The sequence below is a fragment of the Anabrus simplex genome, chromosome 7, assembly GCF_040414725.1.
Source record: "Anabrus simplex isolate iqAnaSimp1 chromosome 7, ASM4041472v1, whole genome shotgun sequence".
NCBI classification, from domain to species: Eukaryota; Metazoa; Arthropoda; class Insecta; order Orthoptera; family Tettigoniidae; genus Anabrus; species Anabrus simplex.
The window spans coordinates 244,343,148-244,415,236 of record NC_090271.1 but is presented as its reverse complement, the minus strand read 5'-3'; the positions used below and the strand labels follow the sequence as shown (position 1 = coordinate 244,415,236).

Sequence of the window (72,089 nt, the reverse complement as noted above, 5' to 3'; positions counted from 1 at the left end):
TCAACAGTTGGCACACATACCATATAGAAAATATTTTTTAAAAATGTATTTCTTTCAAGGAAAGCAAAGTAAATTATTGAATTTAAGTAAAAATAAATAATGTGTAAACTACATTTTATGACATCAACAACAGCAACTAATAATAATAATAATAATAATAATAATAATAATAATAATAATAATAATAATAATAATAATAATAATAATAATAATAATAATAATAGTAATAATTTTTGGTCCTCAAAAGTACAATTATTATTTGCTTTTCTTATTGGTACAGAGGCTATCAAAGCTAGAGGATTACTATTTTCTGCATTAACATATACTCTACGGTAGATATTTTGGACACGCACTTATAAATATTTTAAAAAAGCAACATGCTGAGAAAAAAATTAGAAATCTTTAAAAGATTCTAAAATATTATTTTCTTAAAGTTGTTTAATCCTTATATTATAATCAAACTTTAACAAAAAAATAGACCATTAATCTGTAATTATCTATTTGTAGTTTTATACAAATTAGATAGCATTTCGATTAAAACACTTGATATAAATGAATCAATGTAACTTTTCCACTGAAAATTTGAGATGAATAATTCCTATCCTTTTCAGAAATTATGCTCACTAATAACTTAATATTGTCATGAGTCAATTTACCGTAGAACAAGCCTATTTTTATATGTTAGAAGTTTCTTAGCTATAACATTAACATAAAAGGAGAAACTACTGAACACAGTAATAAATAATGTTATTGGCTTTACGTCCCACTAACTCCTTTTTATGGTTTACGGAGACACCGAGGTGGTGAAATTTAGTCCTACAGGAGTTAGTTTACGTGCCAGTGAATCTACCGACTCGAGGCTGACGTATTTGAGCACCTTCAAATACCACGGGACTCGGCAAGGATCGAACGTGTCAAATTGGGGTCAGAAGGCCAGCAAATCAACCGTCTGAGTCACTCAGCCCGGCTGGAAATACTTCATGTAATGATATCTCAGCAGTAGCCAGTGTCCTCTAAGTAGTGTGTGATTGTCTTGTGAAGACTGAGAGTTAGAGGAGTCTCATCGTACCGTGACGGACATGACGTTTCAGAAGCCACTTTTCCCTCGCGAGACATTTCCGTACTAATTACTGGGTTCCGTTTGAAGATCAAGGGCGAGCTCTCGGGGTGATAATGACACACAACCACGTAGCGTAAAACAAGTTCCCCTTCGTGCTTTCTCCCGTGACAACGCTTAGGTGAAAACTATGAAATTTTAGCGTGTCACATGTGTTGTATATGTGATAGTCTCTGCCTGATTATGGCTGGTAAACAGATGGACTCCATAGCTTCCATTGCCAGTGGAGTATCTCGCAAACAACAATCTCTCACGTTTCCAAATAGTCCTGTTCATTCATAATCTGTTTTGGCCTACTAGAGACAACGTAAATAACTCTTCACGATTTCAGTTTTCTTTGGCGTCTGTACTCCTTCGTTCTCTCGCTTACAGCTTCTTTCTTTTCAGCCGTTCAATGTTGTTCCGTCTTGCTCCCTGTTTCTGGCTCCGGCAACCCCTCAAATGTGTGCACCATGTTTCTCAAAGTGGTTCTGTTGTGGATGTCTTGATCCATTATGTTCATTTCTTGCAGATCATTCTTGCTGTTAACAAACTATTTGTAAACATAGTTAACTTTCCTGTTTGGCTTGTTGAAATGATTCAAAACATTCTTAGTGAGTCTGTACTCTGGCATTCTTGAAATATGTCCAAAGAATTTAACCCTTCATTTGCGTATCGTATCTGGAAACCTGCTGCATGTTTTATAAACTTCTTTATTGCTGCGTAACCGATTAGTGTCAGCACAATTTTTTGGTTAAGAATGTTTCTTAAAATCATTCTTTCCCACTTCTCGATTTCTTCAATGTATTTTCTGGTTGTTAACTCTATGCATTCAGAAGCATACAGGCGTTCGGATTACTGTCTGATAGTGCCGTAGGTTATTCCTAATAGAAATCGCTTTCTTGTTGTTTTTTTCGTAAGGTGGAATGGAAGCTCCATTTCTCTGGCTCTCTCGCTGTTCCCTTCCTTATCGAGTATCTCACCAAGGTACTTGAATTTAACCTATTATTTGCCTTATTCTCCTTTGTTGTCATTTTCTATCTCGGGGATTTTTTGATGTTGGTCATGAAATGCGTCTTTTCAAACGATATCTGAAGGCCGGTTTTCATCGCTGTTTCATCCAAAATGTGAACTTGCATTATAGTTGACTCAATGTTCTCTGACAGCAGTACAAGATCTTCAGTGAATGCTAAGCGGTTGATAGCGATGTTTTCTTTCTTGAACCCTATCCTATACTATACAAACCTGTATAGCATCCAAATGCGCATTTCATCAGAAATCTCATTGAAGTAAATGTGTCAACAATAAGTTCAACTGCTTTTGAAAATTAAATTAATTACGAAACTGTAAAATTCAGTATCATAGACTTATTTCCAAATGATGACCATTTACGATGCATCTAGACGGGGACTACCAAACCCTCAGCCCGATATCTCATTCGATCACCAACAGCTCCACAAAGAAGTGTTAAAACTATGCACAACCAGAGGGAACTATTTTTGAAATGTGAAACGAAATTTGCCGTTGCTTTCCTCACTTGGCCAAAAATGGTTATCAATTGGTAGTCTCTCAGCTCACAAAATGTGTACACTGTCGTACTCTAAGAACGGCAATTTCTGGTCGTGTAGGACGCCTTTATTAGGCACGTGGGGAAAGTGTTTGGAAGAAAGAGGACCAATACGCAAGGTTACCTAGGAATTAGGTTAAGGCATATATTGAGGAATTTAGAAGAGATGGAGGTGCGTACGGAGCAGCTGACAGGCTTGTAGTTTTTCACAATGGTACCAACAACTTAAGGCAAGCAGGATTAGGTACCAACATAGATTGAGATGTGCGAGATCTGGTAATGACAGCACGGAATATGTTTTTTCAGTGCAATACTAGGTAGGAAGAATACTGCCTCGAAGGTGATCGGAGATTTATATGAAACTATGGAGTTAGTATGTGAGAAACTGGATGTGATATTTGTATATCCTAATTTGTTGGTAGGAGGTAGGAATGTGCATTCGGATAGCCCTCGCTTAATCCTCAGGGATACATATTCATTAGGAGGTTTGTTGAAGATGGTTATAGGAGGTACGTCCAGAAAAATGGGATCGGCTGGGGAGCAGAGATGAGAGTGCAGTGAGGAGGAAGTGAAATTAGAATGAAATTGTTTGGTGTAGAAGTATTATAATAGGAATATAACTAAGTTATGTAATTGATATATATTGACGAGAATTTGTAGTAGGAGTTCAACAATGACCAAGAAGTAATATCATGGATACGGAAGATATTCTCGAACTGGAATATTTATCGTAGAGACTACTGGGATCGTAGGAGGGGGAGTAAGCTGACTGGTGAAGAGAACAATTTTAAAGCTATTCAAATGTTAAGGATGACGAACATGAAATCTAGGAATAAGGGTCATCAATCTGTAAAGTCATTTTAGTGTTACAGAGTGTACAGATCTCCAAGGAGTGACGCCGAAGAAGAATTATTTAATGTATATAAATAAAGTTGTAGGAGGTCTACTGTCTGTAATTTAATTTGTTTTGCCAATTTTTCAGATATCCATTTTAGGTCAACTCAAGGCCGTATCATTGGTTTTTACTTTTCGTGTCTGTCTGTCTGTCCGTCTGTTTTTCGGTCTGTTCCACCGTCACAGCAAAATGACTTGATAGATCTCACCAAACTTCATATTTAGAGTATACACATCCAGGAACAGGTTTAGATATGAATATGATTTAAAATCAATTAATGGGGTTTTATAGGGAAACCAGAACAAGTTTTCTTCAATTTTCTCTTATAACATTGATTTTCTGTAAAATCCGTAGACTGTATGTGAAACATCTCTTCATTTGAAACCAATTGTGTTATGTACACAATTTCGTTTACTCTTCAAATGACGGATAAATTCACTATTTTCTGCGGGATTCGTGCTCTGCATTGAGTAACCGGCACCCACACAGCTCGACAATGAATCTGCCGGTTACCACGGCAACATCTCCAGCTCCTTGCCAGCTGAGAAGTAAATTAATGCCATTTCAGTCATTATTCCTGTAAACTCGTGGTTTTTTTGGGGGGGGGGGGGGTAGAAGGCGAGAGAGACGTCAAGCTGCCATTCTGCGGGATATTTGCGGAATATCAATGAAGGTTAAAATCGTATTCGAATAGTACTGAGGGTGGCTGTTAATATTTCTACACTACTGAGGAGTGTAGCGCATTATTTCGCACCATACGGTGTTTCCTTGCACTAGCTATAATTTTTACCGTTTTTCTCTTATACTCCCGTTTTCTGCTTTAATTTCTTGCCTTTATGGTGCTTAAGTAATAATACCATAAATCGTCTTCCTTTCTGTTTACCTAAGAATTCCTGCGCATAATTTCTCCTCTGTCACCGCTTTCTTAAATCTGTAACTCATACCATCACAAGTTAGTGAGGGATATTTCATTCTTCCAATACAGCCACCTGGTATTTATTTATCCTATCCGGCTGTCCTCAGTTATTATTATGTCTTCAATTATCGTCAGCTTTCTTAACTGTATTACTTTCTTCCTTAATCTTTCCGTAAGTATCCGAGTTCTAACCTGGAACTTGGATACTTTCGTCTGAGGAAACATTCAAAGTTATACAAATGTATAACTTTTGGCCCCGAAAAATATCGAAATATGGAGGCAATTGTTCTGACGGTGCAGACCTTCGTTTCAGGGTAATTGCTGGCTAAATGGTAATTCGTTTCACAAAACAGATAGCACAATCCCTGCTCAATCTGGAGAAATTTACGTACAACTTTGGTCCTATGACTTTCTGTCGTATCTCGATCCCTTATAAGTTACGTTATATAAAGCTGCATTTCTCGATTATAATCAGATCTTCCAACTCGATTGTGACTGGCATTAGGAAACGGGGCCTCTATTTATAATGAAAACTCCCAATCTCCATCGTGAATGGCAACAGGCAAGTGAGCCTTCCGTTATAGTAGAAACTCCCGAGGTGGATTGCGAATGGCAGTAGGAAACGTGACCTCTCATTATCATCAAAACACCCCAACGTGCACCTTATATCGGAAACAACGTATGGGGTCCTCCCAGTGGTGTTTCTCGGATAACGCTAAGAGACATGCTATTTAATAAAAATCTTACTCACTGCGTGCACAGTAATTTAAGTAGAAAACCGTACAAAATGTATAATATGTTAGCGAAGCACGGGTACATTTGCTAGTGGTATAACAACGTATAATAACGTTATTGTAGCGGTTGATCTGATCTTCCCAAATGTTAACGTGAAAGGAAATGCGAATGACAGACATCATGGCCAAAAATGACGTTAAAGGTTAATGTGATATGGACAGCTGAGTCAGAAATTGATGGAACCAATTGGACCAATAGGGCTGATAAAACATCTGAGATGTTCAGTATAGAGGAACCGAAGTGTTATAGAATATTAGTGATCACGAAACTATTATTACCGTACTAAAATATAAATGATCTGGAAAGATTTATGACAGTGGGAGTATTAAGGGCGTGCCATATGGTTTATACGACGGGGATGAGGGAGTGTTTTTCAAATTAATTATGATCGGTGGAAGGTGGTAAAAATGTGAAGAGCCTCGGGAATGGGTTTAAACAATTGCTGAGGACTGTGAAAACAGGTATGTACCCTTAAAAATGGTAAGGCATGGTAAAGAACAAACATATTATAACAGAAAATAACGAGGAGGTGCAGATTAGAAGGAAATGGATTTAAGACTATTTGGGGAAACAAGGAGAGATTGAAGAAACTTACCAGGAAATTGAATTTAGTGAAAAAGTCAGCTAAAGATAGCATAATGGCGAGCATAGTTGGCAGTCATATGAATTTTAGCGAAAAACGGAAGGGTAAGTACAGGTACATTAAGACAAGGAACAGATTACAGGGAGGACATTCCTGGAATCATTAATGAACAAGGCGAGTGTATATGTAAGAATTTTTAAAAGGCAGAATTATTTAGTCAGCATTATGTATGATAGTTGGACATAAGGATATGTACAGATAGAGACAGCGACTAATACTGGAGAAGTAATGAGATATGTCTACGATAACAAAGATATTTACGAAAAGGTACAAAAGCTCGAAACTAGAAAAGTAGATGGAACTGATATATTATATTAAAGGCAATGCGTTATATTACCATACTTCAAATACTTATTTGAATACTTTTTTCATGAATGGACAGTAGCTATAGTATTCTCTGTGTACATAGGAATGACTGATAAACAGGGGGACGAGCGTTGCTTCACGTCCGTAGGTGAAACCTTAAATTACCCTACACGTGTCCCCCGGGTGGTGCTAAGAAAGCAACGGCGAAGAGATGCGATCGAACTGTCTGAAAAGACCTCTCGGTCATAATGCACAGAGTAATAAAGAAACCGGTCCTTATCAGGACCCGGAAGTCTATAGCCGAAAAATCGGACCTTCAATTCGAATATGCCATCTTAACATCGAAGGCATCAGTAGAGCAAAATGTGAATGTCTAGCTAAAATTCTGAAAGATCAACAGATTGATGTCATTGCGCTACAAGAAACTCATACAGCCAATGAAATGCAGCTAAGAACAAGAGGCAAGATCCCAGGCTTCAAGTTAGTGGCTCACAATAATCACGAGATGTATGGCTTAGCTACCTATGTGAGAAACAATATTACCAACTACGCAGTAGTCGACTGTAGCTCAAGTGATGACATTTTCACTGTCACAATTAAAATTAATAATCTAACAATAATGAACGTATATAAGCCACCAAACACAAAGTGGCCCACTCCTCCCCTACCATCCTTACAACACCCAACCGTAATCATAGGAGACTTCAACAGTCATCACACATGTTGGGGCTATCAACAAAGTGATCTAAATGGGGAGGCAATTGTTGACTGGATGGATATGGAAAATCTTAAACTAATCTACGATGCTAAAGAAAAAGGAACCTTCTTCTCTGCCCGATGGGGTAAGGAATATACTCCAGATCTTTCCTTCATAACCCAATCCCAAAACTCTCCAAACCAGATACTTCGCTCAGTTCTCAACAATTTCCCTCATAGTCAACACAGGCCTGTCATACTCCGAATTGGCATGTATATTCCTGTCATTCGATCTTATCCGAAACCTAGATGGAACTTTAAAAAAGCTAATTGGAAAAAATTTACAGAACAAACTGATGCAAATATAAGATGGATTAAGCCAACCTTTAATAATTATGACAGATTTGTTGGAGTTATAAAAGGTGCTGCTCGGCGCTGCATTCCAAGAGGATGCCGTAAAGAATATATTCCTGGATGGACTGCAGAGAGCGAGAGCCTTCTTAAAGAATTTGAGGAAAATGGCAACAATGAAACAGCCACAAAACTTATTCAATCACTGAATGACAATAGAAAACAAATCTGGATCGACACTGTGTCATCTCTTGATTTTACCCACTCAAGTAGAAAGGCCTGGTCTCTCATTAGAAAGCTTGACTCATCAAAGCCAGCTGGTGGACAGAAGCTGAGTGTTAACATAAACGATCTAGCCAAACACATGATCTCTATCTCAAAGATCAATAGAGATAAACAAGTTGTAAGGGAAATCCGGTCAGCACTGAAACATAAAAAGCAATTAGCAAAACAACAATCATCCCAATTCTCTTGCCCTTTCTCAAGAGAGGAAACCCTAGAAGGCATAAAGAACATAAAATCCGGGAAAGCAGCCGGTATAGACGGCATCTACCCAGAATTCCTACAACATCTTGGACCTGCAACAATCTCTTGGCTCACCAAATTATTCTCCAATATTTTGGAGACAGGTAACCTTCCTTCATTATTCAAGAAGACCAAAGTAATATCGATCTTGAAACCCAACAAGGACCCTCTAAGAGTGGAAAGCTACAGACCCATTGCACTGCTAAGTGTTACTCTAAAGCTCCTGGAAAGACTAATATACAATAGGATTTCAGAAACCATCAATAATCTCCTTCCCACAGAACAAGCTGGCTTCAGACCTGGAAGAAATTGCGATGACCAAATTTTTGCTTTGACTTCTCATATTGAAAATGGATTTGAGAATCGGAAGATTAGTATGGCTGTCTTCTTAGACTTATCAGCAGCCTATGATACTGTTTGGCGAGAAGGGCTTCTGCTAAAACTTATCTCTGCCATCCCCTGTGTCAAGCTTACAAATCTCATTGGCAATATGATTAGCAACAGAAACTTTCAGATCTTCTCGGATGATGCAGTAAGCAAAATTTACAAACTGAATGATGGACTTCCACAAGGATCTGTTCTGGCACCCTTACTTTTCAACCTCTATACTGCTGACTTACCAGCAACTAAGTCCAGGAAATTTATTTACGCAGATGATATACTACTGGTTAGTCAAACACCAAGCTTTCCAGAAGCTGAACAAATACTTACAGCAGATCTAAAAAAGCTAGACACATATTTCCAAAAATGGTGTCTTCGTCCAAACCTCCAAAAAACTGTTGTATCTGTGTTCCATCTCAGAAATAAATTTGCCAACTACAAGCCTTCAATAACAATCAGAAATCAATCCTTACAGCATTGTCCCTTCCCAAAATATTTAGGAGTCACATTAGACAGATCCCTAACATATAAGCAACATATTAACAACACAGCCGCCAAGATTAAAAGTCGGAATAATATCCTTCAAAAATTAGCCGGCACCTCTTGGGGCGCAAACAACCAAGTGTTGAGATCTACTGCTCTAGCCCTTTGCTATTCAGTTGCCGAATACTGCGCTTCAACTTGGCTGAACAGTGCTCATACTGCGAAGATAGATGCTCAACTAAATCAAGCAATGCGCATTATAACTGGTTGCATTCGCTCTACAAACGTGGCCTGGCTGCCTACACTCAGCAATATTCCACCGCCTTGCTTAAGAAGGTCTGAAGCTCTTCTAAAATTGTGGAAGAAGATCAACCAGGACTCCAACCTCCCCGTTCATCAAGATATTAATCAATTTGCCCCTCCACGACTTAAGTCTAGATCTCCATCCTGGCGTGCTGCACTTACACTGGAAGAATCTGGGTTCTCCATCACGAACGCCTGGTTACATCAATGGCAACAGTCTTCTGTTCCCAATCAACATCTTGTGACCCTACCTCATGTTCAACCTCCCGGATTCCATCTACCCAGACGTCAATGGAGGACTATAAACAGGATTAGAGTCAATCAAGGAAGATGCGGCTATACTCTTTATAAATGGGGCTGGCAGAAGTCTCCTGGGTGTGATTGTGGAGCTACCTCACAGACCATCTACCATGTAATTGTCGAGTGTCCACAGAGAGCATTTCAAGGTCCTTTGGAGGACATTCATAACGCAACTGAGGAGGCCTTAAAATGGATCAATGGACTTGATTTGGAACTATAGGCTTCTGTTTGTATACATTGTGTACTTATTTGCATACTTATTTATATAATCTTTCTGTGTACATCATACGATAAATAAATAATAATAACTGATAAACATAAAGCCGAATATTACAGGACAGTCTGCTTGACATGTGTTGCATGTAATCTCTTGGAAAGCATTTTTCTTCTTCATTATATTAGACACGTTTGTAGAATTACTAACTGATTTGATGGAAGGCAGTTCAGGTTCGGTGAAGATTATTCCAGTAAGTATTCAAGTAAAGACATCAGATATTTTAGATTCAGTAGTTAAATTGACTGTATCAGTCTAAACCTATCCTAGGATTTTGATGAGGCAGATGATGGAAGCCTATTGACGAAAATGAAGACTACTGGTTAAATTTCTAGAATTGACGTGGGATGTACATCCGCATGATAGTAAACGTGGTGAAAAGTCAGGTTGTTTGACCGAGGGAAAAAGTCATCTGAGTTTTAATTGCAGTACTGATGGGCTGAAAGTACCTAATGGGGATCAGTGTAAGTACCTAGTTGGTAGTATAAGGAAATATCATCATTGGGGTGATCATTTAAATCAGATTTTAAATAAAGCTTACAGAACTCTTCATATATTTATGAGAATATTCAGGGGTTGTAGAAAGGATATACGGGAGAGGGCATCTAAGTCTCTGGAAAGATCTCAGTTAGATTATGACTCCCTCAGAAGGGATTTACGGCCGGATACTCATTCCCCAATACCTGCTAATATTTCAGGTGAAACATTCGAACTTGCATCATCAAGGATTCAAATCTCGGATGTCCAGGTGCAAACATATCAGCTAAATTTATGATCTAATCTCGTTCCCCAGATTTTGTCTGGAATATTTATTCGAAGTGCATTTTTTCGATTATAACTTCAATAAATTTAACATGGTTTTTCTGATTGACAATAGTATAAGACCTACTTCACGTAGACCATTATTATTATTATTATTATTATTATTATTATTATTATTATTATTATTATTATTATTATTATTATTATTATTATCTGAAAGATCGTGGCAAAGGGTCTTCACAAAAATTAAAAATTATTTTCATAATAATCATGAAACTTACATGTGTTTACCTCTGAAAAAGCAGAATCTAAATTTCTATGCTTCTTCAGTTTATTCCGACAGATACAAAATCTGTCAGTTATGTTAATTCTTACTGAAAGCCTGGTCCGGAATGGCGATGTATACGATGTTGGCGTTGCATTTCATCGTTGCCGGGACAAAACCCCATATGTGATAATATCTTTGGAGATATACTGACCAGCAGCACATACACCATGAAGAGCGAGAATGCCTTGACATATTCACACAAAATTGCACCTTAGATGCCTCCGTGGCTCAGACGGCAGCGCGTTGGCCTCTCACCGCTGTATACCGTGGTTCAAATTCCGGTCACTCCATGTGAGATTTGTGCTGGACAAAGCGGAGACGGGACAGGTTTTTCTCCGGGTACTCCAGTTTTCCCTGTCATCTTTAATTCCAGCAACACTCTCCATTATTATTTCATAGCATTTATCAGTCTTTAATAATCACCTTGGGAGTGGCGACCCCATTGTACTAATAGCCTATATATGGTTCATTCATTACATCCCTGGAAAAAACAGGTTGTAGGTTTTCATTTTCATTGCATGGTAGCGACGATTTACTGAAAGTTTTGTAAGAGAGAATATAAGACATCATTCTTCTTCTTCCTTATCAGTTACTGATACTGCATTCCACAATGAACATTTCGAAATATCCTTCCAGATGTCACGATCTTGGATTTCCCTCCTCCTGTTCTCTGTAACGGCATATTTAGGATCTTGCTATACTGTTTCCAGCTACCTTAATTCAGGCCTTCCAACTCGTCTTTTAACTTATGGAATGTTAGCTTTCTACGCAGGTCTCGATCTTGCATTCTAAATATATGTCCTATACACCGCAGTCTTGGTAATGTTATAAATTTGACCATACCTGGTTCCTTGGGAAAATAATGTGGTTCATTATTATACATACACATTTTCCTTAATTTGCACATAATACAACCTTCCAATGGCTGTTGGATTAAAGTTAAGGCGAACATTGGAAGTTTATGGTAAGGTAAAATTAATGAAATCATACGTCCAGTCGTCATACGACCAAGTACGTCAGTAGGTGAAATAACTCGCTTAGCTGAATAAATAACAGATAACGAATTGAAGGTACCGGTGAATTCAAGCACATAACAATGTGGTATTTTATTAGGTGACGGTCGGTAACAAAATGTTATAATACGACGAGATAATATTGAAAAAAATAACTGTATTTTCTTCAGCGGAAGATAAACTGACCTCAATAGATGGCACGGAACCTGAATGACGAAAATGTGTAGCGGAGGCCATGGAATGTCTTGAATCAAACGGGCCAAGTTTAAATTATATATTGTGGTCATACATTGTTTATCTATTACGATATAATTCGAGAATCGAGACCCATATTGAGATAATCGATTGGTACGTCGTGTTATGAAGGCGACGGATTGTTAAACATGTTCCTTTGCCAAGAACAGCGGTTTCAAGAGCGTTCTGTATCAAAGAGGCTATGCAGTAAATGTCAAAATCATCTGGAAGGGAAATTACAGGCTGCAGAATTCGGAAGATTTATTAAATGCAAACCGACCTTTATTACTGTATCGTAGAATTGGATTTTTTTTTAGAAAACAATAGGTACAAAAAATTCTAAAGAGGTCATCAGAAGTATTGCACACGATTACGAAGAAGCAAGATTGAAAGTCAATTATAACTGCAAAAAATTTGCATGAATAGCACGAATTATTCATTGTGAAAAGGGAAAAGATATATCTATTCTCTCAAGATGAGGCGAGTGTTAACTCAGTATGTTGTAAATGCTATTTATGCATATGACATTGTACTAATCTTTCATTACAAGTTTAAGGTATTACGATGTCGCTACACATGAAGAAAATTGATTTCATGACGTCAAGTTACCAGATGACAATGTACTAAAATAATAGGTGGTCCCAAAAGGCCGGGAAAATGTTGAGATGGATGCCAAATGATAAAAACTAAAATCCGAGAGATGGGAGACGTCATCTTCCCAAGGACACCAGTTCGATAAGTACCCAAAAATAAATGTCTTTCGTCTATTCTGCTATGTAGTTGCCTAAAGTAGTGTAGAACTGATTCATGGTATCAAAATGTGGCATGTACAGTATAGGTAAAACAACTTGAATGATACCGTATGATCGTCGATCATTATTCCGTAACGGTCAGGAAATGTTGTGTTTTCATCATGAATAATCCAGGAATATTATTATCTGTCGCTTATTACATATTTGATTTCAAGTGGTTAACTTAATAGTAGATACTACGCAGGAGATTTTAGTCACGGTTGCTGCATTTTACTAAGATAATGTCATCATAAGTGAACTTCGGTGTGTGATTTATTATGTAGATATGTTTATTTGAACGTGAGTGGTGGTGATTATTGTTTTAAGAGGAAGTACAACTAGGCAACCATCTCTATATAACACTAATCAGAGAGAAAAAATGGAAGGGGTCCGACACTTCGAAAAATGAAGGTATCGGCCAAAGGAAGGCAAGGGCCACGAAGGGCATGAAAATTAAAGACTCCCTAGGCCTCCATACGTACTGTAATACCGTCGGGGTCTGAAAAGAACAAGAGTTTACCAAGAGAGGTCGGATAGGGGAGATGATAGTGAGGAGCCTGACACAAGTAAGTGAAAGCAATGCCAGGACTCAGCTAAGGGCCCCGTGGTCGCCAACCCACGCTCCAAAGTTCAGAGCCCCTGAGGCCTCTTTTAGTCGCCTCTTACGACAGGCAGGGGACACCGTGGGTGTTATTCTATCGCCCCCACCCACAGGGGGATATTATTGAACGTGACCATAAGATGATTGGTATATGCGTAAAATTAGAGTCATCCAACATTAGATTTTTCACTTCATATGCGTAACTTCCCCGAATAAGATGACAGTATTATCACATTGATATTGATTTTTGAATATGCAAGGGTAAGATAGTCTTCGAGAATAACGTGCTTGAGTATTCGGCACATGAATTGAGAATTTATTGAGCATGATGCGCATATAAAGTGAGAAGTAAGAGGCGAATCGCTGGGAACTTCACGATTGAAAAATCCAAAAATGTTTGAATATTTTATTTTTCCACTGTTATGTGCTGAAGGGTCCATAAGGATTAAATAATGGAATTTTATAAACTATTAAACTGGGTAACGTTATTTTTAAGATCAGTTAAAAGGATTGACCCGAAATGAGTTGTCTACGAGCTACGAAGTGTAGAGGTAAGATATGGGCTCTCCATTCGTAACTGTGAAATTTCTGCCGGTCAAAACGGGCGAGGGTGAATTTCTTTTGAATCTGAGGTTTTCTTCATTACTAAGTAGTTTGATTTGTCTCCGCCAGCGCTTGGCTACAACTGACCTATGCTGATTAATAAAATAATGAATCTGCTCTTCCTGATGACGAAGGTGATGATGATGATTATTATTCTCCCAACAAATTTTAACTGAAGTACTTACAATGGTAACAATAATAATACGAAAAGTGATCAAAAAGGGTTACAAAGCCTGCAGTGAAACGTGCAGATTTTATTTCATACAACTAATAGACTACAGCCTAAGGCAATTTGGGTGCAACACACATTAGGTTATGCTTTGGCATAGTCTCCATATCGGTTTAGGCATTCTTCGCTTTGTGGAATGAGTTTGAATTTTCTCTCCTGTAAAAAAACTCCTGTTCTTGCGTGTTCAGTCACGTTGTCACAAAATATTTCACCTCCTCTTCTGAAGCGAATCGTTGGTCTCCTAGGTACTCCTTCAAGCGAGAAAAGATTTAAAAGTAGCTTGGGCTGTAGGGAGGGTGGTCAGTGATGTCACAGCAAAACTGCTTCAACAGCATTTGGTCTGCTGAGCTGTATGAAGTCACACGTTGTCGTGAAGGAAGATGACGCATTCCGTGAGAACTTCCGTCCCTTTTCCTCTGATTGCTTTGCGCAATCGTGTCAAAAAGGTCTCGCAGTATCTGTCAGCGGTCGCTGTGTGCCCTCTTTCCAAAAACTCCACGAGTATGACACTCGCTCTGTCCCAGAACACTGTGGCCATCACCTTCCTGGGAGATGGCGTTGGACAGGATCTGTGTTTCCTCTCCATTGACGACCGCTTACTCTTGGGGATGTAGTGGTGGATCCCTGTTTCGTCGCCCATGACAATGCGGTGAAGAAAACTGTTCCGTTCCGTGGAGAACCGTTGCAAAAGTTGCAGACTTTCCCCCATGCGCTTCTCCTTGTGTTGGTTGGACAGATTTTGTCGAACCCATCGGAAACAAACTTTGCGTACTGTACTACAGAATATCGCGAACAATGTGACGAACACTTCCGAATGGCATTACCAGTTCTACCGTCATATACCGTAACGTGATCCTCCTGTTGTCCTGAATAATGTCCTCCACGTGAGCTGTGTTCATATCTGTTGATGCCGTTGTGATCCTCGTCGGTGAAATTTTCTCCACCGGCCGCAAACTTTCAACACCATTCTGTGACATGCTGACGTGACATTATAGTCCCTCCGTAAACCTTTACCGGCTACCGTTGAAGTTCAGCCACGATTACGTGTTTCGCCCTCAGAAATCGAATAACTGAGCGGATTTCTTCGCGAGACCAGTTTTTCAAACGAGTCTCCATTTGTGTTTACCTACAACTAGCGCTGTAGGTGACGGGTGGCTGAAACTCTCCACAGTTCCCAACCGCATGTATTAGAATTACTGTACACTACTAATTTCTCTATAACTGACAAAAGTCCAGGAATATCGGCCTTGTAACCTTTGTTTTTGAACATCCCTCGTAGTAATAGTCCGCCTCAGTGGTGTAGTCGTATGATTAGCTGCCACCTCCCCAGATACCCGGGTTCGATTCCCCGCTCTGCCATGGAATGTGAAAAGGGGTACGAGGGCTGGAACTGGGTCAACTCAGCCTCGGGAAGTCAAGTTAGTATAGGGGGGTTTCGATTCCCACCTCAGCTATCCTCGAATTGGTTTCCGTGGTTTCCAACTTCTCCTCCAGACAAATACCGGGATGGCACCTAACTTAAGGCCACAGCCGCTTCCTTGCATCGCCCTTGCCCGTCCCTTCCGATCTTCCCACCTCCCCCACCCACCAGGACCTTGTTAAGTATAGCAGGTCAGGTCGCCTGGGCAAGGTACTGGTCCTACTCCCCAATTGTATCACCAGACCCAAAGTCTCACGCTCCAGAACACTGCCCTTGAGGCGGTAGAGGTGGAATCCCTCGCTGGGTCCAAGGGAAGAACTACCTTAGGCGGTCAACGGGTTAAGAAAGAAGAAAGAAAGGAAGAAAGGAGAAAACGAAGAAGTCTATTGTCTCAGGTATTGCGTGCAGGATTTTTTATTTTGACAGTATTGAGGCTGCATGAAGTTCAAATTCGAAGTTCAAAATTTTCCTTACCAGATGGCTGAGAAACCAGAAAACTGCTTGGTGATCGAAAACATATATTTCATTAATTTTGATGGATAAACACCATATCGTAATGTATCAACAGGGATATTTTACATGCCGACAAAGTGCGGCATGGACTGACGAATGAATATTATGTCGTTGTTTAAAAATTGCGATTACCGGGCGAGCTGGTCGTGCGCGTAGAGGCGCGCGGCTGTGAGCTTGCATCCGGGAGATAGTAGGTTCGAATCCCACTATCGGCAGCCCTGAAGATGGTTTTCCGTTGTTTCCCATTTTCACACCAGGCAAATGCTGGGGTTGTACCTTAATTAAGGCCACGGCCGCTTCCTTCCAACTCCTAGGCCTTCCCCATCCCATCGTCGCCATAAGACCTATCTGTGTCGGTGCGACGTAAAGCCCCTAGCAAAAAAAAAATAAAAATTGCGATTACCCTTTTAAGGCTTGAACCCGCGATCATGGAATTCCGAAGCCTATAATCTTCCATTGATTAGCGGAGGGATGCACAACCCATTTGTCTTGGACAGATACAGTATTTCAATCTGGAATTGCAGCCAGTCCCAGCGTATATCTGGAGCACGCTGTCTATAATTTCGTTTGTTTTGCCAGTTTTTCAGTTTCAGGTCCATTCAAGACCTTATCAGTGGTTTTTATTTTTCGTACCTGTCTGTTTGTCTGTTCCACCATCACAGCGAAACGGCTGGATAGATCTCAACGAAACTTCATATTATATATGTAACTCGTACCATCACAATTTATTAAGGGGTATTTTATTTTCCAATACATCCACTTGGTATTTACGTATTTGTCCTATCCGACTGTGCTCAGTTATAATCCCATTTCCTAGTGATTTAAACTTTCTTAACTGTTTTACTTTCTTCCTTAATTTACCCGTATGTACTCAATTGCTAATCACAGAACCTGGACACTCTGTTCTTTGAGGAAAAATTCCATGCCGTTCAAGTGTATAACTTTTAGCCCCGGAAAATATCGAGATATGGATGCATTTTAATGACGGTGTAGACCTTCGTTTCGGAGTACTTTTTTTGTAAACAGTAAGTCGTATTTCAAAACAGATAGCACAACTGCAGTTCAATTTGGAGAGATCTATAGCTATGGTCCTATGATTTATTGTCGTTTTTGATTGTTGATACGTTAGATAGCGCTGCATTTCTCGATTATAAGCAAATATCTCCAACTCGACTGTGACTGGCATTTAAAGGGGTCTGTCTTTATAATAAAAACTCCATCTCTGCTGCGAATGGAGGTTGCGAAGTCAGCCTGCCGTTATAGTAGAAACTACCGTACTCGCTTGTGATGGCAGTAGGGAATGTGGCCTGCTATTATTGTCAAAACTTCCTCAATGCCTACCTTACATCGGAAACACTGTATGGCGTCCTCCCTGGTATTTTTTTTTTTTCCGTATAGCGCTAAGAGGCATGCAATTTATTCACTGACTTTACAGTAATTTACGGAGAAATCCGGATACGATGTAGAATACCGTAGCGGAGCACGGGTACATTTGCTAGTTAATATTAAACTGAACGAGTGAAATGTTAATACAGTCAGTGCTCTCATACACATGTGAAACTCGAAAGCCATGAATACCGCGAAGTAGGTTGACATACACAAATGACCGAGAGAGTGGATTACGGGTTTGAGTCACGTAGCTACCGGCTTGCATTCGGAAGATAATGGGTTTGAATCCCACTGCCAGGAGATGGATTTCAGTGGCTTGCCATTTTCACACCAGTCTGTACCAGGCCACGGTCGTTTCCTTCCCACTCCCATCCCATCGTTGCCTTAAGACCTATCTGTGTCGGTACGACGTGAAGAAAATTGTAAAGAAAAACTAATTAAAAGACTAAAGAAATAGTTCTGCAGAATTATTATTATTATTATTATTATTATTATTATTATTATTATTATTATTATTATTATTATTATTATTATTTCATCCCGTTGCCCTTCAGGGTTGCTTTTTTTTTCTCAGAATCAGCGAGAGATCTAACCTCTACCGCCCCAAAGGCGGAGTCCTGGAACGTGAAATATTTGGTCGGTGATACAACTACGGAGGAGAACCAGTACCTCTCCCAGCCAGCCTCACTTGGTATGCTAAACAGGGGCGTTCTGGGGTATGGAATGATTGGAAGGCATGGGCAGGAAAGAGAGAAGGAAGTGGGCATGACATTTGGTTACCATCCTGGCATTTGCCTGGAGAAGAAATGGGAAATCACGGAAACCACTTCGGGGATGGCTGAGGTGGGAATCGAGCTCGCTGTACTCAGCTGACCTCCCGAGGCTGAGTGGATCCCGTTCCACCCCTCGTATCACTTTTTAAATTTCGTGGCAGAGCCGGGAATCGAACCCAGGGATGGCACCTAATCACACTAACTACTGGACCACAAAGGCGGACAGTTTAGTAGAAAATAATCTTAAAATTGTTTTTGAAAATTCGTTTATAGTAAAGAATCTTACATATTGTTAGTAACCTGTGCGAATGTTATAATCGAATCTACTTGTAAGCTTGTAATGAATAACAGAATTGCCATCTATTGTAGGACTGCGGAAGTACAGCTTGTTTAGTTGTAGCCTGTCCCTGTGCTGCCATCTTTGGTGACCTGTCTGAACCATCTACTGGCGGAGAGCAAGAAAGCGTAATCTCGCGCTGTGCTGCCACCTGCACTACATGTGTAGCATCTACTAATAATAATAATAATGTTATTTGCTTTACGTCCCACTAACTACTTTTTAAGGTCTTCGGAGACGCCGAGGTGCCGGAATTTAGTCCCGCAGGAGATCTTTTACGTGCCAGTAAATCTACCGACACGGAGCTGTCGTATTTGAGCACCTTCAAATACCACCGGACTGAGCCAGGATCGAACCTGCCAAGTTGGGGTTAGAAGGCCAGCGCCTTAACCATCTGAGCCACTCAGCCCGGCTGTAGCATCTACAAAACAGTAGAAAGAAAAGTAACCGCTTTCAGCTACCTTTGTAACTAGCCTCATGGTAGGGTCTAAAGTAACCGTCACCGTTCATTTTGTCCAGTTTTGCTGACAGTTTGTTCTAGATAAAAACCGAATACAATCAGCACTCTGTAAGAATTGGGACAAGTGGTCATAAATAATTCAGCTGGTCGGTAGATGCAGAGTGGGTCTCGGCCCTCAAGTGGCCACGACTGGTCCGTGGTCTACCAGCTCTGCACTCTGACCGGCCACCCGAGCAGAGGAAGGGTGGCCCACGGCTCTACCGTGGTTCTAGCCTATGCATTCGGGAGATGGGACAGGGTTGGACCTTACAGCTGGCCCCAAACGTCGGCTGTCCTGAGAATGGTTTTCCGTGGTTTTCCATTCTCCTGCACTAAGGCGAATCCCAGTACAGTTCCTAGTATACGCCACAGCCGCCAACTCTCTCACCTTCTCCGAGCATCTCCTTCACCGTAACAAATCTCCCGGCCTGAAAGACGGAGGAATAAAAAACGTTTAAGTAGTAGTAGTAGTAGTAGTAGTAGTAGTTCAGCTGCCTTATACCACCTTGATATCATTAAGGATGATCTTCTGTAATAATGCTGTAAGTATAATTGATTTTAAACGTGTATTTAATTTTATGTACTAGTGCTTTTTAGAACAGGCCTACTCTGTCCATTAGCTCAGCCTCAGTACTTGGGAGCATCTTGGAAATAAATAAATAAATAAATAAATAAATAAATAAATAAATAAATAAATAAATAAATAAATAAATAAATAAATAAATAAATAAATAAATAAATAAATAAATTTTTCTTTCTTTCTTTCTCTCTTTCTTTCTTTCTTTCTTACCCCCTTTACCCTCCACGTTTGGACTTTTCTTCAGACTCAACGAGGGATTCCGCCTCTACCGCCTCAAGAGCAGTGCCATGGAGCGTGAAACGTTGGGTTGGGGGTACAGCTTTGGTGGGGGACCAGTACCTCGCCCAGCCGGCCTCACCTGCTATGCTGAACAGGTGCCTTGTGGGAGGATGGGGAGATTGGAAAGGATAGACAAGGAAGAGGGAAGGAATCGGCGTGGCTTTATGTTAGCTACTATCCGGGAATTTGCCTGGCGGAGAAGTGGAAAACCACGGAAATCCACTTCGAGGATCGTTGAGGTGAGAATCGAACCTCCACTGCTCACTTGACCTCCCAAGGCTGAGTGAGTCCCGTTTCAGGCCTCGTACGAATTTTCAACTTTCGTGGCAGAGCCGGGAATTAAATCCGGGCTTCCGTGGGTGGCAGCTAATGACACCACAGCGGCGGACAAATAAATAAATAAATAAATAAATAAATGACCTTGATCCACTTCTCAGCCTCTAGGACATGCCCCTCTATCATCATTATGTACCTTCCTAGTACATCCTATTGGATTTTCCAAAGCCGATCCGCATTATTAGGATGACTCACTAGATGACGGATGTCTCTCCAAGTTCCTCCACCTGTCAGGCTAGTAAAGCATATCATAGCCTGGGCCCGTGGGATATCCTCACTTGAACCCCACCGTAAGGCATATTACTTGCTGATTTATATTTAGGGAATTAAGAAAACATAACATTTCTCTGGCTCAGGATTGCTTTATGTTTATACGAGAGAGAACATTAAAATGAAAATCAACAGCATGTTTCCAGTCATTCGACCTGGTCAGGAAAACGAATAAAGCCCCCATCTAGTGGCGAGGATAAGAATTCGGGGAATGATTATTGACTGACAGATGAAATGAAATGTTAGTGAATGTTGCAGTAATTAAAGATAACAGGGAAAACCGAAGTACCTGGTGGAAATCCTCTCCCAGCTCCGCTTTGTCTAGCACAAATCTCACATGGAGCGACCGGGATTTGAACCAAGGAACTCAGCGGTTCCGCCTGAGCCACGGAGACTCTTATACGAGAGAGAATGCATTTCAATTTATAATAGTGTTACAGGTGGTCGGCGTATTGGAACACATCCAAATACCACTGAACTGAGCTCAGAGAGAACCCGTCAACTTGAACTCAGCGCTTTCACCGTCTGAGCCACACATTTTAAATTTAATCGCAGATTGAATTTAGATCTTTTTCCGTGAAAATCACTGCTAACATTGAACTGCCCAGTAAACCTATGTCAACCATGCGTTTACAACTCAAAATGTAGACAATGTGGGAATTTTGCAAACGATCGAACAGAATTTATAATGGAGTGCAAACCGAAAATTCTTTTAAAAAGGAAACAGAACTCATATTACTTATCCGTAGCGATAAATTAATATTGAAGAAAAATTAATAATTGCACGGTCATCAGAACTATTAAGCCTATTATTTCTTAATCATAGGTAATAAGTTTCACAGTATTCCGTACTGAAGAGCAATTTAATGTAAAACAAGATTTAAAAGTTTTCCACTTATTCAATACTCATTTAATGTAACCTAAAAAGGTTACGTATATTTGAAACTAGTTTCGGTCTTGCTAAAAACCTTCATCAGTCAATATCATAAAATTAAAGCAAGACATAAATTATAATAGATAAAATTTATAAAATTAGTGTGTATTGTTGCTGACATTCGGTGCAAGACAAGTAAAGAGTTGACTGGTAAAAATTCATTATGATCATATTTGTTCTAGTGTAAGATCGAATTATTCTCAAAGTTTTCTTCTAATTTGAAGAATGCACTTCTCAAAAGACCAGGTTAAACAGTAACACTTAGAGAATGCACGCCTCTTCGTCCTCTTAAAACACAATAGTTTCAAAAACCAAATATATTCACTGATCAAGAGATTTTTCAATTATAACTTTTGGAAAGTTGTTCTTGTTATATCGGCGGGTTGGCAGTATCAGAAGAAAAAGAAAGCCATGTAAAACCGTATTGATTCGTAAGTCTTAAATTAAAGTTAACAAATAGCGAAACAATGCATGCTATTTAAGCCCATGCTGTTGAAGAATTGGTCAAACACAAGCCGTAATGATGAGAAACTACCATTGTTTGGTCTCAAAGGTAAATCACTGTACCCCTTCGTCTGCAGTTTGGGATTCATTTGAAAAGTCCTCTTTGTTGGAATGGCAGTGAGAATTTTGTGTCACCTGATGTTCCTATAGGCCGGTCCCGTAGTGTAGGGGTAGCGTGCCTGCCTCTTACCCGGAGGCCCCGGGTTCGATTCCCGGCCATGCCAGGGCTATTTACCTGGACCTGAGGGCTGGTTCGAGGTCCACTCAGCCTACGTGATTAGAATTGAGGAGATGTCTGACGGTGAGAAAGCGGTCCCTGTCTAGAAGGCCAAGAATGATGGCCGAGAGGATCCATCGTGCTGACCACACAACACCTCGTCATCTGCAGGCCTTCAGGATGAGCAGCGGACGCTTGGTAGGCCAAGGTCCTTCAAGGGCTGTAGTGCCAAGGGGTTTGGGTTTGATGTTCCTATAGCCTACTCTTACGGGTGAGGGAGGACCAGCTTGGAATCTTACAGCTTGTGAAGCGTTGTATTGTTCTGAAAATTTCATATTCATTTCTGGACCACATTCCTCCCACCCCACTACATAATTCGCATCGGGCGAGTTGGTCGTGTGGTTGGGGGTGCGAAGCTGTGAGGTTGCGTCCGAGAGATGGTGGGTTTGGACCTCACTGCCGGCAGCCGTGAAGATTGTTTTCCGTAGTTTCAAATTTTCACACAAGAAAAATGCTGGGGCTGTACCTTAATGAAGGCCACGGTCGAATCCTTCTAACTCATAGGCCTTTCCTATCCCATCGTCAGCATAAGACCTATCTGTATCGGTGCGACGTTTAAGCCAAATGTTAAAACAAAATCCTGAAAACAGACCACCCAGACGTCCCTTCTAGTATGATCCCTCCTATTACCAGCCTGTCCTGTCCCATCGTCGCCATAAGACCTCTTTGTGTCGCTGTAATAATAATAATAATAATAATAATAATAATAATAATAATAATAATAATAATAATAATAATAATAATAATAATAGTTCAAGACATCTACAACAAAAAATGCTTGTCAAGACAGACAAAAATTCGGCATTACAACACAGTCATACAACCAACAGTCCTTTACGCAAGTTAAACATTGTCACTTAACAGTAAACAAGAATTAGAAGAAATAAAAAAAGCAAGAGAGGAAGATCATCAGGAAAATCCTAGGAGCAAGATATACCCAAGATGGTTACAGGCTACAATCAATCAAAACAACAGAAAAAGTTTCAAACATTGAAATTGACATTAAGAAAAGACGGATGAAATTCTTTGGACACCTCACAAGATTACCAGAAAATCGACTGTTAAAAAGAATATTATATTATGTTAGCTCACTTAAGAATTCAACACCTTGGCTGGACGAACTTCGAAAGGACCTCAAAATCGTAAACATATGTGCAACAGACATTTTAGAAAGAGACACCTTCAGACACAAAGTCAACAAGTGGGAAGTTACATCAGAGCAACCAAAGCAAAAACAGTGCAGACCGAAATGGTCGGAAGAACGTAAACAAGCCTTCTCAGAGAGAATGAAAGCCTATTGGAAGAACAAGAAGAACCCAAAGAAAGCTAGATTGAGTTGTTTGCTTAACGTCTTCCATTATTGGGAGAATACGCTAATAATAATAATAATAATAATAATAATAATAATAATAATAATAATAATAATAATAATAATAATAATAATAATAATAATAATAATATAATGTTCCAAGAAAAATCTTCATTAAAAGCCAAACCTATTATCTCGGAAGACAAGAGGAAACGAAGATCATAAATAATGAAGAAATGCTGGGCACTAAGAAAAGAACAATATACAAAGAAATGATTGATTCAACATACCTCAAAGACGGTGAAACGAAAGAAGAAGAAGAATATAATGAAGTATAATTATATTTCAAAAGAATGTATTTCCACATTTGTAAAATATGATCAGATTTTATATCGTCCACTTGCCTTTAACACTTCATAAGTCCAAAATTTGCCATCACTTGAGAGTGATGGAATGTTTGTGAAATGGCGACAGCCAGAATTGTCTCAAGAAATCCGAGCTGGAGGCTAAAATTATCGATAAGTTCTTATGATGTTCAGAGATATGCAGTCTTTTTGTTATTGCAGTTATTGCACAGAAGTACCTGTTTACAGAAAAGAGAAGAATGTTTTAGATAAGAGTAGATCACAAATTAAAACAAAAAGATTGCAGTGAAACCTCAACCAACACTCACAAAAAAAAGTTGGAAATGTCGTATGTCTCTTGAAAATTAAATTTCTCCCTCTTCTTCTATCACTTTTCCCGCGCCATACTAGAGTGACGAGTATAAGCTGTGTCGTACATGAAGATTTGGTCCTGTTTTACAACGTGATGCTCTTCCTGACACAAACACCATGTGTAGAGATGTATCTGTTGTGCTTATTGATGTAGTATGTTGTTACACACACAAGTGCGCATACCGAAGTCAGAGGAGTTAACTAGCGGAAGGTAAAATTTCTCACTGGATCCGGGATCGAATTCGGGTCTCTCTGAACCGAAAGCCTAGATGCTGACCATTCACTGGAACAGCGAACTCCCGTAGAAGTTTCAACAATATTTATTTCCTCACTCGTACACTCTGACCAGAAAAACAAAAACTAATATAATGATAAAATATTTTGGATTCGTTTCTTTGAAAGGTCTTTTCTCTTCTTCTTCTTTCTTAATCTGCTTACCCTCCAGGGTTGGCTTTTCCCTCGGACTCAACGAGGTATCCCACCTCTACCGCCTCAAGGGCAGTGTCCTGGAGCGTGAGACATTGGGTCGGGGGATACAACTGGGGAGGATGACTAGTACTTCGCCCAGGCGGCCTCACCTTTTATGCGGAACAGGGACTTTGATGGGGGGATGGGAAGTTTGGAGGCGATAGACAAGGAAGGGGGAAGGAAGCGGCCGTGGCCTTAAGTTAGGTACCACCCCGGCATTTGCCTGGAGGAGAAGTGGGGAAACCACGGAAAACCACTTCCAGGATGGCTGAGGAGGGAATCGAACCCCCTCCACTCAGTTGACCTCCCGAGGCTGAGAGGACGCCATTCCAGCCCTCGTACCACTTTTCAAATTTCGTGGCAGAGCCGGGAATCGAACCCGGGCCTCCGGGAGTGGCAGCTAATCACACTAACCACTACACCACAGAGGCGGACTATTTAGTAGTATTAATTTTATTTTTCATGTCTTTCGGCGTCGAAAGTATCCCACTTAATCAATCCTTAACTGATCATCATCATCATCATCATCTGTTTACCTTCCAGGTTCGGCTTTTCCCTCGGACTCAGCGAGGGATCCCACCTCTACCACCTCAAGGGCAGTGTCCCGGAGCTTCAGACTCTTGGTCGGGGATACAACTGGGGAAAATGACCAGTACCTCGCCCAGGCGGCCTCACCTGCTATGCTGAACAGGAGCCTTGTGGAGGGATGGGAAGATTGGAAGGTATAGGCAAGGAAGAGGGAAGGAAACGGCCTCGGCCTTAAGTTAGGTACCATCCCGGCATTCGCCTGGAGGAGAAGTGGGAAACCACGGAAAACCACTTCCAGGATGGCTGAGGTGGGAATCGAACCCACCTCTACTCAGTTGACCTCCCGAGGCTGAGTGGACCCCGTTCCAGCCCTCGTACCACTTTTCAAATTTCGTGGCAGAGCCGGGAATCGAACCCGGACCTCCGGGGGTGGCAGCTAATCACGCTAACCACTACACCACAGAGGCGGACCCTTAACTGATACGTGAACTTATACAGGGTGATTCAGCCGTCCCTTCCAATGTTGTTTTATGCAACCCACAATATTCATTCCGTCTTGAAAACCTCTGCTCTGCCGGCATGCTCAGACAACACAACCGGATAACTTGGATTTACCGCCTCACCATGACAGGACGCCGTAATTTTATACTCGTATTAAACACCGGAAGACATGCGTGTGCCTTCTAGATCATATGAACCTGACACGCCGGCGGAACACTAAATTGATATTATGACCACAGTGAGATTAATACTTGCTATAAGCTGCGTAGTGTGCCGTTCAGAACCGTAATGTAGTTGGTAAATGCGTGGCGGAGCGAGCTTGGATGTCAGATGGGAGGTTTTTGAGTCCGGGGAGAAGATTACGAGATTTTGAAATATTTATTTAATGCGTACTGCACGCAATGTAAGTTCAATACCCGCTTTCATGCAAATTATGCGAGAATTAATGTGTTTGTGGACCTAATAAGGGCCGATTTGTTAGCAGGCCTGACATATACAGACCGGAAATAATAGGAACACAACTGCCCTGACAATGTTTATCGCAGCAAATGCTCGGTGTGATGACCGTTTTGGTTTATGCACATTCGGGCCCAGAGTCCAATAGATCGTCTTCCGCGCTGAAGCATTCCAAGTGTAATGTTGCTCGACAGGCGTCCGTGAAGAGTTGTCGTAGCTGTTCGAAGTTTTCCGGCGCTTGAGTGTAAACGACGTTCTCCAAAATTCACCACAAGAAGAAGTCTAACGGCGTTAAAAATGGTGATCTGGCGGGCCAAGAAACAGGGCCTCCTCGTCCTATCCATTTCCCTGGCAGTTCCTCATTCAGATGGTTACGAACGGGCAAAGCCAAACGTGGTTGAGCTCCATCCTGTTGCAACCACATCGTCAAACGATCGTGCAAGGGCACATTCTTCAGCAGCAGTGGGATTTCCTGAAGCAGAAAGTGCAGGTTGCGTGGACCCGTCCAATGGCCCTCAAAGATATATGGTCCAAGCAGGCGAATCCCCAAGATTCCACACCAAACATTCAATCCCCCATAGTACTTGATGGGCTGCGTGTCGCACCCAGTAGGATTGTCCGGACTCCAATAGTGCATGTTGTGGCGATTGACGTTCCCGTTATTGTGGAAGCGCGATTCGTCCGAGAACAAGATATGCGATACAAATGCTGCACCATTGTCCAGCCATCCAATAGCCACCGACAGAACTCCATTCGAGCTTCGAAATCCCGCCCATTGAGCTCTTGGTGTGTGGGTGAAATTCATGTTCAAGCAGTATTCGCTAGACGGACGGCTGGCTGGTGTTCACCTGCCGTGTAATCGCCCTTGTGCTGATGCGTGGATTATTACGAGCTGCCTCCAGAACGGCCTCTTCTGTTTCACCCGATGTAACGGGCCTTTTGCGGACTGGTGGCTGGTTGGAAATCAAGCTAGTTGCCCTTAGGCGTCTTTCAAGATGGTGGAATGTCGTAGCAGCTGGGTGTCGCCTGTCGGGATACCGTTCCTGGTACAGACGTAGTGCCTCGCACGCGTTTTGTCTTGCTTCCCCATAAATTAGGAGCATGTCAACGTATTCCTCTGTAGAAAACATGCCGTTCCGCCTCTGTGGTGTAGTGGTCAGTGTGATTAGCTGCCACCCCCGGAGGCCCGGGTTCGATTCTCGGCTCTGCCACGAAATATGAAAAGTGGTACGAGGGCTGTAACGGGGTTCACTCAGCCTCGGGAGGTCAACTGAGTAGAGGCGGGTTCGATTCCCACCTCAGCCATCCTAAAAGTGGTTTTCCGTGGTTTCCCACTTCTCCTCCAGGAAAATGCCGGGATGGTACCTAATTCAAGGCCACGGCCGCTTCCCTCCCTATTCCTTGTCCATCCCTTCCAATCTTCCCATCCCCCCGAAAGGCCCCTGTTCTGCATAGCAGGTGAGGCCGCCTGGGCGAGGTACTGGTCATTCTCCCCAGTTGTATCCCCCGACCCAGAGTCTGAAGCTCCAGGATACTGCCCTTGAGGCGGTAGAGGTGGGATCCCTCGCCGAGTCCGAGGGAAAAGCCGACCCTGGAGGATGACCAGAGTAAGAAGAAGAAGAAACCATGCCGAAAGACAGCAGAGATTACAGTACATTCAGGCCCTAGCCAGTGGAGAATGGGCGGGGTACAAGGTGAATAACAGCGTCATTCTACTGTTTGAATGTGGCAAATGTGGGCCTGTGATTCAAACATCACACCGATGCAAAAAGTTTGAAATATGCGGGATTCGGACCGCCGCCGGCACATTCCGTCGATTGCTACCCGAACGCCTAACCACACCGGCTACGCTACGCTGCTGAAAACATGTGGTAGTACGACGGGAGTAGAGTACATAAGCCATCCGGTTCGGTGTTTTAAGACATTAATTATTGCTCTGTCACCTAGTTTTATGCATTGATTCCCCTCTTCGTTACACCCGGTCACGTGGCACGGCACATTAACATGGTTACATGGTAAAGGGACGTTTCCATATGATTTTAAGGAGTCATGTTTTGCGAACGGGTGATATAACATTTCACTAGGGTTCAGAATCGTGTGCAAAATGTGCTCAACTGAACATACAGTACGCCTGCAGGGGAATAGCATCCCTATAACAAAGTGCGCATTAGTTGGGCTGCAGCAAACCATATTGGAAGGAGCTGCTGAATCACACTCTATATTAAAAAATAATTCTTGCAGTGTTTCTTTCTGTTAGTATAAGATTTCTCTTATACACATTTCTCCACCCACTCTTTCCTTCAGTATGTTCTCCTGACGAATTCGTTTTTCCTCTTTGCTGTATAAACTTGTATAACATGTGTCTGATTGTCCCTTCAGTTTCTCCGCGGATTGTACATTTCGTTGGCCCAGTACCTAAATCTGGCAATGATGGCTTGGCCTTGCTCGTGTCCTCTTTTGCTTAAATGTTGCGATAGATGTCTTTCTTTCTTTCTTTCCTAATCCATTTACCCTCCAGTGTTGGTTTTTCTCTCGGACTCAGCGAGGGATGTCACCTCTACCACCTCAACGGCAGTGTCCTGGAGCAGTGGACATTGGGTCAGGGGGATACAAGTGCGAAGGAGGACAGTATCTTGCGCAAGTGGCCTCACCTGCTATGCTGAAAAGGGATCTTGTGGGGGATGGGAAGATTGGAAGGGATAGACGAGGAAGAGGAAAGGAATCAGCCGTGGCCTTATGTTAGCACCATCTCGCCATTTGCCTGTAGGAGAAGTAAGAAACTATGGAAAACCGCTTAGAGGATAGATAAGAATGGAATAGAACCCCCTCCCCCCTACTCAGTTGACTTTCCGAGGCTGAGCGCACCCCGATCCAACCCTCGTTTCACTTTTAAATTTTGTGCCGGAGCCGGGAATTGAACCCGGGCATAATCACGCTAACTAACACCACAGCAACGGACTGCGGTGGATGTGATGTTGTAATATTCTTATATATTACTGAGCTCTCTATCTTGTTGCTGTACGACTTCGTCCATCCTGCGCAAGCTGTCAAATACGTCTACGTCTTGTCCCCCATCTCTTTCTGACTTCTTCTTGTGACAGGCCGTTCCGGTTGAAATATTGCCGTCGTCTCGTCACCCATTTGAATAGTCCTTATTTCTTGCTATCTATTTATTTCACGCAGTCTTTCATTATTTTTGATGATTTTTTCGTATCTTTGCTTTATCATGTATTATAATTTGGTTTAATAATCAATCTTCCCAATCTGAACAGATATTGACGTACTGCTTCTACATAAATAGTAACAACAAGGTGTCCTGTAAACACGACCACTATATTACGAGCTACTCAAAAATTGGTATTTGTTCAGCTCCTGCCTGCATGAGTGGAGAGCCGTTCGTCGAAAGCTTAAATTAGATGAGTGCAAAACGTTCACACTACACAAGTTGCATCCATAAATTTACATATTAGTATATTTATTTAATCCAATCACCGTCCTACGTGTCCGGATACATGGCTAAATGGTTAGTGTGTTGGCCTTTGGTCACAGGGGTCTCGGGTTCAATTCCCGGCAGGGTCGAGTATTTTAACCATAATTGGTTAATTCCGCTGGCACGAGAGCTGGGTGTATGTGTCGTCTTCATTATAATTTCATCCTCATGACGGTCAGGTCGCCTATGGGCGTCAAATTAAAAGACCTGCATCTGCCTAACCAAACTTATCCTCGGATACTCCCGGCACTAAAAGCCATACGCCATTTCATTTTTACCGTCCTACGTTTTCCTCTACCATCTCAAGGGTAGTGTCCTGGAGCGTGAGACAGCTGGTGGGTATACTTGGCAGGAGGACCAGTACCTCACTCAGTTAGCCTCACCTGGTATGTTGAACAGGGGCCTTGTGGTGGAGGTATGGTAAAATTGGAAGTGTTAGGCGAGGAAGAAGGAAGAAAGTGGAGGTCTATGTGGCCTTAACCCTTAAATGCGCAATTTATTATTTATTTCAAATAGGCTTTTATGTTTTTTCCTTCCAAACATAATACATTATTTTCAGAAAAATATTTTAAAATGTATTTTTTTTAAATGAATATATTTTTATTTATTTGGATTGGTTCAAATGTTGAGAAATTTGAGTTTTTTACCCTTCGGCCTGTGCAAAGCTGTACGATTACTGTAGCTACTGCCACATTGAGTTTTAGGCATGTCATTGCTTATGAATTATCCGAGGTCAACAACATTTTAATTGTTGTGCCTTAGCAGTTTAATATTTACACCCTTCCAGCTGATTAGCAAGAAAAATAATAAAATACAAGATTGTTCAATTTTTTCTACATTACTGAGACCTAGCGAGTTCGTCTGGAAGGTAGAAGTAAATGCACCCGTCTTGTAATCTCGTAAAGCAGATATAACAAGCAAGTAAATTCTCCTTTGCACATACTCATTGCTGTGCATTTCAGTATTAAGTTAGGTAACATCTCGTAATTTATCTACAGAAGAAATCGGAAACCACGGAAGAACACTTCGAAGATGGCTGAGGTGGCAATCCAAAACCCCTTCCCTGTTGACCTCCGGAGCCCGAGTGGATCCTGTTCCAGTCCCCGTACCATTTTTAAAATTTCGTGGCAGAGCCTGGAATCGAGCCCAAGCCTCCTCGGGTGGCAACTAATCACTCTAATCACTACACCACAGAGGCGGGCGAGATTCTGTCTTTTAAGGTTCAATAATAATTTGCGAGGTATTATAAAGAAATTTTTGCTATTGATGACATGTACTGCGGGTCAGTATTTAGTTTTTACATAGCGGTTTTTGCAGGCGCAACGACGATATATTACGCTATATTCCAAGGAATTGTTCACTTTTTCCTTCAATGCGCAGGTCTCCTTAGAACAATCTGAATATGTTTTCTTTCTGTCTGTCTGTCTGTCTGTCTGTCTGTCTGTCTGTCTGTCTGTCTGTCTGTCTGTCTGTCTGTCTGTCTGTCTGTCTGTCTGTCTGTCTGTCTGTCTTTCTTTCTTTTCTTTTCTTTCTTTCTTTCTTTCTTTCTTTCTTTCTTTCTTTCTTTTTCTTAATAAGTTTACCTTCCAGGTTTGGTTTATCCCTCGGACTCAGCGAGGGATCTCACCTCTATCGCCTCAAGGGCAGTGTCCTGGAGCACGAGACGTTGGTTCGAGAGTTTACAACAGGGGAGGAGGACAAGTACCTCTCCCAGCCGGCTTCATCTGCTATGCTGAACAAGGGCCTTGTAGGGGTTGAGAGAATTGGAAGGGATAGACAAGGAAGGGGGAATGAGGTGGCCGTGGCCTTAAGTTAGGTACCATCCCGGCATTTGACTGGGGGATAAGTGGTAAACTACGGAAAACCACTTCGAGGCTGGCTGAGGAGGGAATCGAGCCTCCCTCTACTCAGTTGACCTCCCGAGGCTGAGCGGACCCTGTTCCAGCCCAGTTATCACTTTTCAAATTTCGTGGCAGAGCCGAGAATCAAACCCAGGCCTTCGGGGGTGGTGGCTAAACACATTAACCACTACACCACAGAGGCGGACCCGATTAATTTTATGTTCAAAATATAAAAATAAATCGTGCTCAAATATCTTACTTTATGTCAAAGCACAAAAAGTTATATCTCTTTGAAATATGTTACCTTCTCTCCGTATGCAGGTATGTTGTGAAGCCGGAGACAATGAATTTCGCGTAATAATAATAATAATAATAATAATAATAATAATAATAATAATAATAATAATAATTTATGCCTCAGCGCTGGAGTGGTCAGTGTTGTCAGCTGCCACCCCCCAGAGGAACGGATTCGATTCCCAGCTCTGCCACAAAATTTGAAAAGTGGTACGAGGACTGGAACAGGGGTCCATTCTGCATCCGGAGGCCAACTGAGTAGAGGAGTTTCGACTCCCACCTCAGCCATCCTCGAAGTGGTTTTCCGTGGTTTTTCATTTCCTCTCCAGGCAAATGCCACGATGGTATCTAACTTAAGGCCAAGACCGCTTCCTTCGCTCTTCCTTGCCTATTCCTTCCGATCTTTCCATCCCCGCACCGGGCCCCTGTTCAGCATAGCAGGTGAAGCCACCTGGGTGAGGTACTGGTCGCCCTTTCCAGTTGTATCCCCGATCAAAAGGATTTCGCTGCCCTTGAGGCGGTAGAGCTGGGATCCCTCGCTGAGTCCAACCATGGAGGGTACACGGTTTAAGAAAGATATCGTCGTTGCCGGGACAAAACCTCCTATGCGATAATATTTTTGGAGATATACTGACCCGCAGCACATACATTATAAAGAGCGAGAATGCCTTGACCATATTCACACAATATTGCACCTTAGATGACAGAACCTTACCGGTCAAAGTTCTAAGCTAAAATATTTCACATAGGAGGTTTTGTCACGGCAGCGACGATATAAATCATTCTCTATTTTCCTAAAAGATGCCAATTTCTGGTACTGACCGACCGAAAGCACTTTACAAGGATTTTCATAGTATTCTAACCATTTCCCTGCAGTTGACATCAAAAAATACAACGAATTTCATGATTAAGGAACTTTCTTATGTGCCGACAGTTCATTCAGAACTGGTTAATGCATATGGCCGTTTTCGAATTCTGAAGCGCCCACAATTTGATACTTTTGTGAAAAATGTATTTCGTTTGTCCTCAGTCACCACAGTGTGCTTATTGCTGTCCAGGTTGAAGACGTCCACTCCAAATGCAAAATACCAGTAAAAGAATTTATTAGTGTTGAGCCCTTCCCGCGTCCAGGTAAGACACAGCCATAAATTCCTGACAGTCAGATGTAATCTAACGGTATCTCATCAAATAAGAAAATACTTTAATTTTTCTTGTAGGTTAGGCTTTACGTAAATTAGGAGAAAAACGTAGGGACCGTACGCGATAATTACCGATGAACGTCTCCATCCTATCGCATAGAAATGTAAATTCATCACCGACCGCAATATTCCAACGCAAATCGCAGGATCAACACCTTACAAACCAAGTTACTCTACTTACAACTACTACAAATTATCACTCACTGAATTATAAAATAATAAGAAAAAATATTTATTAAGCTAATAAATCTAACTAAGAATTGAGAACTCATGTCATTATTATCTTCCAGAATAGTTGCTAAAATAACTAATTATTCGTGAAATTCAATATTTAAGTCAAAACAAAATAATATTATATAATGAATTCTCTGTTTTGAAATGAACTCAAGTTTCCATATCTATAATCATCTTTGAAAAATTAAACTGGTCATTCACATGCATCACTGTATCACAATTACATTATAATAAAGAGATTTGGAATTCCTCCTTTTAATTTATACATTTCTTAAGCCATGAAATCTGAATTCGTTAATGTAGAATATCATTGCGAAAAACTGTATTATGGTGACTGACGTCCTACGGTTTCCATCCCTACTGCCTCTTAAATCACGGCTCCTAATCTACTATCTTCTCATTTATAATTTTAGCATGAATTATAAAACAGCACTCAAAATATAAAATAATCTATCTCACTATTCTATGTAAATAATTCTTAATTTATTGCAATTCGGCTCGATATGCATTCATTCGTTAAATTAATCTCAAATATAACATAAGTGCAAGTAATTCAACAAGTATCTGCGTTATGATATCCCGGTACTATGTATATACATCACTTCTATTATATTATCTTACATACCTTACACTTCACATATGTTACGAGAATACGTCACAAAATTCATGTATCTTAATATTAACAGCTGTATTCGATACTACATCACCTCTCAAATCTCAGCTATATACGAATATTCACCATCCATACCTTATTTCATGTCACTCCCGCGGTGTATTTCGTTCCCTGTGCTTGCATCGTCTAACTGATCCAATATCATGCATATTTAGCATCTACCATCCATATATATGTCTCACAATTACCACAACACAAATTATCATACTCAAATCAATTCATATATCTTCTTACTACCTTATACAACCTTCAATTAATTCCATTTCATCTTTCTCAATATATATTCTCATCATTCATAACCTCCTTCATAATAATTGCATAACATTCTTCTGTACGTGAATACTCCTTTACATTGATCAATTCTCTTCTAAAATTACGATGATTAACCTTAAATACTGCGTTTGTGCGTTTAACAACATTAATTTACAAGGAATAACTCGACTATATCTTTCACTTCTCACACGCGATCCACCTGTGACGTAATCTTTGACTGAATGGTTTCGCGAGATTCATAGATATTATTCACCATATGACAATATTTGCAATCAGCTATTAGATAACTTTTCTTCGTACTCGTATTCTCAACTACCTCGTTGATCCCCTTGTACATACATAGTCATACTTCACCGAGATATCGATTTAATTATAGAGTAACTTAATATAGTATTAGCAGCTTCAATGTAACGCACTTCACTTCACTGTTTCACTTGCACTCTTAAATATTTCACACTTAGAATACTCTATACTAATGCATATGCCTAGCTAAATTAAGAATTATATTACTTATTGTAAACACTTAGCTCTTCTTTCATCATATCAGCCGTCAGTTGCTCTCCCGCTTATCACATGGCTGGTTCATTGGTCCTGGTTCGAGGTCCGGCTGGACTCCTCATCTCATCTTAGGTAGGTTCGGCTGGGCGAATTCCTCCTCTCATCTTGGGTAGGTTCAGCTGTTCGGATGATATCTCCCTCCAGGTTGGTCCATCTGGATGCTTAGCAAGTAATCTTCTTCTCGGAATAACTGCCCATAAAATCAAATATTATCGAGAAGTATATATTCATTTTAGATTATTTTTAGAATAATATTTCCTTTAAACTATTCTCATAGTCTTCTCTTGTGTTATAATTGACCAATTCTCTAAGTCTGCGTAAGATCACTCGTCTAGTCTTACGAAAATCTTCAAATTTAAATTACTTGTTATCTAAAATATTATTCCTTCCTCGATTTTCCTTCTAATGGAGTAATTCTCTCCTATCCTTTTCTCTTCTTACAGCTTCCAATTTATGATATCCGAAGTATCGCTGATCTTGCGCCTCGGGTCTATCAGTATTCGTATTTAAATAAATTCTCGTAAATCTCGCTGTATTTATATCCTCCACAGCGTTTCTGCAGGTTGTTTTTCCGTTTTCTTTTAAATTATAATAGCTTTTCTTGAGAATTTCTGCCGGAATTTTTACAATTTCCTTTCTTCTACGGTGCAACAGCAATTTGATTCTTGTCTTCTCGAGTTCAGTTTTTCAAGTAAGTTTTTCCAATAATCTATTTCATTTTACTTGTTTCTTTTAAACAATTCGCTTGACATTGCGCTGTTCTGCACCGCCTTTGAAATGTATTCGTTCCAAGTTAATCATGGCCCCCTATTGTATCTAAATGTTAAGACTTTGTTGTATACTCTCTTGGGTCTGAGTGGTCTATAACTTTCCTAGGCGCCATTTTGGAACACGTCCGAAAATGCAACGGGCACAGTGTATTTCCGCTTATATTCAGGTATTCACACGATAATGAAAGACTGATGCTTATCGTCCTCAGCAAATGTGGGTGGCATTGTAAGGAGATGCAAATTCTCAGAGTGTACACTGAAGTAACACTACCACGCAAAGTGGTTGTGTTATTGCGTTTGCTCAGTAAGAAAAGATTCGCTCAATACATTAGCATAGCTCTACAAGCTACTTTGCTCTGAGCAAATAGACTTCTCCAAGGGAAGAAACGACTTTGGCACTACCATCTTGTGTTACAGTAAAGTTGTTGTCGGATTTTTTTTTATGAAAACCTTATTTCCTTCTTATCAGATAGCAATGGGGCCCACAGGTTAATCAACTTCCGACAAGTGTTGCCCGGAATACATTACTTACTTACTTACTTACTTACTTACTTACTTACTTAGTATGTTTTTCCTCCAGGGTTGGTTCTTCCCTCGGACTTAGGGCAGTGTCTTGGAGCGTGAGACATTGGGTCGGGGGATACAACTGGGTAGGATGACCAGTACCTCGCCTAGGTGGCCTCACCTGCTATGCTGAACAGAGGCTTCGGTGGGGGACGGGAAGATTGGAAGGGATAGACAAGGAAGAGGGAAAGAAGCGGCCGTGGCCTTAAGTTAGGTACCATCCAGGCATTTGCCTGGAGGAGAAGTGGGAAACCACGGAAAACCACTTCCAGGATGGCTGAGGTGGGAATCGAACCCACCGCTACTCATTTGACCTCCCGAGGCTGAGTGGACCCAGTTCCAGCCCTCGTACCACTTTTCAAATTTCGTGGCAGAGCCGGGAATCGAACCCCGGCCACCGGGGGTGGCAGCTAATCACACTAACCTCTACACCACAGAGGCGGACCCGGCATACATTCCTGAGTTTTAATTGAAATTTATTTGGTTTGTTGTTTGACGGATTGAATTATCTATGTGTGCGTTTATTTATGTACCATATAATATGTACCTTTGTATGAATATAGAGTTCTCAGGCTGAAAGATAATCGGATTCATATCAGTTCCATTATTAGCTGCTGCAGAAAAATTCGGAACATGCACTAGCAAAACGAGGGGTGACGCAGTTTCCTGTTGTTTTCCTCATCGTGCCAGTAATTGCTGTTGTATATCAGTCTGCAAAACCCACCCAAACTTATGCGCCATTTAGCCGTATGAGTGGCACCTTTAAATTATTCAGTAAGTGTTACCTAAATACGTTTTAAGTTGTATTATAAAGTGGTCTAAAACTGCTGACCCGTACTATATGCTTCACCGGTGACTGAAATGGATTTCATTTATCTATAAACGGACTGAGATGGGTTCAATAAGCAATAAGTTACATTTGAGTCTGTCAAGCTGTTAGAGATGTCTGGCAAAGCACAGTGAAGTCTTCGCCATGAAAGGCCTCGTAAGAGTGCAAGGTAAAGTAAACTCGGCACTCGGTGTGATACAGTGGTTAACTCTATCCTCGGTCACCTTTGCATCAGAAATTAACCTTGTACATATTTTTGGGCCCTCTTCTGTGGTGTAGTGTTTAGTGTGATTACCTGCAATCCCCGGAGGACCAGCTTCGCATCTCGGCTCTACAACTGAATTTGAAAAGTGGTACGAGGACTGGAATGTGTTCCACTCAGCCTCGGGAGGTCAACTCGGTAGAGGGGGTTCAATTACCTCCTCAGCCATTCTCGAAGTGGTTTACTGTAGATTCCTACTTCTCCGGACAAATGCCGGGATTATGGTACCTAACTTAAGGCCATGGTCGCTTCCTTCCATCTTCCTTGTCTATCCATTCCAATCTTCCCATCCCCCCACCCCCTGCTGTAGGCTCCTGTTCAACATAGCAGATGAGGTCGCCTGGGAGAAGTACTGGTACTCAACCCTAGTTGTATCCCCCCGACCAAATGTCTCACGCTCCAGGACACTGCCCTTGAAGCGGTACAGGTCGGATCCCTCTCTGATTCACAGGAAAAAAACAACCTTGGACGTTAAACGGATTGAAATAAATACAATAAATTAGAATACCTATTGCCACTTGTGCTGGGGATAAAAACAAAGGTGTTGCAATAAATTGCCTAGAATTTGCAGATGACTTTGCCATACTTTCAGAAAACTTAACAGATGCAACAATGCACGTCAGTCTCCTTGAAAAGACAGTCAACATGACAGGCTTGAGAATCTCTGCCTAGAAAACAAAATGTTTGCGAATATAAATAGTGTCCCGAAATTTTTAGTGACAGATACTGGTCAAATAGAAAAGGTAAAGAAATTAAAATATTTGGGTGAGACAATCCAAGAAAATGGTTTAGAAAAATCTGCTATTGAGAAGAGGATAGAACAGATGGAAAGAGCTTACGGTATAACTAACAATACTTACAACAGAAAGTGTTTATCAACAAAACTAAAAATAAAGCACCACAGCACAGTAGTGAAACCAGAATGCCTGTATGCCAGCGAATGTCTAGCAATGAACTACAAGCTTGATAAATTAGAAATATTATAAAGAAGAGTTTTAAGGAAAATATTAGGTCCTCTAAGAAATGCAGAAATTTAGAAATTAAGAAGTAACAATGAAATTTACCAGAACATAGAAAACATATCAGAAACAATAATAAAAAGGAGATTGCTATTTCTTGGACACATTTACAGAAAGGATGAAAATAGACTAACTAAACGAATCTTCAAGTGCCTTTGGGAAAAGAAATCAACCACCACCTGGATTCAAGAAGTCAAGAAAGACCTGGAAAGGAACAACATACGAAAAGAAGAATTATTGGAAAGAAAGATTTTTAGGAAGAAAGTCTTACAAATGAAAGGATTCCAAGGGAGGAAGGAAAAGAAAACAGCCACAAAGTGGACTGAAGACAGCACAGTGAAACAATGAAGGAATACTGGAAGGAAAGAACAACTAAGGAGGAAGAATTGAAATTGTAACGTGGTCCTTAGAAGACCGGAACGCAAGAAGAAGAAGAAGAAGAAGAAGAAGAAGAATACCTGTCTGTCGTGCACTCTGAGTGAACCTCTGGGTCATGTGCCGGTACAGAGGAAGAAATTCCGTTTCTTAATTTTTGACATTAATGGCGAGACCTAGTGTTCATAGTCCGCTGTATGGTCTAGAACATTGGCCTGTCTCAGTCTCATCCTTGACTTTGACAGTAAGAAAGTGATTGTGGTATGAGCGATGCTAGCAGTACCATTCCTTATTCAGCTAGTCCCTGTCCGACTCAGCGTTGAGGCCTCGATTCAGAGGGTCCCGCGTTCAATTCGCGGTCGGGTCGGGATTTTTAATCGCATCTGATTAATTATTCTGGTTCGGGAACTGGGTATATGTGTTTGTCCCAACACTCTCCTCTTCATATTAAGACAACACACCACACTACAATCCACAACAGAAACACACATCCATCCATACGTTTGGCGTCAGGAAGGTCATTCGACCGTAAAACACGGCCAAACCCACACAAATCGCCCCCGTAACCCCACAGGTGTGAGAAAAAAGCGATAGAAAAAGACGAATTCAGGCAATACCTGTAATGAATCGTGTGGTGTGTCAGTCATAGGCTTTTTCATTTTCTCATTTTCACTTCCAGACAAATGCTGAGGCAGTTCTTATTCATAGGCTAGAGCCGATTACTTCCACTTCCTCACCAAATTTCATTCACGATCATTTATTTCATCTTCATTAACTCCTCAACGGGGTAGGCGCAAGGAAGGACATCCGGCCGTAAAATAATTTCACAATCATTTCATCTCACGTCATCCCTGACTCCGTATCAGGAAAATGGGATAATGGGGTAGACATACATGTAAAAACATTTCGACCGTCCACCTCTGTGGTGTAGTGGTTAGTGTGATTAGCTGCCATCCCCGGTGGCCCGGGTTCGATTCCCGGCTCAGCCACGAAATTTGAAAACTGGTACGAGTTCTGGAAAGGGGTTCACTCAACCTCGGTAAGTCAACTGAGTATAAAGGGGTTCTATTCCCTCCTCAGCCATCCTCGAAGTTGTTTTCTGTGTTTTCCCTCTTCTCCTCCAGGTAAATAACCAGGATGGTACCTAACTTACAGCCACGCCTGCTTCCTTCCCTCTTCCCTGTCTACTCCGTCAAAGCTTCCCACCGCGACAAGGCCCCTGTTTAGCATAGCAGGTGAGGCCGCCTGGGCGAGGTACTGGTCCTCCATCCCGGTTGTATTTCCCCGACATAAAGTCCCACACTCTAGGACACAGACCTTGAGGAGGCAGAGGTGGGATCCCTCGCTGAGTCGGAGGGAGGGACCAACCCTGGAGGATAAACGGATTAAGAAAAAAAAAGAATTGTAATTCAAAATTTTATGATACATTCAGGAATAGTCACATGAAATTTGCATATGAAAATAAATGACAGAATTAGTGTATCATGGCTAGGAAAATCCCCTTTAGGGAAGAGAGAGCTTACCGAACTATTTTTAATTCTATGTTTGTTTTTTTTTTTTTTTTTTTTTTTTTTTTACAAGTTGCTCTACGTCGCACCGAAGCAGATAGGTCTTATGGCGACGACGGGACGGGAAAGGGTGAGGAGTAGAAAGAAAACGGCCGTGGCTTTAATTAATTTTCATCCCCAGCATTTGCCTGATGTGAAGATGGGAAACCACGTAAAAATGTATCAGGTCTGCCGACAGTGGCTATGACAGTGGTTTATATCTCCCGACTGAAAGCTACTAGCTGCGTGCCCTAACCTCGTAGGCTGGGTTTGTGTAGTTTTACACTAGGCCTATATACTAAAGGCTGATTAATACAGTTCTAATCAAGAAAGTGTTAACATTTCATCTAAATGTGGCCAGTAACTTATTTTCAGTATTGTGGAACTTAATGATATGTTTGCAGACTTTTTGGTTTATAATTTTAAAACTTAGTTATAAAGGTCGAAGAAGCTAAGAATAAAATTAGAAACGTTACTTCTTATACAAAACATGGAGGAAAAAACAAGAGGAATAAAAATGAATGGTGAAAGGATACATTGCATCAGATTTTCTCACGATATTGTAATTAGTAGCAGACCCGTTCCTCTTACTTGACATGAGTCCGCTATGCGCCGACACATCAAACACTACACAACAGGCAGTCATTACACTGGGTGTAGAAATGAGCTTCGCCTCTGGGTCAAACAGTAACTCACTCCATGACCGAGTTAGTGCGCACATGTAAATGAAAATTCCAAACCACCATCATAACGGCTAATTCAAGTGCCTGGACTTTATGACATACACACACCACTGGTACCTTAATTGTTACAATGGGCACTACAGCTTCTCACATTCACGGTGCTCGAACAAAATTCTCCACTTCCCAGATAGGTCAGTTTTTTTTTTTTTTTTTTTTTTTTTTTTTTTTTTTTTTTTTTTTTTTGCAAAGACAGTCACCATCAACTTCTAGACTTTGAATTGGTAGTCTGTGGGGTATGAACTTAAAGTGAGGGAACTGAACTAGGCTGAGCCATGAAGAGAATGAGGCTTTTTGCGATGATGTTATTGTGTATCGTAAGTTACAAGATTGTGAGCAACTGCAAAAAGACCTCAACGATGTTGTGAGATCGATATATGATGGAAAACGGGTTAAAAATCAGGTTGTGAATTTCACTGATAGGAAAAGTCCTCTCACTTTTAATTACTGAATTGATGGGGTGAAAGTTCCTTATGGGGAATCACTGTACGTACCTAGGTGTTAATATGAAGGAAAGATCATAATTGGGATAACCACATACACGGGATTGTAAATAAAGGATACTGAACTCTGCACATGGTTATGACGGTATTTAGGGGTTGTGGTATGGATGTAAAGAACAGTGCATGTGTGACCCCCAACTAGAGTATGGTTCCTGTGTATGGGACCCTCACCAGGATTACTTGATTCGATAACTGGAAAATTCGAAATAAAAGCAGGTCGATTTGTTCTGGGTGATTTCCAACAAAAGAGTAGCGTTACGAAAATGTTGCGAAGCTGGGGCTGGGAAGACTTGAGAGTAAGGAGACGAACTGCTCGACAAAGTGGTATGTTCCGAACTGTCAGTGAAGATATCGCATAGAATGACATTAGTAGACGAATAAGTCTGAGTGGTGTTTTTAAATGTAGGAAAGATCGCAATATGAAGATAAAGTTGGAATTCAAGAGGACAAATTGGGGGTAAATATTTGTTTATAAGAACAAGAGTAAGCGACTGGAATAATTTACAAATGGAAATGTTCAATAAATTTCCAAATTATTTTGAATTATCTAAGAAAAGCCTAGATAAACAACAGATATTCAATTTTCCAACTGGGCGACTGCCCTAAATAGAGATCAATGGTGACTAACTAATTAGTTTCACTCCAGCTTTAATACCCACTTTGTCACGACTGAATGAGCCAAATATGTTTCCATTTTTTGTCTTCAAGTCTCGAGGGTGCCTACATTCCCTCCGTCGATAGCTATAGCTTTAACATGAACTACTCTCTAAAGACATCTCCACCTCTCTAACATACCTTTGGAAATTAACCTTTAAAATAGACTAGTTTATGAGCACGTCTTTCTCTTCTTTCAAGGCATTATTCCGTCACAGTGCTGTGTTCGCCTTTCGGAATCCTGACCTTTTCTTCACTAGGTTTGTTATATCCCTAGGTTGTACGACTACAGTTCTCGTTAGCAATCCAACGACCGCTTTTTAGTTTTAGGTTTTCATCTGGAGCGCTGTCCATCAGGACCGGACACGAATGCATGTTGTACGGTGGGCTTGTAACACGCCCATTTCAGCGCAGCTTCACTTCCCTCAGCTTGTGTGGTTTGGGGTCAACTTTAAGAGCATTCTAGATAAATCATGGTCCAGTGTCGAGATAGCCACAGACCATCGTCACATTCTCATGGAGCGTCAGGTCATACTGTTTTGTTCTACTACGAGGTGGACAACGGAGAGGAATACTTTGGATTTCAACTGCTGCGGAATCTTATGGTCACAGAAGATGTAACGCGAATTTAACTAGGAACCCAACAGCGGGTCACCGTTAGCAGCAGCCAACATAGTGAAACCCTGAGGACTTTATAAGTAGTGGTTCCATTTTATAGGATTACGGTGTCCAATTCGCCACCGTATTCTCGACATTCGGTCTTCGTAAGGTTAATCTGCAGCCCAACTTTTGTAAGCCTCCTTTTTTTTACTGGTTGACTAGTTCATTATGAATATGATAGGGTGGGGATCAAAACGACTAATTATATGAAAAATATTTTATTTAAAAAACAAGAATAACTATTAACAATATAAGAGCATTGCAATGTAATAAAATAAAATTGTTTGTCAATGTTGTAAACCCATCAGTCAATAGATCATCTTTCATTCGTCATTTGATATTCACAGGTCACAGTATATTACACGTTAAATGAAGAATTATTTACAGAAGGATTTTATCACTTGTCAAGTAAGATGTTAGAGAAGAATACGAGACTATAGTTCAAGAAATACGGTATGCTTAATGTAAAAGATAACTTCATAAGGAAGAGAGAAATATGTTGTGGTATAACTGGCAAGTATTTGTGAGATATTCGTTACTGACGGCTATGTAACCTATTAATGGAAGATAAAACCTGAGAGTCATGGGTAATCTTGTGGGATCTTTGGCCTCGTTGAGTAATGTCATGTTTTATGTTATTGATGTCGGTAAGCTGTAGGGAGGGAGCAAAGAGTCACTTCACTAGGCACCAGAGTGAGATTGAGAGATTGATCACAAGAAGTTCAGTTGCATAATGTACAGCAAGAATATGTGTGAGCATGAAGTAACTATTGTGATTGTTAAAGTGTTGGAAAACTCAGATTAGAGGTTAGTTTCTGCATGACAAAGGGAGCTGGAAAGCATACTTACTATTTTATAAAACATATCACAAATTGAAGTCGTTGACTCGTGAAACTTAATCTAGTCTTCAGTGAAGGTCAATTAAAGAGAGTGCTTTGTACTGTAGTTTGTATATGATACAATTAGTACTGTAAAAGGTAAAAACATGTCTAGGTAGAATAGTTCATGACGAAGTGTCATATCTTCACAGTCATAGAGTCATGTAGTCTTTGGTGTCGCATTTCAGTCCTTGCCGTGAATATCACCTTAAAGTAGTCATTGGATTCGTACAGAAATGTCAAATAAATGAAAAAGTATACCAATAAATTACAGTTATAAATATATATATAAAATAACTAAATAAATTTATATCAATAAATATAAATTATTTAATCAATAAATAATAAACTCTTTCACTTGAAATTCTTTTTCTGAGTATTGCGGTACTGGATGGATTCTTCATAGAGAAATTATTTAATAAATTAACAGCATAAATATTGTACACAGGAGAGATGCAGCTCGCCCTCTGTCCTTCGATGAGCACATGAATTTTGTGGACTTCACTTCACAGGATTCTGCGCACAAGGACTCTGTAAAGAAAGAAACAAGTCAAGTTAATGTTACAGTACCATAACGGAGTTGTTAAATATTTGAAGTAGATGCAGTTACTTTTTGGATCACTCTATTATTATATTGTGTATTCATATACGGTATTCCCTGTCTGTCGTAAGAGGCGATTAAAATCGGCACTACAGGCCCTTAACTCTGGAGGATGATTAGGAGTCCACAGAGCCCTTAGCCGAGTCCTGGCATTGCCTCAATTTACGTGTATCAGGACACTCACTTTTAACTATCCTTTCATTCCTCCCTTGGTCATAGAGTGATGTAACTGCGCTGTGACCTTCAGGCAGTAAAATCGCCATGACACGCGGATAACAGTCCAAAAATGGCAATACATCGTGTGGCGTGTCGTTTGATTCGTCTCAGTAAGTGAAAGAGTTAAGTTTGAGAAAATTGTGACGTGCAGAAGTGTAAATTATTTCCTTCGCAAAATGTCGTGACATATGGACATTGATTTCCTTTAAAATTATATTGAAAATGCATTCAGAAGAATACAGTGGCTTGTCAGAAAATTTCGAAAAGTCCGAAGTCATCGATGTCGAGCATCGCAAGGCTTATTGGTAGCGTCTGAAAGTTAAGGCGCCGAGCATTGTCAGGTGATTTCTGAGCCCATCTTCCGTAATGTAATGAGAGTAACATAACTTCTAGGGGTTAGAATAGGCTGGGCCCCAATATTTATGCAAATCTCAACGCACAACTGCTGTACGGGCTAGCATATGTAGTTCACATTCTAATGTATAAACATGCATCCGGCCTCTGGTAATTATGAAGCTCCGGTCCCAAGATTCTGCGTGGTACAAATAATGATTTAAATTCCGCCCGTAACATCGAACTCGATCTGTTTCCATATGAATGTCACTTCTCATATCAGAGGAGTATTCTTTATCGCTTTTGTCTTAAGAAATGAAAGTTTGATCAAAATTAAGAAATACAGTGTGAACAGTAAAAATTCACACCCATATTGGCCAGATAATCTCCATCACGCGATAGGCATTCTACGTCAATATTTGCGGCCCCATTCGAAGATTAGAATTACTGGAAGTTAAAGGCCTTTCTTCCTAGGAACACAGCGCTGGGCTCAGAATCAGTTGATAAAAAATATATTTTTTTCTATAATAATTCCGAAATTATTTCATTTTGCTAGAAATAGCTCAGATTTAAGGACCACGCATGTGGAAATATTGTATCTGCGAACTATGGGTTTAATTTTTATTAAATATCGAACTGCTACTACAAATGGACATAATGGCAGTATCTTATAGGAGCTCGAGAAGGTATATTTATGTTCGGTTCTGAGGAGGATATATAGTGAGCTTTGCCTACGTTGAGATAAGAATGGCAAGTGGTGAGTTAGTGTGCCATGATAAACCACCACACGTCATCACGACTCATTCAAGCGGCACGCATTTCTTTGAAGTAAACCCGCCTCGTTATCTGGTTCCATCTGACACTACTGCCTTCAGGCTACTGCAGCTTGTCTGATGTGGTGCTAGCTGTAATGTGTTCCAGAACGCTGATTCATGGTCTGAAGTTACTCTCGACCCATGCCCGTGCGCCCAATGTAGCACATTTCACACTCGTTTATAACATATGAGTCCTAAATCCAGAAATCATCGCACACGTCTTTCTAGCACCAGAAAATTGAGCTCTGAGATCATATCACTGGAGCATTCAACTTCAATGAGGGGAGGTTCTTTCCAATACGCAGTTCATTGTCGGTTCATCTTGTGCTCTATTCGCATGCGCTTACGGGGTTAATACAGAAATAGGCTGTGCTGGAATTATTTCTCGCATAATTAAAGAACTGGTGGGGAGAAGTATATTTTTCCCCGACAAAACTGTACTAACCCAATAATTAAGTTAGTTAAGTTAATTAGAAAAATAACATTTATTTCTATTTGCAAAACGTAGCTACTCCTTTCCGTCTTCACAGGATTAAGATTCTGAAAAGTCGCCCTAACATTCTTTACTGAGCTCTCTTAAGTGCAGCCAGTATCCAGTATTCGTGAGATAGTGGGTTCGAACCCCACTGTCAGCACCCCTGAAGATGGTTCTCCGTGTTTTCCCATTTTCACCCCGGGAAAGTGCTGGGGATATACCTTAATTAATGCCACGGCCGATTCCTTTTCACTCCTAGCCCTTTCCTGTCTCATCGTCACCATAAGACCTATCTGTGCATGTGCGACGTAAAGCAACTTGCAAAAAATAACTTTCTTGAATGTAACTTCATTAACCTATGATTTATAAAAATACATCGCGATAGAGGAAGCCATGATGTAGTAAGGCGTATCACAGAAATGTACAACTCAGTACATTCTTTGAATTATGGACTACTTCTCGCGTTAGCAATCGATGCCAAGAGTTGGTTGGAAAGCCCGACTGTAGAACACAGATGAATACATGAATACACTTCTTCCTTCGCTGGAAAGAATGTTTCGTGTTGTGCATGATCATGTAAGAGACCATATACTGAAACAGAAATTATGTGATCATTCCACGACTAAATATACAAAGGAAATCAACGTTATTTGTTAAATTTAACAGGAATCATTTGCAGAAATGTAGCCTATAGAACGGCAGGGAGGAATTCATTTGTTTGGAAATACCGTGAAACATGCCAACAATTTATCAAACGTTTTGATGACAGACTGTGTTCAAAACGTAGCAGTCCAATACCTGAGAACCTGAAAATGAATGAAATGATTATGATATGAAATGTACAACTTCAAAGGCTATGTTTCTCAGTTGGGAACAAACCTAAAATGTTGAATTATCAGTTAAAGAATATGATATTGCGAGAGGTATGATGAGTCACTCTCCCGGGATGGTCATACTTTAAGTAAAATTGGATCTATTAGTACAAAAGTTATTGCAGTAATCTGTAAGCAGCCGAAGAGGTATCGGATGAAGTGGTTCTAACACAGCTTTGTTTTCAGGTCAGGGAAGAAAATTGGGTAGACTCATAGTATCTTATTCACAGGCTGGAAGTAAGATACATGAAAATAGCCAGAATGATTGATTGCATAAACGGGTGGGAACAACAGCGAGCGGACACTTGAAATGAGGAGATAAAGACTGTTATGGACCATTATTTCATCGATTCAATCGATTTGTAGATGTTGAGCGATGAAGAAGCATTATAATACTGTGTATATTCATAGTTATGAAACAAACAGAATCGATGAAGCTGAAAATGTCGATAAGGCAGAAAAGTAACATCCACGAAATCTGCATTCCCTTTTTGAAGTATAAGTATCGTGGAAGGTAGTGCTGCTACGAGTTCGTCGTACATGACCTTCTGTTCTGAGAAAGGGGAACTATTTATCGATTGGTGGGAAGCGCAGCGATTAGTTTAGTTAGCACGGAATCCGATACACCCATACGGCTAAGTATCAAATAACGCTCAGTTAAAAGTCAGGACTATATTATGTGCTGCTTTTAGCCACTTCCTTAGTAAGTTACGTAAATATACACATTATTAATGACTTATATAATAATTTGCGTTTTAGATAGTAACTATAGCAATACGACCAAGCAGAAGCCGCACCTTATCGTTGGTCAGTCTCTTAATTGTGGCCAGTATCCAGTATTCGGAAGATAGTGGGTTCGAACCCCACTGTCGGTAGCCCTGAACATGGTATTTCGGGGTTTCTCATTTTCACACCAGGTAAATGCTGGGGCTGTACCTTAATTAAGTCCACGACCGCTTCATTCCCACTCCTAGCTCCTTCCTCTCCCGTCGTCGCCATAACATCTGTCTGTGTCAGTGCGACGTAAAGCAACTTGCCTTATCGTTGGCGCCATGTTTATCTATGCAGAACCACCATCTGTATCTACTATGACACCATACAATTAAATCAATAAACCTATCTTCATTTGAAAGTATGTATTATATCCCATTCAAATAGGGGATTTTTGATTATTTCCTCTCTTGGCTTTCTGTGTTTCCTTCTACCGAGAAATTTGCCTTCATATTGGTTGCAATAGAAATGTCTAGGCTATGTCCGAAAAATTGTTTTCCTTTTTCAAAGTTATTAACTACACTGACTATAACATTCATTAAAATATCTTTCATGTGGGATATGTTTGTCGAAACTGAAGACCGAAGCAGCGGTTGAAGTACAATTTGTGCGATATATGAAAGTAGAAAGGTTCCCTTCATTATTTTAGTGGTCTAGTTTCGTGAGATAATAACAAAATATGAATGAACAGGCTTTAAACCCTATGGTGCTGATAATATTAATAATAATAATAATAATAATAATAATAATAATAATAATAATAATAATAATAATAATAATAATAATAATAATAATAATAATCGTATATTCCCTATTGCCACGTGCAAGCATTTTAATTTCACACCATGCAGGCTGCCTGCACGCCAATTTCAAAGTTCCATCTCACTCGAACAGATAGCACAGTAAACCAGATCTCTGTTTGATGATCTGTGGCTGAATTCTAGTTAATTCTGTCACCTCAACACCAAATGTGTCGCCAGAGATCTACTTACCGGCAAGCAGTGTCGAATGGACTTTGCTCCGACCTTCAAAACTTCGGCTATCTCTGTCAGGTTTGAGCGATATTGGGATTAGAAGACCGAAACTCTGCCCGTGATGCACAGAGAGGTTAAGCCTCTCATGTACTTCTGTAAAAATGCCCTCCATAGTTTGGTTCGTAACGTCAACAGTGATGCTAACACTAATTTGGAAACAAAATCTGATTCTTCAAGTAAATCTACATTTTCAGATGTGTAAATCTTAGCTTTGATTCGTTTTGTGCATTGAAGATATCTGAAAGTGACACTTTGCGGAACTCCTAAGCCTGTAAGTAATATGCCAGTTTAGAAATCTCAACAAAATATATGAATGGTTGCAAGATTTCTAAGAAGAGTTACATTTTCAACACTTCACGTTATTATCGAAGGAAAACGAAATTTTCCAAGCCAGTTTGGTATAATTACTAACTTAAGGGTAAAGATCTCTCCACTTCAGAGAGTTTGAAGGCGAAGGAGGACTGTGTACCTTTTGTTGGAAATCTAATTTAGTGTGGACATTATCAGATGCTCTGTCAAGATACTCACTTGAAGGTTTGTTCACTGCTGTGGATATCCCCTGTACGCCATTTGTTGAGCGTCCAGGCTTCGTCCCCAACCACCGTGGCCACCAGAAGCGCTGCCACCGTAGCCGCCTCCGCCGATGTCTCCTCCATAACCGCCACCTCCACCAATGGCCGAGTAGGCATCTCCGTGACCACCTCCGTGGCTGCTGGTATGGTGAGGATGGGCTACAATCTCATACGTGACCGTCTTCTGCTGCGACAGCAGTTTCTTGAGGCCGATGATCGCAGCCAGTAGGAGGGCGATCTTACCGATGAGCAAGGCCTTACCCGCAATCAGAGCGATGGCTCCCAGTGCCAGAGGAATCAGAGCCGCTGCCTTCAACTTCAGGGCCAGCAGAAGGGGCAGCAGGATCTTGGCGGCCTTTTCTATAAGCACAAAAGTGGATAGGTTTTAAAGAGTTGACATCAACGTTAAATATACCTGTCTACTTATCACCTAGGCAATCAAGGGTAATGCATGTGGGAGTATTAAAATGGAAAGTCAGGTCTTTGTGGTTTGGATTCTATGTATAACTGGAGGTCCGTGACCATGGTCACAATATTGATAGTCATGCAAAACAAGAAAATTACTTGCTGATCCATATCTCAGAACCCACCGCAATTAAAACGCTGAATGTCATTCAAAGCCTTTGCATGCAAATTGCCCTACATTTAAATATTAAATGGACTTTATTATTATTCCTAATTAAAGCTATTTTGATGAGAACAAATTCTGTATATTTGTGTACAATTCAAGCACTGAAGAAATTTGTACTACAGTTTTAGTTCAGCAGTTGCCATTAAGATGCCAAATAGCCGATAATATGGCCAAAGCAATTCGATTTAAATACTGAAACTATGAAACCGTGTATGATGAATCAAATATATCACTCGAGGCAGCCGTAGAAGTACTACCAACGTAAGGAATGAAGTTTTCTCTACGAGTTAGTACTGTCTTCTGTGTAAAGTGCATACGGAAATGAAGAGACTTGGAGAAGTGTGTTGTTATGCATGCCTAAATGAATAAGCCTATACGTAAAGTATTGAAGTAAGCATGAACCAAACAAAGTATACCTCAGTTTAATAAAACAAATATTTTGACTACGAATGATTTTTAAAAAAAATAATATTCATAAGATTTCTTCTGTTCTTCGTCGTGCCGATAATAATACAGTTGTTATCACCACTACTTGTGTCCGACTCGTTGGCTGAATGGTCAGCGTATTGATCTTCGGTTCAGAGGGTCCCGGGTTCGATTCTCGGCCGGGTTGGGGATTTTAACCTTAATAGGTTAATTCCAGTGGCTTGAAGGCTGGGTGTGTGTGGTGTATTCAGCATTAGAAATCATCCTAGGTAGGGCTCTCATCTTCACAGACATACAGGTCGCCTAATAGACCATCTACGAGAAAAAGACCCGCACCAGGCCTCTCCGGAGGCTATACGCCATTATCATTATTACCACTACGTGTACGTCATTATATAGGGTGGCAGACACTTTCTTTCCTTTACACTCTAAGTACTTTTCTAATTACACAATCCTCCCAGAGATGCAATTTAAAATAACTTTGAAACTAAAGTGTAGACTTGTCAAAGCATCGGCAATTCAGATTTTCCCAAATCTTTTCACATATGCTGAGTACTACTATGAATTTCATATTCAGAATGTTGTCAAATCCGCAGTTTATATATTTTGGAATAATCCGAAAAATGATTTACAGTATACATAACTCGGTATTTCAGCTTTTTGAAATGAAATTTGTAAGGCGAAAATCTCTTATGTGTCCCTAAAATGAAATATGGACCTTTGAAAAACTTGAAAACAATTAAGGAACATTTTAATGGTATGAATATGACTAAAACATGAACAATTAGTAAAATGTGGTCAATTTTCATCAACTACTTTTACTTAAAGGGTAGAAGCCATGACACTGAATATGAGGTAAAGTTATAGATGTACATTTTACCCTGGTTCTGAAACAAAGAGCCTTTATCAGGCGTCAAGAAATATGAAATATTCTTACTGTACAGAAAAGTAGGCAGGTCCTTATGAAAATGTCAGAACAGGTCATGTGAGGCCTGGCACTCTCGTAGAGAAAATTTAGTCTCGTATCACTTTAAATTCTGCCCTTTTTCACCGGTATATTTCTCTGTAAAATAGTGTCGCCACTATGAAAAGTTCTGATCCTTCCCATAGAGGTAGGTAAGGGTTATTCTGCCCGAAGAAAGGTCCGAACCTCCGCAGAGGTGTTCCTGAGCCGGAGTTTACGTGCGGTAGGGTGGCCAGTTCCTTTCCGCTCCCCCCCCCGCACCAACAGCGCGTGGCAACCCATCCAACTCCTGACCACGCCGAATGTTGCTTAACTTCGGAGATCTCACGGGATCCGGTGTTTCAACACGGCTACGGCCGTTGGCAAAAGGTAAGGGTTATTCTGCCCGAAGACAGGTCCGAACCTCCGCAAAGGTGTTCCTGAGCCGGAGTTTACGTGCGGTAGGGTGGCCAGTTCCTTTCCCCATAGAGGCAAAAGAGGTAATTTACTTTTCGTCTGCCCTGATAATGTAAAGATATTTCTGTTTAGTCAGAAAGGATGTTGTCTATGAATAAATTCCAAGCACTTCGTCACCTCTGTGTATGCTCACTGTCCAAGAACTGTGGCTTCCTCTAGAGGCTAACAGATAATTACAATACTTAAACTCCCGACATCCCACAAACTGTACTTGTAAATTCCTTCCCTTCTTTCATACTTTTTTTTTGAAACGATGTGATGTGTTAATGGTCTATACATTCCCATCTACTGTGGCCGTCGTATGATACAAAATGCATGTTAAATTTGCTATACGACAGTATCCGTTCCACATTCTAACGAATCATACACTGGGGTAATAAAAACGAACCAGTCAGGATTACCACCTTGAAATATTGATTTCTCGGTTGTGTAGCTGTCTCCGACCGAATTACACGTAATCTCCTGTGAAGTATGCAATTTCTTAGCATGATTATCTACGTGTTTACTCTAGGATGAAATGAAATGAAAACACTTTCCTTGTGTTTGGACTGATCTGTAGCTGTAATTGGCACCTTTCTCCGGTGGTTGCGTCATGCAAAGTGGAGCGCACCGGATGTGACTGCAATGCAGTGTCAAGTGCAATGATCACTGACAGGAGAAGAATACTAACTTGGCTGAAACCGAAAGTTGAGTACCTGCCTGTCTTTCATTCACTGTTGTTATGATTTGTTACAAGCAGACGTCTTCTTTCATACCACACGTTAACGGGACTGACTGATGTAATTCTCATTGATTAATTGTTTGCCTTTATCTGTTGATAATTCGGCAATGAACCTCAATATCTCCACATTTTTGATAAATTTCATGCAGTAAGCTTCAATTGTGACATTTGCGCAGTCCGATCCATGATAGTACAATACATTTTTCGGCTTGTAGATCGTAGTCTGGTTGGTTTTATAACTTCCAGCGTTTCACTGGATACTTCGTCGAATATTTTCAAGATTCTACTCTCCGACATTAATGATCTTCAGAGAAAATGGAACCCTGAAAATATGAAGGGGAATGTAGTGCAACGTTCGAAGTTAAAAACACAATTGGCCGACGTCCTACAAAGTTGAAATATTCCTTCTACTAATTATAATATTGTCGAAAATCGATCACAGGAATAACAAATATATTATATTTACCCTGATTTGAAGAACGGATTTCTAATTTCCTTTCAGCCTTCGGTGTATAAGCTTCTGAGTATGTACTGATTAAAGGATGAGAGTAGGTTATCTGAAAGATAATGAGATCGAGCCCTGGATAATCAATGAAAGGAAATGATGATGATGATGATGATGATGATGATGATGCTTGTTGTTTTAAGGGGCCTAACATCGAAGGTCATCGGCCCCAATGAAAGGAAAGAGAAATACTGAATTTATATTCGACTTTTAATGACTTCAGGTAAAGTGAATGAAGCCACAGTGCTCCTTTCAGATAGAAGACTTTCCTAGTATTAAAACGTTCATTCACCCCTCATGAACTTCCCACCAAAGCAACTTCAAAGCCATGGATTCATCCAATGAGTTAATTCCTTACCCAGTCTTCATTACTCTATTGCAGATTACCTCCTGCCGTTGTGGATCATAGTAAGTATTTTTGCCGAGAAATCACATTTCGGAATAGTTGAATGGCGAAGTCAATGCTCTAGATACTAGTTACTGTGGAATAAGAGCGAGTGTTCCAGGGATAATTCCTAAGTCATGTCCCTCTATGGCCAGGAGTACCTATTCCACCATTGGTCACTGAAAGCTCATTGGAATGAGCAAGAAACACGTTACCCAGCTGCTTCCCAGATTTTAACCAATAACGCTCACAACATATCTCAAGAAGCCCATACTACGACCGAAGTCCAATACCATTCAATTAAATTACTATTTATTTTACATAAAAGTATCCACTATATTCTCATAATCGCTATTTTCTCTTTCCATTCAAATTGAAATTGCACAATAGGAACTGGTAAATTCTCTCCGTTGCCCCTCGAAACTAAAATGACCAACACGGATCACGAAATTATCCATTGTCACTGATACCGACCATCACTAGTGACAAAGAGCAGTGCCTCAAAACGTTGTTTGGCTAACAACCATCTACTTTTGGTGGATATTGACACGTCGTACTGCTTGTACTAATGTGGTATGTACTCACGGAGGACGTTTTAACTCCCTCTAAGCAAAATAGTTATGGTGTGATGATTCAATTTTTGTGAGATATTTCCAGTTTATATTGGTATTCATATTTCGGTGGATCAGACTTTATGTAAACCTTGTCAGTCTGAGCGCTATGTATACGGAATTCGTAGAAAAAGTTGTATTTTCTAAAATCTTCATTTTATTAATTTCATAGTACCCAAGGAACTTCTTCAACATCATTAATTTGGCACTACTTCGTTTAAGTATATCCATTGTTGTAACTCCGAATATAACACAAAAATATTGAAGTAATCCTCATCAGAACATATTGGAATTGTTAAGGCTGTAATTTCGAATCAATCTATTTCAATTTCCTCTTCAACCAACTACCACACTGCATAAAAGTAGGTGATAATCAGTTTACCGACATATTTTTTCAGAGAAATGCTACAACATTATAATGAACCAAAGTTTTCGGGGGTATTCTCTGTAAAAAATATTAGGGACCATATTCCTCTTCAGCCGACAGCTCTCATGCTTCCTTGTAACTTCACAAAACTTTCACAACTACGCGTAAGTGTAACAAACCGGCTTGTTAATATATTCTACATTAACCTAGAAATTTAGGACTATATTTATGTGACCGAGCGAGTTGGCCATGCGGTTTCAGGCGCACGGCTGTGAGTTTGCATCCGGGAGATAGTGGATTCGAATCCCACTGTCGGCAGCCCTGAAGATGGTTTTTCCTGATTTCACATTTTCGCACCAGCCACATGCTGGGGCTGTGCATTAATCAAGGCCATGGCCGTTCCCTTCCAACTCCTAGGTCTTTCGTATCCCATCGTCGCCATAAAACCTATCTGTGTCGGTGCGACGTAAAGCCACTAGCAAAGAAAAATACATTTATATGCACATCGTTTCGCCTTAACAGACATCATACATGAAATATTACAGGACATTTGTCTCTAAATTGTGTATGGTGAAGGTTCGTTGCACCATTGCGCATTGATGTCACCGTAGTTGTGTTGTACGTACGATCTGAAACTCCGACCAGTCCCGTGAGGGAAGTGACCTAAGTCAAGGTTATCGTGCCCGTGGCTAGAAGGTCAAGAGAACTTTAAAGAACACGGTTATTGCCTATCAGGGGGAAGTAGGTTACATGCTATGGCGGAGAAGTACGGAGTAAGTCTCGATCAGTCCGGCATCCAGTGTCGCTACCCATACGCTCTTGCTTCCTTACCCCTACCCTTCATTGTCAGCTTCAACTTCATCCACTTACGGGAACTTCCTGTACTGGCCTCCTAAAGAAAATCTCGGCCACTAGCACTGACCTTAATATGTCCATATCTGGGCATCCTCACAGCCTGTGATCTCCCTGAGCTGCTATGAATGTGAACACGTCTCAGATGAGCTGGGAGAACATATTATGATACCCTTATTTCTTTCAGTCTCCCTAGTAATTTGTATTTGTCTTGAATTAGTAAAACCGGACGAGTTGGCCGTGCGGGTAGGGGCGCACAGCTGTGAGCTCGCATCCGGGAGATAGTGGGTTCGAACCCCACTGTCGGCAGCCCTGAAGATGATTTTCCGTGGTTTCACATTTTCACACCAGGCAAATGCTGGGGCTGTACCTTAATTTAGGCCACGGCTGCTTCCTTCCCATCTCTAGGCCTTTCCTGTCCCATAGTCACCATAAGATCTATCTGTGTCGGTGCGACGTAAAGCAAATCGCAAAAAAAAAAAAAAGAAAAATGAAATAGAAAATTGTTTCAGTTGATCTTTTGTTTGTATCTGTTACGAAGTCTTATCGAAACGCCTTAGCAGTCGTTTAAAAGCTCAATATTTACGTTAAGAGAAGGAGAATTTGTAACTTCCTAGCAAAAAAAATTAGCGATCCCTTGTATGAATCACCTTTAACATTTTTATACCATTTCCATTAATATGCTCTTTTGCAATAGAATACTTCTTAATGTACATTTGCCCAGTAAGAAAGTCTGATGAACTTTGGAGGAGATACTTTTAGCTGGAGATTACTGTTTTCTTTTAATCGTATTCACGAGTATTACATGCTGGAATCATCTAACTGTTTTGTTAAGTATTCACGCTGTCTTTTAACACGAGCATAGAACAATTCGAGAAATTTTCTTTTAATCTGATTTAATTCTTCCATTGATTAGATTAGCTCACCCGTTTCTCCATGAGTTAGTTTCCATGATAAATTGTGCCCTAATATAATAGCGCACTCTAATTTATTTTCCAGCATAGCTTCAATTTATGAGCCCGTTTGTTGTTTATACATATCTCAAGACTCAGTTTTATCTCAGTGGAGCTCGGCGTATTATATAAAGTATGAGGAAATCTAGAAATTACCACACCATGATGGACTCGTAAATGCATAACATCGTCAATTGTCTAATGAACTCTGGCAACAGTTAACTGTAAAGTCGTGAACTTAAAATATGTAGTTACCTGTAGAACTAACAAGTGCGAGGCTCATTTGTTATGTGTAAAGTCATCTGTTACATGTGAATAGAATTACAAAATGTCACTTCATCATAATTAGACAGTCATGTCTTTGTGTGCAGTTTGCATATAATACCTACTGCAGATGTGTTTGTATAAACATCTTAAGAGGACGAATAACTGGTGATGTGCAGCACACAACTGTTTCTCCTCATTTTTACGGTAGAGTGAGGATGATCAAGGTTGTATTGTTCAATATTAATAAATATGAAATATTTTTGTTCGTTTCATGAGCAGACAATCATCGTTCTTTGAATGATATATATTCTGACTTTTATTTTCAATCGGTGATTCCGATTCCTTCCACCCCCACCCCCACCACCACCCCCACATAGAAAGAAAACATTTTACGTTACTTAGAACTGTAAAATACCTTGGTCCTGGTCCTCAAGACCATCTCTTCGGGTTTCAGGCTATAACTCAAGACCATAAGGTAAGCGAGCATACCTCTTTTGACTTAATAATGCTGTAGACGTCTATCATTTCCACATTCGTCCCTTTTCTGCCCATTAAATGTTGTTTTTTGTATTGAATAATTACTACTGCATGACAAAAGATCTGTTAGGCATCGTTTAAATTTGACCTAATTTATTGCAAGGCATTCTTGTGCATTTTAAGGCCTGCTTTTCGTTAGACTTTCGTAATTTTGAACTCTTTCTCTTTTAAACAATTTTCCCTTTAAATGTACTTTAAAGCGTTAATATCTAAGAAACACCAGCCTGTGATATCTGCGAATACGAAATTTTACACTATATTTTCCTCTAAATAAGTCTAAAAAATATGAAGAATTTAGAGGCTGTTGAATATCGGCTGCTCAAATAATGACACTGCGCTGTGTGAACTACGAATACCGTACAGGAGAAAATTTGAGTACGGTCAAGTTTAGGCTAAGTTGGAGGAATCAGGAGGGAACCAGACTGGAAGTTCTAGAAAGATGACATTACACTCCTGTGTTATATTCTCCTTAACATTATAAATTCTCATCATCATGAAAAACCTTTTTCAATTGATTAGTCTCATAAAAATAGCAGGCGGAAATGAGATTTTTTGGTGGTTTCGTTGAAATGTAACTACGCCAGAAACTGGACGTATCTTACCTTGGTCCCGTTTCCAGTTACGGAGGCAGAGATGAGGTGAGATGAATTTGTGTGGCTTGTTTTTTACGGCCGTATGCCCTTACGCCAAAATTGTTTCAGAACCCAATGAAGGTGAAATGAACGATGATGGGCAAAGAAATGAAAGGAATCAGCTGCGACCATTAATAGATACTGTCCCGACATTTACCTTTAGTGAAAATAGGAAACCACGGAGAAACATTCTCGAACCCTCGAATACAGATATTAGCTCCAAAGCCGCAGAGCATTAACAACTGCCCACCCTCCCGCCCCATGGTGCAACAGCCCCGAAGGACCATGGCTTACCAAGCGACCGCTGCTCAGCCTGAAGGCTTGCAGAATATGAGGCGTCGTGTAGTCAGCACGACGGATCCTCTCGGCCGTTATTCTTGGCTTTCTAGACCGAGGCCGCCAACTCACCGTCAGATAACTCCTCAATTGTAATCACGTAGGCTGACTGGATCTCGAAGCAGCCCTCAGATGCAGGTAAAACTACCTGACCTGGCCGGGAATCTAACCCTCGGCCTCCCGGTAAGAGGCAGGATTAACTACTACTATGAGCGAAAATAATAATTACAAATTTAAGTTAAGCAAATTTGTCCCTTTGATATTACACTCTTTGTTTTGTTAACAGGTAGAGGGTTTGAGAAAGGGAATTTAAAACTTCGACCAAATTTCAGAATATGTTCTGATATTACTTGGTTAATTTCTCAATCTTTCTGGTCGTTTGAAGTGTTTGTGGCACATTATTTCACGATGGCTTCCTAATACACTTATTTTTAAGAAAATGTGAAGGTGGAACAGCGACAATGAAGTGAATGTGAAAATAAAGATCCAGGTTCTACTTCTCACTTACCATGCTTGTTTTGAAGGCGAGAGTCATACAGAACTAATTCCAGCAATCCGAGGAAGTATTTATAAGCCTCTACTACAAAAAAATGATCAATTTAGTATTTGTAAGAACAGGACTTACTTTGACAGTAAAATGAACCAATTGCATCCTGGAGATAGTAGGTTCGAATCCCACTATCGGCAGCCCTGAAAATGGTTTTCCGTAGTTTCCCATTTTCACATCAGGCAAATGCTGGGGCTGTACTTTAATTAAGGCCACGGCCGCTTCCTTCCAACTCCTAGGCCTTTTCTATCCCATCGTCGCCATAAGACCTATCTGTGTCGGTGCGACGTAAAGCCCCTAGCAAGAAAAAAAAGAACCAATGAAGTGCTTACTCTCTTGTTAAGCTGTAAGACAATTTAACTAACGTGACCGAGGAAAAAAGCACTGTTTCGTTGTTGACCGTAGGACGGATACACGCAATGAATGAAGTTCTGTTCTGACGTAACGGAAGTTGGATTCCGTAGTTGAATGCGCCACTCTGGGCATTTCCGTTAACAGGTGAGGTGAGTAGGCCTATGCGTGTTACTTGACCATGCCCCACAAAACTACCATTTCCAGGAAACAGGTCTACTTGATCCTCAGCAGCTGCGACTTTTCTCGTAACTTGTGGCGTCGAAACAAGACTGTCGACATAACCATGCGTACAGTTATTGCAGTTTATGGATGTATAACAATGGAGAATAAAGATCTGTGACGTTTAGTAACGTTAGAGTGACCGTCATGACAACATTGTGGAGCTTGTTAGTTTTCTTTACTTTGTGGGATTCATCCGTAACCACAGCAGTTAAATTACGTTAAAAGAGACAAGGAGGCTCAGACTGGTAAATATATTAACTAAATAAGGTCAGTTCTAAACTTACTACAGAAACGAGGTTCAGTTCTGAAATATATTCCTGAAATCGATATCGGGGGGGGGGGGGTCACATTCTTACTATTATGAACTATTTTCTTACATCGCTGTAAAATTCTGGCGTTGGCCTCATGGTGTAGAGGTAGAACACCTACCTTTTACACGCAGATTCTGGGTTCATTTCCCACCTGGTCTAAGGATTTCAGTTGTTGATTAACAGCTGAAACTGATTTCACTTAGCCTTGAGAAGACGGCTAAGAAGCTATCTGATATAAGAGGCAGCGGAGTCAGTCAAGAAAGCCAAACAATACGGCTGACGACGTGCATACAATATCCGCCACTGCCAAGTCCGTTGCTATGTTTATTACTCAGAATTTTGGACTTTCTGGTCGACATTAATGTCTTGTATATCATTAGATCCCAAAATTAAATCTATTGAAGACCTATAATTTTCCCCGTGACAGATCATGTTAAAAGTCAGCAAGAGAATGATGATTATCACTGAAGGGGATAATAAAATCATACCAGGGCAAAAGAATGAATTATTGTTCAGTTATGAACGGATCTATATGAGTATTGAATTCGATTACATTACATAATATGAGATATAAACGAATATGTTGGCCTAATACAACTTCGTAAATTATTAACATTGTAAACATTAAAATTAATTTTGATTCTGCCTCGTATAATTCGAGGGCGCCTCATAGTTAACTGGTTCGTTCGTTTTGAGCGGGATGAAGTCAACACATTAGGCCAAAAAGCATGATTAACTTCCCTTAACAATCAGTTGCTAATAAAAGATTTTTCAGTTCCTCATGACCAAAGCATTGTGTGTTAATGTGGCTTCTGATATTGTTTTATAAAAATGTCTCCAACTAATTTAAATTCTAAGAGGAAGTTAAATGAGGTTTCTATTGCTGTCGCATGAGAAGAAGAATCCTAATCAAGGATTGTTAAATTACACCAAATTAATTTAGCATTTAATTCTGTCTGCAAAAAGCTAAAGCAGGACAGTACCGTTATTCCAAGTGAAATGGTTGGTAAACATCTTCATAAAAATCTACAGGTGTTGTTACTAATATTTACTCATTCAAGAACCAAATAGCTTCCACCTGTATAATACACATGCTTCATTATAACAGATCTTACCTCCTGTGCACAAGGTTACCGGTTCGAATTCCTACACAATTGTTTAGCATTTAAAATTATTTCACTGAGACGTTAGATAAATTTTCAGGGCAAAATTCCATTAAGTAGCTGTATCTTAAGACAAATTACAGTTGAAGAGACTTTAAACACTTAGTTCAGTTTGCTATATTTCCACGAAGAATCACAATGGATATAACACGTTAAATATTATATTATCAGAAGTATTCTAAAATATCTTGCTTAAGATAATGAAAACAATAAAACAATTAAAAACGAACAAAATATTACTTCAAATGATATTAATTTTGAATTTATTGCTTGAATTAATTGAAATATTTGCGCCAAATACGCCCTTGAAAGCTAGAAATTTTGATATTTTGATTTTGATTCCTAAAACAGGTCTATTACAACGATATAAAATTCTTCGTTCATTTATAATAACAGTTAACCATAATGAAATTTCGAGAATAATTCTGGGACATAATTACATCAGCTGTGTAACAGTGTGGTTACATTTCTTAGTCTTTAACTCGCACAAGTTCTAACCTGCTGAAATTTTGAGTTTTATAAATTGTATTTGTTTAACTTCTGCTACGCAATATAAAAATCTGGTCATGTACGATAACCCTGGCACTATACATCCTTAATATTATTAGTAATATTCCTAATAATTATTTTAAGTAACTTATTCCCATCACCAAGCTCTCATTATATTTGGAAAATACGTGCACGAATACTCGTCATTTCTCGTATTTTTCCTCGCTAAGATTAATTTTCATTCATATTAAAGCAATGTGGTACTTCTGAAATAATTGTAACCAACACCAAATATGTACGCCAAGACATGCACTTTAAACTTAATTAATTCTGTATTTAACTGCTTGGACAAAACTTACTCTTCTTCCCTCGGCCTTCATCGCCAACCACAGCAGAATTGTCCTCCTCGGAAAGTCCAAGACTATCAGCCACATCTCCCAAAGCCCTGCCAGCAGAAGTTACAGCACTGAGAACGTCTTTCCCACTCAGGTCGATCTTGAGCGAGTGAGTTTCGAGAAATTGTTCCACTTTGTTGACGACCATCGACTCGATGTCTTCATCACCAGCTGCTCTCGGAGTTCCGCCCACTTGAGTGTCCACCACAGCTCCTGGGTTCTTCACAACCGTTACACCCTCGGTGAGACTAAAGCTATCCTTACTAGCCAGAACTTTGTCGACGAATGAGAATAACTTGTATTTCACACAAGAGACTGAATTTTTACGCAGACAGTCGGTGTAAATATTGTCCATTAAGTCGTCTCCATTCTGAATGGAGTTACGGCTGTGTTGAAGTCCCCGCGCTTCCCCGTTCACTTGAGTAGAAGTCTGTGAAGCCACTGCTGCTGCAGGCAGGGCTGATGAGAACTGTGTTGTTGCCAGTAAGGTGAGACTGGCCACCAGAAGTAAACGACACCAGCTGCAGTTGACCATGGTGGTTGAAGACTTCAAACTACTTTGCTTGATGGTAGTGAAGAGTAAGTGCTCTTTATATAAACCACCGATATCTCCCCACCTCGTCTTTCCGTCACATAAGAGAAAACACGTGGCTATGGTAATAACGCGAGGGGGGGCCCCGGCGGTGGAGTAGGGGACGGAGGGCGGGCATGGGAAGTGGTTTTGTCGGTCTGCAGGTGCGTGGAGGTGCTCTCTCTCTTTCTTTACCTATATAATCCCTCGTGCCCTCTTTCTTCGTCTGCTACATGACCAGTTTTGTATGGACGTGCTCATTGCCTTACCTACAACATTCCTTCCTCTCTCTCACTCGCACTGACCATGAATTTCGTGTCTTACCGGCGACCTTTCTCTTCTCATCAACTACCCAGTTCTCATCCACTCATTTCTCGCGCGTCGTTTCTACTCACTTTCGGACGCTGCACTCCGTAGTAAACATTCTTACAGAAACCGAATACTGTCTTACAAACGATTTTGAAAAGAAAAATTAAGATGTTAGTGCTTCAGATAAAGGACTTCAAGCATCACTTAGAATTCGTGAAATCCAGCCTGGGATTTTTTTTTTGTCACAAAAGTTCAAGGACCTAACCATATTTTATTACAATTTTGCCTCTTCTAAAAAATGGGAAGCACGTGTGGGACCACTGTGTGTGTGTCGGTGTGTATGTGTGTGTGTGTGTGTGTGTGAATGTGTTTTAACGGATGTCCCTTAGTAGTGTTATTCCATTCAACGTTTTAGGTACAATTAGATGGTGCTATGTATCACTTGGCAAAGCGCTAAAATTGATAGTTTCAGATTACTCCATCTGGTAACTGAAGGTGTAAACTTTATACCTCTACCTCAGACCTAAACCAACGTAAGTCAGATTTTATGAAACATAGACCCAAATAAACGTACGTCCACTCTCATTTTATTTGTGTGCCAATGAAATAAAAAATTAACCATTTTAAGTGAAAATTATATTAGTGAATGTGTTCAGTGATTAAAATTACACAAAATATATCACGAACAATAATGAGCATTTATTACCTAAGTTATAATGCAGCAAAAATGCTCTTCAACTGACGTTTCTTCTTTCCCCTGCAAAATGACTAAAATGTGACATACATTCGTTTAGCTCTTAAGTACATATCTGTACGTCTATTCAGTTTATCTCTCCTTGAATGTCCGGATCCATGGCTAAATGGTTAGAATTCTGGGATTTCGGTCACAGGGGTACCGAGTTCGATTCTCGACAGGGTCGGGAATTTTAACCATCATTAGTTAATTTCGCTGGCGCGGGGACTTGATGTATGTGTCGTCTTTATCATTTCAACCTTGTCACGACGCGCAGGTCGCCTACTGGAGTCAAATCAAAAGACCTGTACCTGGTGTGCCGAACATATTCTCGGACACTTCCGGCACTAAAAGCCATACGCCATTTCATTTTTCTCCTTTAATAATAATAATAATAATAATAATAATAATAATAATAATAATAATAATAGTAATAATAATAATAATAATGTTTAGGTTACATAAGTCAGCTTGCATTCGGGAGGTAAATCTTGATCAAACGCCAAGCCATCAATCATTAAATTAATGTTTCCATGAAGGGTGATTAACCACTATTGCTGAGTCTAAATTATGCATCAAAATTCCAGACATTTGTGAAAGAGTTCACGAATATGACCAGCATATTTATTTATTTATTTATTTATTTATTTATTTATTTATTTATTTATTTATTTATTTATTTATTTATTTATTTATTTGGCTTTTTAATGTTTTTACTTTACGTCGCACCGACACAAAGAGGTCTTATGGCGACGATGGGGCAGGAAAGAGCTAGAAGTGTGAAGGAAGCGGCCGTGGCCTTATTTAAGGTACAGCCCCAGCATTTTCCTGGTGTGGAATTGGGAAACCACGGAAAACCGTCTTCAGGGCTGCCGATAGTGGGGCGCTTTTTTAAGTAGCCAAGTTAGGGTGCGCGGCCCTCTCTCACACTTAACCACATATTCAATGCTTCTTTGCAGATATATTTACTTATGATTTAGTGGAGTTGCGTTAAAGAAATCTCACACCCTCAATCTGACATGTATAACAGAATTAAAATAATATACTGGACATTAAGGAATATAAAATTATATCGCTTAAACACGCAATCACACACTGTAAATGCATATTTTACACGACTATCAGCTACATCTACATATACCAGAGAAACTCAGTCTATCGCCATTCACACATGTCAGTCGGTAGCTTTCAACAGGTAATCACGGCAAGATCTCTTGAGTGTAACGTTCGATATGGTATTTGATAGAATATAAGATACTCCTGTACTTAAAATGAGTAATAAAATGTGTAAAATGGAAAGTACCATATTCTAAACGCCACTGAATTTTTAAAGTCAATTCGAATTACTAAATGACAATTGTGTGGTTAGTCAAGTGAGCAAAACAAAAAACTAAAGGAACCGTAGTAAAGCATCAAATGACAAGCGACATTCTTTCAGAATACGACAGTATATCACTAATGTTGATATATTAACAAGAAAATTCATGTTTTATCTTCATTTCGGTGTATAATATTTTACATTTCACTGGAAAGTTGAATTAACACAAGGTATTTTGCCTTTGTGTAAATATATCCGAATCTATATTTATAGCTTAGCCAAATTCATCATTAGTAATGCTTGCTTTGTCTGTTGCTTTACGCATGTGGTAATTGGTTTTGTGGCCATTCGAAATTGTATCACAAATATGCTCAATAATTTTCAGCGATGCTGAAACATGTTTGTTGGCTTCTGTTTATTTGTTTGTAGACATGGAATTATTTCTGAATGAAGAGAGTAAGAGTGCAGAGAAACGTAATACATTTTCAATAGCTTTTCTAACTTATCTCTAGTCACATGATATTACAGATTTTATTCTCTAATTACTTGTCGCTGCAGAGCTTCCTTATACATACAATTAGTAGTTTTATTGGCATTATTTCCTGGGCGAAATTAGGAATTTCAAATTGTGACCACTCGTCGGGAGAAACTTCAGCCAGTGTCAAATAGGTAAGATCATAATATGATGATAAAGTTGGAATTCAAGATGATATATTGGGGCAAATATTCATTTATAGGAAGAAGATTGGAGTAATTTATCAGGGAGAATATTCGATAAATTTCCAAGTTTTTTGAAATAATTTTAGAAATCTGTCACCTGGGCGTCAGTCCTAAATGCAGATCACTGGTATTGTTCCCTTCTATCTGCCTGAGAGGCAGTATTTTGAGGGTAATTTCTCAGCTCTCCTTTAACGAACTGAGGTAAAAAAATGCTGGACGTCCATTGCAATAGTAGCAAGTTTTGAAAATTGTACAAGCAATATTAATATTTATTCAGTTTAAACAGAATAACAGACATACAGACAAACTTTCAAAAATGATGGATACCTTCCTCCCATCGCGTGTTCTATCAGTATTGTTATGTAATATGAAACTAATGTACGGACAGACAGACACTAAATTAATCAGATCAGTACAAAGATATATTTCTTCTCTTTCAGCTGTCGTTCTTTACAGAGGATTGTGGCGACTATCGAGGATATTTATTGCGCTAGTTTGCCGTATTCTGCTTGTCAAACCACTGTCAAAGTTTCCGTGTCCAGGATAATCTCCTCATTCACGTTCAATTCTTACTTCTAACTTGCCTTCTATGCTTAGTAAATATCACACATATAGCGTAAAATTAATATTTGACAAACGAATGTTATTAAAAATTCAGTCATTTAAATACATTTCTAAATATAATTTTAATTTAACAATCTGGCTCAAATTGAACTTGAGGCAGACAAACACATTTTGGTTTCAGTTCATAAAGTAATGTTTTAAATTCAGCTGAATTGTTTTGCCATGAGGGTGATGTCTAAGGAGTGCTTTATAATAGTGATCACAATTTTGACCCGCAGGCCCTTTTCATCCAATCAACAAAGTAACGTGGAATTGTACCTCTGGATCCAAAGAAGAGACCAATGACTGAGTTTGTCTTTAGATCATATTTGTCTAAGAAATATGGTATGATGGGTTCGTTCTCTCCTTCCTGTTTGGAAATGAGTTTCCGAATATTTATACCTTTGTCATGACAAGGATTGGCGAAATAGGAAGTGCCTGAATAGGCTGAGATTAGGTGTGGGCAGATCAAGGATGGTGTTAAATTGAAGACAATAGCATTTTGGTGTGATTGCGGAAAAAACCTGTCAATTCAACATGTGCTTCAATGCCGAATGTGTCCACATTCCTGCACAGAAGATGACCTTCACCAGGCCAGAGAAAGTACTCTGGAAGTGGTCAAGTTCTGGTCAAAAATTATATTAACTCTGTTAAATATATGTTCCTAATACAATAATAATAAGAAGAAGAAGAAGAAGAGGAAGAAGAAGAAGAAGAAGAAGGAGGAGGAGAAGAAGAAGAAGAAGAAGAAGAATATATTGGTCCGCCTATGTTCTGTAGTGGTTAGTGTGATTATCTGCCACCCCCGGAGGCCCGGGTTCGATTCCCGGCTCTGCCACGAAATTTCAAAAGAGATATGAAGGCTGGAACCGGCTCCACTCAGCCTCGGGAGGTAAACTGAGTGAAGGTAGGTTCGATATCCACCTCAGCCATCCTGGAAGTGGTTTTCCGTGGTTTCCCACTTCTTTTCCAGGCAAATGCCGGGATGGTACCTAAGTTAAGGCCACGGCCGCTTCCTTCCCACTTCTTTGTCTATCCCTTCCAATCTCCCCATCCCTCATAAGGCCCCTGTTCAGCATAGCAGGTGAGGTCGTCTGGACGAGGTACTGGTTATCCTCCTCAGTTGTACACCCGACCCAGAGTCTGAAGCTCCAGGACACTGCCCTTGGGGCGGTGGCGGTGGGACCCGAGGGTAAAACCGACGCTGGAGGGTAAACAGAAAAAGAAAATGAAAAAGAAGAAGAAGTACGTTTCCACCAGTGGGACTCGAACCGCCTAACCACGGTGTCAGAACATAGGGACATTACGCCCTAACGATCATGGTGACCAGGTGGGCTAATAAATATATTGTATATATTGATAGTCTATAATATTAGCCTTAGACTCAGTAAGGTGAGATTCAATATTTAGGTTTCCATAAGCGTAACCAAATAACGATTGTTTCAATTTCAACGAAATGTCTGTACAATGGAAATATTACTGTTTAAGGTTATTAATATTATCCGTGCTATCACTAGGAACCAACAGGTCATCACCGCTTTGTAGTTCACAACTCTCTACTCTCTGAGTGCTAGATCAAAGTACACTGAAACTTCATTTACGTATTTTATTACGCATAGTAAATGTTGTGTATGGCAATGCTGCCAACTGTAAATGGAACAAAATTCCTATTTCATGTTCCAAGTTTTGTAGCGTTTCAGTGACTGTTTCATTTTTAAAATGTATATACTTACCCGTCGTTGACTAGCCGGTAGTGGCGACATCTTCTGGTTGAAATAAGAAATTTTAGTACACGTTCCGATTTTAATTTTATTAAATACATTACATTAGAATCTGATTAATTTCAGTAAGTAACCAAAGAAGAGTTTCTTCCATATGTGACATGAGTCGTCCTCATGAAGGTTCCTATGTAGAATGACTCAGAAATTAATACGATAAATATTGTTTGATATTTTAAAAGTTAATTTCTAACATTACATACCAAGTTACAAAGAATTCAGATCATTGCACTGAAGTCACGTTCCACCATTATCACTTAAATATGCTTGAAATAGCAGCTCTTTTATTTTAATCTGTTGATGTGCAAGTACCTGGCGTTAAACCACATTTAAATGCCCAACAAACTGCGCCAGTAACTCGATCCGAGAAATATGGGTTCAGGAGTGGAATTAAATGCGCGAACTGGAGGATACTAATGCGGAAACTGAAGAACACATGGCCCTTTAACCTGGTACCGCTCAGCGAAAACAGATGGTTCGTGGGTGCAGCACAAGTGCACATGACACACAATAGAGCCCTGGAAAATCCCGCCTGAATGAGAGGTGCATTAAGCAATTGTCCCCTGTACAATACGTAAGTGTGATTGTTGGAGGTGATCATTACTAGGGAAAATAACCCAACAGTAGAAGGGACGTGAAGAATTCATCGTATGCTGCAAAACAGTTTTATGGTTCTTTTGAAAAGGTTTGATAAATGGGCCTGGCAAACCTCGCATTTTGACCTCTCATATTGTATCAACAACATGCATTTTATTTAATTCCATGATTCATTCATAATTTAAGATTTAATACAATGCCATATTATGTATAATTTCGATGCTCCACAAGAAGACTCTAGTCATTAGTGCTATAGGACAAAGAGCAAAATCCGCTCTTAAAAGCAGTCATTTGATAAAACTGACAAGGTGCATCCCTTTTAAGGTCGCACTAACACTTCCAAGATTTGCGACAACGAAAGGATGGGAAAGGACTTGGATCTGGTAGATACAGTGGCCTTAATTAACGCCTGGTGTGAAAGTGGGAAAATATGGAAAACAATTTTCAGGTTTACCGACGTTGAGATTTGAACCCACCATCTCCCGAATGCAAGTTCACAGCTACGCGACGCAAAACGCACGGCCAAATCGCTCTGTTCCCTGGAAAATGATCGTGTTCGCAAACAAGGGGATGGGTCCCGACGTACGTGAATGGTCTGCGTCTGGATCGTGGTTGCACGATTTGACTTAGAACGCGTACTAAATGACAGGTGATGTCTTGTGAAATTGTGTTTGCAATCTTAATAATGAAATTTACTTTCGCAATTCTAAACGAAAAATATACTTCTTCAAAATCATGAGTCCCACTGGGACAGTTGATGTGCTCTCCAGTAGTGCAGAATAATATTTCTCTGAACTTCGCACTACTATTTACTCAAATACTGACTACTTGATTTTGTTCTTACTAAAGACGTGTAGAACCCAGCGAATAAATACAAATCACATACTTGCCGGTGTTCAGAGCCACAGTAATCTTTATGAGAGTCGAAGGCCAATTTTTGTACCTTATATTGAAGCACCGTCTCATCACCTGATGATGACATATAGACATCAAATTGTTTTTGCCAGACGAAATGGTTCATCCTCTTTAAAATGAGATATTTATCACTGTCGCCGCTTATTGTGCCCTGAATATATTGACATAAATATGTCTTATGTCTTGGGGTCATCCAAATATTTGCGTTGCGGAATTGTAACTCTAGCAAACGTGCAGGATCTGATGTAAAGCATGGATGAATGGCCTGATATTGTAACATATCAACCGTGCAGGCTGTGATGCAAGGTATGGATGGATGACCAGGCAATGTTACCTAGCAAATGTGCAGGCTATGATGTAAGGTACGGATTGATGGCCAGACAGTGTTACCTAGCGTCCGTGCAGTCTGTGATGTAAGGTACGGATTGATGGCCAGACATTGTTACCTAGCAACCGTGTAGGCTGTGATGTAAGGTATGGCTGTATGGACAAACAATGTTACTAGCAACCGTGCAGGATGTGACGTAACGTATGGATAAAAGGCCAGATATTTTACCTAGCAACCGTGCAGGCTCTGATGTAAGGTATGGATGGTAGGCGAGACAATGTTACGAAGCAACCGTGCAAGCTCTGATGTAAAGTATGACTGGAATCCCAGAAAGTGTTATATAGCAACCGAGCAGGCTGTGATGAAAGATATGGATGGATGGCCAGATAATGTTACCTAACAACGGTGCAGGCTGTGATGTAAGGTATGTGTGGAAGGCCAGACAATGTTTCCTATGAACCGTGAAAGCTGTGGTCTAAGGTATGGATGGAAGGAAAGGCACTGTTACGTAGCAACCGTGCAAGCTCTGATGTAAGGTCTGCATGGAAGGCGACACAATGTTACCTATGCCAACAGTGCAGGATCTGATGTAAGGTATGGGTGGATGTCCAGACGGTGTTACCTAACAACCCTGCAGGTTGTGATGTAAGGTATGTGTGGAAGGCCAGACAATGCTACCTAGGAACCGTGCAGGCTGTATGGAAGGTAGGCCATTCAATGTTACCTAGCAAACATGCAGGCTGTGACGTAACGTATGGATGGAAGGCCAGACATTTTACCTAGCAACCGTGCAAGCTCTGATGTAAGGTCTGCATGGAAGGCGAAACAATGTTACCTAGCAACAGTGCAGGATCTGATGTAAGGTATGGATAGATGGCCAGACAGTGTTACATAGCAGACGTGCAAGCTAAAATGTAATGTTTGGCTGGATGGCCAGACAATGTTACCTAGCAAAAGTGCAGGCTGTGATGTAAGGTATGGATGGAAGGCCAGACAATGTTACCTAGCAACCGTGACAGCTCTGATAATAATAATGGCGTATGGCCTCCAGAGAGGCCTCGTACAGGTCTTTTTCTAGTAGACGGCCTTTTAGGCGACCTGCATGTTTGTGAAGATGAGGGCACTACCTAGGATGATTTCTAATGTTAAATACGCCACACACACCCAGCCCCAAGCCGTTGGAATTAACCAATTAAGGTTAAAATCCCCGACCCAGCCGGGAATCGAACCCTGCACCCTCTAAACTGAAGGCCAGTACGCTGACCATTCAGCCAACGAGTCGGACACGGCTCTGATGTAAGGTATGGATGGAAGGCCAGGCAATGTTACCTATCACCCGTGCAGGCTCTAATATAAAGTATGGATGGATGGCCTGTGCGGTTGCTTGGTAACATTTTCTGACCATCAATTCATACCTTACATCACAGCCTGCGCGATTGCGTGGTAACATTGTTTGGCCATCCATCCATACCTTACATCGCAGCCTGCACGGTTGCTACGTAAAATGGCCTGGCCACTCATCCATTCGCTATATCACCGCCTGCACGGTTGCTAGATGACACTGTCCGGCCGTCCAACCATACCTTTCATCACAGCCTATACGGGTGCTAGGAAAATTGTCTGGTCATCCATCTGTACGTTATATCACAGGCTGCACGATTTCTAGGTAACATTGTCTGACCATCAATCCATACGTTACATCATAGCCCGCGCGGTTGCTTGGTAACATTGTCTGATCATCAAGCCATACCTTACATCACAGCCTGCGCGGTTGCTTGGTAACATTGTCTGATCATCAAGCCATACCTTACATCACAGCCCACGCGGTTGCTAGGGTTACAGTTCCATCAAACTAACGTCACGCTAACTTCCTTACGGCATATTTTCAGATGATCACCAGCCATAAAACATATTTTTGTCGAAAGAAACCAATGAAAGTTTCCTGGATGCAGTGGCTTCATACGGGTTTCTTGCACAAAGTGTGCTTCCTTGGTCCAACAAAGACAAGAACTTCTACATGGTTTTCCATCAGTAGCTTAGGATGATCAGTCTGCTACTTTTGATGTGGTGATACTGTGTTCCTAAAGTTAGAGAATCTGAAACCATGAAAATAAGATGAATCGTGGGTTCATCTACAGTTTCGTCAGTGAATTACCATACACCATTTACTTCAATAATCTGTAGCTAATAATTGATGAGACGTGAGGGATAATACTTGTTTCTTTTTATATATCGTACATAATAACATAACTGTAACTACTAGCACGAACGATTGTTATAGATGTAATTTCGTAAAGTGGTCATTCCTTAATTTATCTTGCTCCCAGGCTGGGTGTTTATGATGCTTGTGTTGTCTTCAACATTAGAATCCTCTTAGGATGGTCACAGGCACGGGGGTCGCTTGCAGAGCGTCCACTCGAAAAACATGCAGCAAGACCCTCTGGAGGCCATTATTATATTCCACTGGTGTCCATCCTTATTTACGTATACTTACGTTCGTCGACAATGGGTATACGGAAGGAAAAAATTAAGACGCTTTTGGTGCTTGCGTAGAACGCATATATCGCAGAGAGTACTTACGATTATGTTTAACGTCTCAACTGACAAATTAAGTGGAGGCTACTTGTTGAAAAATATGAAAAACTGAAACGTTCGTAGTTTTCATGAAATTGCGTTTTAAAGTAAGGCAAAATCAATGCCAAATATGTGACGTCACACGTTATACGTTGGCTCACGGTTGGAGGTTATCTGTCGTTGTAAGTACATCGCAGTCAGCTGTATATAGGAACAACTTTAATAATGGAAAAGAAAGATTGACGTAACGTGCATTATTTCTCATATCGCAGAGCCATATTGCACC

The 72,089-nt window shown here is 40.4% G+C and overlaps 1 protein-coding gene across 1 annotated transcript; it reads right to left on the bottom strand.

The window, feature by feature from the left end:
- Positions 1-43,931: 43,931 nt before the first annotated feature.
- Positions 43,932-61,767, bottom strand: LOC136877087 (keratin, type II cytoskeletal 1). Its single transcript, XM_067150904.2, has 3 exons — positions 61,322-61,767; positions 49,190-49,593; positions 43,932-44,075 (listed from the first exon to the last, which is right to left on the bottom strand). Exons 1-2 carry the CDS (start codon positions 61,710-61,712, stop codon positions 49,202-49,204), a joined length of 783 nt encoding a protein of 260 aa, XP_067007005.1. The 5' UTR covers positions 61,713-61,767; the 3' UTR covers positions 43,932-44,075; positions 49,190-49,201.
- Positions 61,768-72,089: the final 10,322 nt, after the last annotated feature.

Excerpts from the sequence above, each read along its gene's own strand:
- LOC136877087 (XM_067150904.2), bottom strand. The coding sequence starts at position 61,712 with ATGGACAATATTTACACCGACTGTCTGCGTAAAAATTCAGTCTCTTGT. Across the intron at positions 49,594-61,321 it reads TGAAGGCCGAGGGAAGAAGA|AAAAGGCCGCCAAGATCCTG; the intron begins GTAAGTTTTGTC and ends TTGTGCTTATAG.